The 72,089-nt window shown below is 38.6% G+C and overlaps 3 protein-coding genes across 11 annotated transcripts; 1 reads left to right on the top strand and 2 right to left on the bottom strand.

Annotated features, from left to right (window-relative positions):
- The first annotated feature begins 31,439 nt into the window (after positions 1–31,439).
- Positions 31,440–35,167, top strand: LOC107768015 (beta-glucuronosyltransferase GlcAT14B-like). The gene is made up of 5 exons (XM_016587114.2): positions 31,440–31,753; positions 32,422–33,159; positions 33,301–33,376; positions 33,471–33,586; positions 34,481–35,167. The coding sequence occupies exons 2-5, from the start codon at positions 32,586–32,588 to the stop codon at positions 34,978–34,980; spliced, it is 1,266 nt and encodes a 421-aa protein (XP_016442600.1). The 5' UTR covers positions 31,440–31,753; positions 32,422–32,585; the 3' UTR covers positions 34,981–35,167.
- Positions 35,168–36,886: 1,719 nt separating this feature from the next.
- On the bottom strand, positions 36,887–49,276 carry LOC107768013 (protein SPA1-RELATED 4). Of its 9 annotated transcripts, none has more exons than XM_075235808.1 (9): positions 49,052–49,276; positions 48,722–48,766; positions 46,833–47,842; positions 46,565–46,722; positions 44,677–45,637; positions 44,453–44,599; positions 44,008–44,319; positions 43,178–43,237; positions 36,887–37,413 (listed from the first exon to the last, which is right to left on the bottom strand). In XM_075235808.1, the coding sequence occupies exons 3-9, from the start codon at positions 47,646–47,648 to the stop codon at positions 37,225–37,227; spliced, it is 2,643 nt and encodes an 880-aa protein (XP_075091909.1). In that variant the 5' UTR covers positions 47,649–47,842; positions 48,722–48,766; positions 49,052–49,276; the 3' UTR covers positions 36,887–37,224. The 9 variants fall into 9 exon arrangements, 8 of the variants coding, with proteins under 8 accessions (XP_075091909.1, XP_075091923.1, XP_075091917.1 ...); XM_075235822.1 differs by having other exon boundaries at positions 46,833–47,734; positions 49,052–49,270; XM_075235816.1 differs by having other exon boundaries at positions 46,833–47,734; positions 48,722–49,270.
- Positions 49,277–57,097: 7,821 nt separating this feature from the next.
- LOC107768012 (putative serine/threonine-protein kinase At1g54610) lies at positions 57,098–63,480 on the bottom strand. The gene is made up of 8 exons (XM_016587110.2): positions 62,272–63,480; positions 61,261–61,545; positions 60,611–60,928; positions 59,344–59,571; positions 58,947–59,047; positions 58,676–58,790; positions 57,666–58,136; positions 57,098–57,575 (listed from the first exon to the last, which is right to left on the bottom strand). The coding sequence occupies exons 1-8, from the start codon at positions 62,683–62,685 to the stop codon at positions 57,369–57,371; spliced, it is 2,139 nt and encodes a 712-aa protein (XP_016442596.1). The 5' UTR covers positions 62,686–63,480; the 3' UTR covers positions 57,098–57,368.
- Between the last annotated feature and the right edge of the window lie 8,609 nt (positions 63,481–72,089).

Genomic DNA, 72,089 nt, shown 5'->3' with positions numbered 1-72,089 from the left:
TATGGGCTATAAATAAAATACCAATGGTATGATTAAGTATGGATTTCGTAGAACGGCTGTAAGCTCATTACTTTGAAGTAAGTAAGCAATTCTTTTACAATTAAGAAATCTCCAAATTTATTTTCATATTTTAGCAATTTATATCTCCGGCCAGTGAGGCCATATCAATTGTCATAAATTTCAGGGCAAGCAATACAAGCATGCGCAAATCATGCTGAGGTCGTACGGCCCAATCCAACATAATATTTAAACTGTGCACTGCCAGAGGGTCGAATGGCGCGAATCATAGATGTATCTATTTAATCTACCAAGGCGTTCGGCCCATTCCACAAAAGATAATACATTCAAATAGTCAATCAAGAATTCATCAAGGGGCAATTATCCAAGGAAAAGGAAAATTTTCTTTTAAAAGTCAAGAAAACGATGTCTAGCCTTTTAGAAATTTATTAACAAAGTTCGATATGATTTAAGCATTTTAAATTGACAACAAGATTGCAAATATTATAAGTAAAGCATGATTTTGGGTCCTAGACTAGCCGAACTTAAGCATAATAGTAGCTACGCACGGACTCTCGTCACCTCGTGCGTACGTAGCCCCGACAAATAGGAGCACACATTGATTTATTTTACCTATGGGGTAAATTCCCTCTTACAAGGTTAGAAAGGAGACTTACCTCGCTCCGTAGTTCCATAACCGACTTCCGAGCCCTTCAAACAACTCGAATCGATGCACAACGCCCTAGAACTAGCCAATAATTATGTAAACCCATTAATACATACTCAAATACTCAATATAATCCAAGTTATAACAATTTCTAACCACGATCGAAAAGTCGATAAAAATCGCCCTCGGGCCCACGTGACCGGATTCCAAAACTTTTCGAAGATAACTTTACCCATAACCTCACGAACTCAAATATATAGTTCATTCTTAATTCCATACCCAATTTCGTGGTCAAAATCCAAAAATACCAAATTTTAGGTCTTCTACCAAAATCCTACAATTTATACTAATTTCAATGTTTAAATCCTTATACAAACCATGTATTTAAGGTATAATAAGTGGGAATCACTTACCTTGGCATTGATGATGAAGAATGAGCTCCAAACTCGCTCCAAGACCGGTTCTCATGGAGAAAATGGGGTGAAAATGAGCCAAGCCCTCATTTTTAAAGAACACACCGCCCAGCCCCGACGTTCGTACCTGCGGTGCCTTGGCCGCATCTGCGGTCCCGCACTTGCGGAAATCCCATCGCAGGTGCGGCTCTAGCTCGGCCCAACATTCTCGCACCTGCACTACTCTCTTCGCACCTGCGCCTTCGCAGGTGCGCAAATCTTTCCGCTCCTGTGGTTCTCAGCAGCCTGCCCCTTCTGCTACTGCGAGCCATTTTCCTGCACCTGCGGCTCTCTTCACGCAGGTGCGGTTACACCAGAGGCTCAGCTGCTTCAGCCCTTCTTCAAATTTCAAATTCGATCTGTTAACCACCCGGAATCCACCCGGGGTCCTCGGGACCTTAACTAGTTATACCAATACGTCCCAAAATACATTACGAACTTAGTCGAGCCTTCCAATCACATCAAACAACGTCGAATTCATGAATTGCACCCCATTCCAAGCTTAATGAATTTTAGAATTTCAAACTTCCTCATTCGATGCCGAAACCTATCAAATCACGCCCGATTGCCTTTAAATTTTGCACACAAGTCACGTTTGACATTACGGACCTACTCCAACTTCCGGAATTGGATTTCGACCCCGATATCAAAAAGTCCACTTCCAGTCAAACTTCTCAAAAACCTTCAAATTTCTAACCTTAGCCAAATGACTCCAAAATGACCTTCGGACCTCCGAATCCACTTCCGGACATGCTCCCAACACCAGAATCACCATACGGAGCCATTCCCAGACTCGAAATCCTAAACGGACATCGATAACATAAAATTCACCTCCACCCCAAATTCATGAAATTCTTCCAAAGTGATAACTTCCACAATAGGTGCCAAAACGCTCCCGGGTCATCCAAAATTTGACTCGGACATACGCCCAAGTCCAAAATCATCATACGAACCTGCTAGAATCTTCAAATCCCGATTCCTAGGCCGTTTACTCTAAAATCCAATCTTAGTCAATTCTTCCAACTTAAAGCTTTTGAAATGAGAATTTTCTTTCCAATTCAACTCCGAACTTCCCGAAATTCAATCCCGACCACACGTAAAAGTCATAATACCTAAAGTGAAGCTGTTCATGGCGTCAAACCGTCGAACGACGTGCTAGAGCTCAAAATAACTGGTCGGGTCGTTACATTCTCTCCCACTTAATCATACGTTCGTCATCGAACGTGCTAAGAATTGCTCTGGAGTTGTCTTAAATCACTGCTTAACACCTCGTGCACCTACCTGTGCTACCACAACTCAGTTTAGCACACTGGCTTGAGTAAATCTGAAGATTCCCCTTTTTGCTTAGTTAAATTAGCCTTAGAGCCAAATTCCTACATCCAAAACCTTCTGCCAGGCCTGTTTCCAACGTACGATCACCGTATCAATCACCACATAATGTACCAAAACATGACTGCATACCTTTGCTGAATTCACATCATGCACCGCATAATTCACATGACCATAATAATATCCTTCGATAACAATAGCCGAAATTTCACGAACCTGATGCTCACTATGCACCTCATGACATATATAAGTCTGGTTCCAACTCTTGTAATGCTGCCACAGCGGAAATGATGCGTAGAAATTTACAACCAACTACCGAGTCAACCATTCATTGATTTTCTCCCCTTGACAAGAACCATTACCTCATTCTGAATTGAATACCGATACTTACTCTTTAACTATTCCTCATACCGATCTGATCACACTGACCCTGGGTCTAATAATCTCGTCTCTCCCAGTATAAGTTGTTCAGGCAATAAGCCACCTCAGACGCTGCCAAAAGTCTCATGTGATGCCACAATGTGCCAATAAGCTACAAACTTCAATGTGATACATAAGGAAAATGAACTCTGGAAAGAATTACTCAACCCACGTAACTAACTAGACACTTGAAAAGGTGTTACAAACCTTCCTTAGAAAATGGAAAACAAAACACATAAAAATAGATATAGGGGATTGTACTCAACATCACATTGTTGCAGCGCGCAACCCGATCCGAACATAAAATCAATATAGCGAGATACTTACCGAGCTAGAATGCCCATTATTATAAAATACCCGAATATCGGCCACAAGCACGCTAAGTGCATAATACCATCCCTAGGGAGACAGATAGTGCCATACGCTACGAAAGTCAAGCACAATTAAGGTGCGATATATGATCTGAATCTCGAGAGCCATCCTTCTCACATAACATCATTGCTACGCGGAACCTCAGCACATGTGAAATTTATCAAGCCATTTCACAACTCACACGGCACAATATAGCATTACATGAAAACGCCGACGACGAAACGATATCCAACGACTGAATACTCCTCCATAAGGAGCACTATGCTGAAATGAACATATCCAGCCTGATACATAGCCCATATTCATATTTAAATCCTTTCATGGACCTTAAGCCGATTCTGATCGCACCGTACCAGGCTAATAACCTTTCAAGGGTCCATAATAACCCCCTTTTCCCCATAACACATAAGAATAGCCATCATAACCAGGACAAGCTTCCACAGTCCACCACGAGACGAACCGGGCGTCCTCCAGGCACGAATTCCCAATTAGCGATATTACCACAATCTTCATACTTGGTTTCCACTCTTCAATCAATCAAGTGACTACACGTCACACTTATACAATCTTCCCGTGGAATATGCTCTCATGACCTTCTGCACCAGGTAACAAGTCTATACATTCATACTACCATCCACACCAGCGCTATAAATCAATTCAAGAATCCATATTCAGCATGCAAAGCCTCTTCACACCAGGCACCGATCTCTGGTGACGCCAAAAATAATACCAGCTGACTCTAACCATCTGAGTCCTTTCTCACTCATCTGAGCTCGTGACATTCTTGTCAACACCGAACCGCAACCTTGATCCTAAACTTCCAAATCCCATGCTAATCACCGCACTTAATTGTGCCAATACGCAAGAGCACCAAAAATTTCATCATAACTCAGGAACCACTAATAGGGTAAACACTTTATCATATAGAAACATTTTACTTAGCTCATTTCAAGAGAACCATTGTAACACGCAGCCAAATTCCCATGACCACAGAAAATACAAACCTCGAGTAGTGGTTTAAACAACCATAATCCTTTCGGGATCCGTCTACACATAGCATGCCAAAATGCTCGAATGCCCCCAAATAAAATCAATTACGGCGGCTGTCAAACCTCGCACGTACTGCCACAAACCACATGCACAACTCAACACGCTGAAGGAGATGATCATTGCCATCATCATGCCAGTTCAACCATTGCTAACCAAACCCAACTTCTCCTATTTTACTCTGGATCTTCCTTAGAAGTAACAACAACTCCTTTATCAATATAACAAACTCAATCCGCACTCATCCCGAGTGTCCCTATTTCACGAGACCACATTGTCTCAAAACCCACGAACCATTTCATACCCTCCTTGTGCGCATAATCGCGTCTTCAACTGATATACCCATTCTGGTGATTTTTCTATAAATCCAAAGTTACATGCTCCCCTTCCTCTCACGATACCCCGTAGACCAAAGATAGCTCGAAACACTCCAAGCTCCTTTATCATAATCTGCTGCAAAAGCTCGAGATTCAACCATACTATGGACTCGAAATCCTTAGACACCACACCTTAACTTTTGAATCTACTAGGACTGTTATTAAGAGTCACCCACTCTGACTTGGTACCGAATATAATCAACTCCAAGGCTCTGCTAGCACATGAGAGCCCTATCAAAGAAGCACCTGGCCGAATCATCTTCCTTGTAACTCGCCTCTACACGAAGCATAAATCCTGAGTCTTCCCAAAGTATGAGCATGAATCGATAAGGCCAACTATAGCACACATTCCTCAAATCGCTTGCTCAAATTACCATTGATCTTCTCTTTCCTTAGTCGTAATAACCCATCAATATGCCGATAACCAGAAATCTTACAAATAGACGACCATGCAATCCAACTGTGGGCGGTGGGACTCTCCCAGTTAGCTTGAAACTACTATTTCATAAACCTGAAACCCACAAAGATTCTTCCTTCATCGACATGATCTAGCACAATCAACCCGCCAAATTCCTCGAAATCCTTTCTGTTAAACACTTCATGAATACTCTGAATCACTAGCCACATGCACATATTAGACCTCTTCCTGGATAATCAGTAAAAATTCTCCGTAGGAGCTTCGTCAATGCCACACAATCGCTAACCCGCTCACTGGAGATGACCCACCTGTGGAAACTACATGCCGACATATTCCAAAGTCACTGCACTAGGTATAATTACTACAAAATTAGTAGATTATCCTGAGTCCGAGCTCATTCACCAGCTGCACCAGTCTGTTCACCCCTCATGGGCGTCAACTAAAGGTGCAATAATACATTCCAATCCAAAGTCATGTGGTATCCTTCTTCATATCATGCAACTCCTTTCTGTCACACCCAATCTTCCTCAATATAGAAGCCAATATTCCAAATTAAGCCCGTAGATCTAGTCACTACCCACCATGACTCCCAAATCACTCTATACTTTTCTTAAGGAGTGTAGTTATCCTACCACCTAACCCATATGCTACCTTGTCACTCTCCCACTTTGGTCAAACCCTCTCCTTTAAGCAACTACTCGACTTCTGTTTCTCACACTTGGCCTTCTAGAATTTTAACCACTGTAAGACACCTCCCACAGCCCTTCCTCATCCTTCGCTGCCCAGTTGTTGCCTTAAAACAAACATCTATCTCTGTAGCACTTGAACAAACATATCACTACTAACTTTAAACCTCTTAGAAGATCCTCTTTCTCGAGCCATCAATACTAGAAGTACTAATTCGATTCCGAAACCGCTACACTCCGTTATCTCTGACAGCCGCATCTCAAGCACCATTTCACAGTACCCTTCCCCAAAGACAAATTGAAGAAAGCCATAACATCGGCGAATCGTAACGCGTTCAACAAGGACAATGACACCACATCACAGTTTGAGAACTCTACTACGCTCGAAAATACCAAGCCTCGTTGCTCCATCAACCCAAATCTAGACATTCATAGGCCAATTGTTTTTCCTCCGCCGGAAATAAGATACAGAATCTCTGAACCATGCACTGAGTAAACCTCCTTCCAAGTCATTCACTGCCACGAAACATAGGCAAGCATCCTACCCTCACATCAATACCGTTCGATTACAACTCATGAGTATCATAGCAACCTATGCATAGCCTCAAAGCTCTCAGAAGTACAGCTACTGAGCTGAAATGACGGAATATCCTTCCGCACAGCGATGACAATAGCCCAAACAACTACCCAGGGAGAAACAACCCACACCACATCTGTAGTACCATTACAATTCCTCAATTCCTGATTTATAACCAGCGGTTCAGGTCGCATAAGATTGAATGGGAAGGAAATGAAGGCATAAGCCTCAAAGGAATCAAATCGCACGATGAGGAATCAAGAAGGGAAGTGCCCCTAATAGTCCTGTAGCCTCTCGAAGATAAGCACAAACATATCCGTACCGATCCGCAAGAATCTACTAGACTCGCTCATGACTCGTGAGACCTAAGTAAACCTAGTGCTTTGATACCATGTTGTCACGACCCAAAATCCTCTAAAGGTCATGATGGCGCCGGACACCACTGTCAGGCAAGCCAACACTAAATAGTTAATTAAATTCTCATTTTAATATTTTTGAAATCACAAATTTACCTCAATTTATCTAGTAAAAGATTAATTTTACAAAATAGATAACAATGTTTTCCGATTTCAATACTGAACATCCCATAATTATCCCAGAACCCGGTGTCACAAATGCATGAGCATTTTCTAGGAATTTAAAATAAAATACAATAACTGTCCGGAATAAAAATTTGGACAGGAAAGAAAATATAATATTCTGAAGGAGACTCTGTTGGCTGCGGATCGTACATATGATGCAGCTCACCTAAGTCCCCGTGTCAACCACGCTCTGCGTCTACAAGGCCACTGAATGCATATATGCATGTACAACAAATTGTACAGCAAGTGTAGTATGAGTACAAAAATAACGCGTACCCAGTAAGTATCCCGCCTAACTTCGAAGAAGTAGTGACGAGGGATCGACTCAGACACTTACTATGGGCTATAAATAAAATACCAATGGTATGATTAAGTATGGATTTCATAGAACGGCTGTAAGCTCATTATTTTGAAGTAAGTAAGCAATTCTTTTACAATTAAGAAATCTCCAAATTTATTTTCATATTTTAACAATTTATATCTCCGGCCAGTGAGGCCATATCAATTGTCATAAATTTCAGGGCAAGCAATACAAGCATGCGCAAATCATGCTGAGGTCGTACGGCCCAATCCAACATAATATTTAAACTGTGCACTGCCAGAGGGTCGAATGGCGCGAATCATAGATGCATCTATTTAATCTACCGAGGCGTTCGGCCCATTCTACAAAAAATAACACATTCAAATAGTCAATCAAGAATTCATCAAGGGGCAATTATCCAAGGAAAAGGAACTTTCTCTTTTAAAAGTCAAGAAAACGATGTCTAGCCTTTTAGAAATTTATTAACAAAGTTTGATATGATTTAAGCATTTTAAATTGACAACAAAATTGCAAATATTACAAGTAAAGCATGCTTTTGGGTCCTAGCCTACCCGAACTTAAGCATAATAGTAGCTACGCACGGATTCTCGTCACCTCGTGCGTACGTAGCCCCCACAAATAGGAGCACACATTGATTTATTTCACCTATGGGGTAAATTCCCTCTTACAAGGTTAGAAAGGAGACTTACGTCGCTCCATAGTTCCATAACCGGCTTTCGAGCCCTTCAAACAACTCGAATCGATGCACAACACCCCAAAACTAGCCAATAATTATGCAAACCCATTAATACATACTCAAATACTCAATATAATCCAAGTTATAACAATTTCTAACCCCGATCGAAAAGTCGATAAAAATCGCTCTCGGGCCCACGTGCCCGGATTCTAAAAATTTTCGAAGATAAATTTACCCATAACCTCACGAACTCAAATATATAGTTTATTCTCAATTTCATGCCCAATTTTGTGGTCAAAACCCAAAAATACCAAATTCTAAGTCTTCTACCAAAACCCCATAATTTATACTAATTTCCATATTTAAATCCTCATACAAGCCATGTATTTAACTTATAATAAGTGGGAATCACTTACCTTGGCATTGATGACGAAGTATGAGCTCCAAACTCGCTCCAAGACCGGCTTTCATGGAGAAAATGGGGTGCAAATCCGCCAAGCCCTCATTTTTAAAGAACACACTGCCCAGCCCCGACGTTTGCACCTGTGGTGCCTTGGCCGCATATGCGGTCCCGCACTTGTGGAAATCCCATCGCAGGTGCGGCTCCAGCTCGGCCCAACATTCTCGCACCTGCGCTACTCTCTTCGCACCTACGCCTTCGCAGGTGCACAAATCTTTCCGCTCCTGCGGTTCTCAGTAGCTTGCCCATTCCGCTTCTGCGAGCCATTTTCCCGCACCTGCGGCCTTCTTCACACAGGAGCGGTTACACCAGATGCTCAGCTGCTTCAGCCCTTCTTTAAATTTCAAATTCGATTCGTTAACCACCCAGAATCCACCCGGGGCCCTCGGGACCTTAACCAATTATACCAACACGTCCCAAAACATATTACGAACTTAGTCGAGCCTTCAAATCACATCAAATAATGTCGAATTCATGAATCGTACCACATTCCAAGTTTAATGAACTTTAGAATTTCAAATTTGCTCATTCGATGCTGAAACCTATCAAATCACACCTGATTTCTCTCAAATTTTGTACACAAGTCACGTTTGATATTACGGACCTACACCAACTTCCGGAATCGGATTCCGACCCCGATATCAAAAAGTCCACCTCCGATCAAACTTCTCAAAAACCTTCAAATTTCTAACCTTAGCCAAATGACTCCAAAATGACCTACGGACCTCCGAATCCACTTCCGGATGCGCTCCCAACACCAGAATCACCATACGGAGCCATTCCCAGATGGAATCCCAAACGGACATCGATAACATAAAATTCACCTCCACCCTAAATTCATGAAATTCTTCCAAAGTGCTAACTTCCACAATAGGTGCCGAAATACTCCCGGGTCATCCAAAATTTGACCCGAACATATGTCCAAGTCCAAAATCATCATACGAACCTGCTGAAACCTTAAAATCCCGATTCCGATGCCGTTTACTCTAAAATCCAATCTTAATCAATTCTTCCAACTTAAAGCTTTCGAAATGAGAATTTTTTTTCCAATTCAACTCCGAACTTCCCGAAATTCAATCCCGACCATGCGTACAAGTCATAATACCTGAAGTGAAGCTGCTCATGGCCTCAAACCGCCAAACGACGCGCTAGAGCTCAAAACGACCGGTCATGTTATTACAGATACCATTTTTCTGTTAAACATTGGATCCCATTTGATTTAAAGGGGGTAACCCTCCATGGTAAATTGGTATCTTCAATGGGATGATTTTAGGAGGATGCCAAGTATTTGCGCTGAAATTCGGGGGTTCACTATGTCTTCATGTTCGCCAAATCTTTAAGTCTGCTGGTCTTCAAGTTCTTCGGTCTTCAAGTCGAAATATTTAAGCCTCCAAGTCTTCTAGTTGAAGTCTTCAAGTTGAGGTCCTCAAACTCGCCGGTCTTCAAGTGGAAGTATTTGAGCCCTCAAAGTCTTCAGGTTGAAGCGTCAGAGTCCGCCGAATCTTCAATTCCATCAAATCTTCAAGTTTGTTGGTCTTCAAGTTGAAGTCTGCAAAGTCCGCCAAATCTTCAAAGTTTTTCAAGTGTTCAAATCGACGTCGTCAAGTCCACGAAGTCTTCGAGTTGAAGCTTTATAATTTTCCAATCTTAAGGTAGACATATAAGTCCCTTTGCACCTTAAGTTGACATCTTCGTAGGTTTGTCCTTAAAAAGAAACTATAACTTTTCAATCTTAAGGTGGACATATAAGTCCCTTTGCACCTTAAGTTGGCCTCTTCGTGTGTTTGTCCATAAAGGAAACTATAACTTTCTAATCTTAAGGTGGACATATGAGTCCCTTTTCACCTTAAGTTGTCCTCTTCGTAGGTTTGTCCTTAAAAGAAAACTATACTTTCCAATCTTAAGGTGGACATGTAAGTAACTTGAGAGTAATCTCTCCGATAGTCGGGGCGTATTGAGAGTAATCTCTCTGATAGTCGAGCCACATTGAGAGTAATCTCTCCGATAGTCGGGGCGCATTGAGAGTAATCTCTCCGATAGTTGAGGTACATCGAGAGTAATCTCTTCGATAGTCGAGCCATATTGAGAGTAATCTCTCCGATAATCGAACCACATTGAGAGTATTCTCTCCGATATTCGGGCAAGGATGAGTACTCATCCCCTCACACCCTATAATTGCCTTCTTCATGCATGTATCATCTTGCCAAACAAGAACATATCCTTATCACTCGACCTACAAAAAAAAAGAAAAAAAGAAAGAAAAAGAAGACAAAGGAAAACGTAGAAGAAAAATATTCACCTGTTAAGGAGGGACTCGAACAGGCATGTAATGGCTGCGCACACTGGTGATTTACAACGTTAAGTGCAAGGATATATATAGGGGTCAAAAGGCGGCTGTAAAAGGGGGTACGTCGATGTGGGATCGAGTGTATGAGGCGGCCGCTACAATTCTTTTCCGTATTGGATTCTTCTACTCACGGCGACATCAATGAATCCAAGATGGACTCTAATTGTTGTAAGAATTGCAAAGTTAATAAATAACTGTGTCTAATCATGAGAATGAGGAAAGACTTCCTTTCCCAAAATAAATCTTAGATGTTAGGCGCCAATTATGATTTCACATTGAAATCAAAACCTTGAATGGTTTTGTCTTGTCCCTATTTAAAGTAAATGGTCATTATTTGAACAATACGTCAACTTCTGGGTCAGCCTGGTCATAGGTGTTGCAATAGACGAGAAACCCTCTACAAATCGACGGTAATATCCCGCCAAACCAATAAAACTCCGGATCTCTGTAGCTGAGGACGGTCTGGGCTAACTCTGCACTGCTTCAATCTTCTTCGGATCCACTTGGATCCCCTCACTCGATACTATATGACCCAAGAATGCCACTGAGTCTAGCCAAAACTCTCACTTTGAAAATTTTGCATATAACTTCTTTTCTCTCAAGGTCTGAAGTGCAGTCCTCAGGTGTTTCTCATGATCCTCCTGACTCCGGGAGTATACCAGAATGTCGTCAATAAATACAATGACGAATGAGTCAAGATAGGGCCGGAACACAATGTGCATCAAGTGAATAAAAGTTCCTGGGGCATTGGTCAGCCCAAAAGACATCACAAGAAACTCATAGTGACCATATATGGTCCTCAAAGCAGTGTTCAGGATATTTGGTTTTTGAATATTCAACTGAAGATATCCTGAACGTAAGTCAATCTTGGAAAACACTCTGGCACCCTGTAACTGATCAAATAAGTCATCAATACGAGACAATGGATACATATTCTTCACTGTGACTTTGTTCAACTGGCGGTAATCAATACACATCCGCATAGAACCATCCTTCTTCTATATAAATAAGACAGGAGCACCCCAAGGTGACACACTGGGCCGAATGAAGCCCTTATCAAGCCACTCCTGCAACTGCTCCTTCAATTCCTTCAACTCAGGAGGAGCCATACAATATGGAGGAATAGAGATGGGCTGAGTGCCCGACAGCAAATCAATGCCAAAATCAATATCTATGTCGGGCGGCATGCCCGGAAGATCAGCTGGAAACACATCAGGAAAGTCCCTCACTACTGGAACTGACTTCACTGTAGGGGTATCAATACTAACGTCTCTCACATAAGCTAGATACGCGTCACACCCCTTCTCAACCATTCGTTGAGCTTTAAGAAATGAAATAACTCTAGTGGGAGTATACTCTAAGGTACCTCTCTACTCTAACCGCGGTAAACCTGGCATAACTAGAGTCACGGTCTTAGCGTGACAATCAAGAATAGCAAAATGGGTTGACGACCAGTCCATGCCCAAGATAACATCAAAATCTACCATGCTGAGCAATAATAAGTCGGCTTTGGTCTCAAAACCACTAAGATCAATCAAACACGATGATACACACGGTCCACATCAAGCGAATCTCCCACATGAGTAGACACAAAAATAGGTGAACTCAAAGAATCCCGCGATACGCCCAAATACGGGGTAAAATAAGAGGACACATAGGAATATGTTGAGCCTGGGTCAAATAATACCGACGCATCTCTATGACAGACTGGAACAATACCTGTAATGACAGAATCAGAAGCAACTGCCTCTGTACGAGCAGGAAGGGCATAATATCTGGCCTGGACTCCCCCTCTAGGGCGACCTCTACCTCCCCGGCCTCCACCTCGAGCTAGCTGAGTAGGTGGGGTGGCAGCTGGTGCTGTAATCATAGCCCGAGGACCCGGTGGAGCACGTTGTGGATGAGAAGTCTGTGGAGGCACACCCCTCCTAATCCTGGGGAAATCCCTCACCATATGGTGAGTGTCGCCACACTCAAAACAAGCTCTAGAAGGGTGTGGCTGTTGTTGCAAGCTCGGGCCAGGTCTGCTGGACTGGCCACTAGCAACACCCCGTGCAGGAGGCACACTAGATACTAGCGATACATAATACGGCTCCTGGGGCCTAGAAGGGACCGGAATACCATTGGCGGCTGGAAGAGCTTAATGGACGGGGCGACTCACATAACCCCTAACATGGTGAGCTGCTGGGGAACGAGCTCCAGAATAAGAACCAGTCTTTCGAGACCTCTTGGCCTCCCTCTCCTCTCTATCCCGGGCAAGCATCCCCTCCAATCTCCTGACGATACTCATAACCTGCTGATAATAAATATCCATCTCCAACTCCCTCGCCATACTAATCCTGATACTAGGGTGGAGTCCCTCAATAAATCATCGAACCCTCTCTCGAACTGTGGCAACCAAGGCCGGTGCATGTCGGGCCAAATCACAGAAGCGGACTGCATACTCTAACACAGTCATACCACCCTGGCGCAGCTGCTCAAACTCCGCGCGCCATGAGTCCCTGAGGCCCTGAGGGACATACTCTCTCAAAAATATGTCCGAGAACTGAGTCCATGTAAGTGAAGCTGCCTCAGCTGGACTACTCAACTCATAAGCACGCCGCCACTGATAGGCTACTCCTCTAAGCTGGAATATAGTAAAAGAAACCCCGCTCGTCTCCGCTACGCCCATAGTACGGAGAATACGATGACACTCCTCCAGAAAACCCTGAGCATCATTTGTAGCCAATCCACTGAAGGTAGGTGGGTGGTACTTCTTGTACCTCTCAAGTCTGAGCTGCTCCACCTCAGAAGCTGCTGCCTTAACCTCGGGCTGAGCTGGACCTACCGGCTGCATTGGTACAACCTCTGGAACCTGGTCGACCTGAACCCGCTGCTCTGGAGTACTGGCGACGGGAGTCTGTGCTCCTCCCTCGACCTGAGATGTGGCAGGAGCAAGTAGAATCACTCCAGCCTGAGCTAAGGTGCTGAACATGCTCAGAAACTGGGCTAGAGTCTCCTGGAGGGCTGGTGCAGGAACAGGTGCCTCAGGTGTCTACCCTTCAGATGGAGATAATGGGGGCTCCTCTGTAGCAGCTCGTGCGGGTGCTCTGGTTGTACCACTGGACGTCCTCGGTCTCTACCCTGGTCCCGGCCTCTCGCGGTTCTTGCAGATTGCGTAGGTGCATGGTCATCAGATCCGTTTGTACGTGTCCTCACCATTAGTGAGAGAATAGAATACAAAAGTTTTGAATCGTTGAAGTCAACAATTTTTGCACGACAAGGAATCAAAGTAGTGAAATTTTCCTAATAGTTCCATAGCCTCCCAAAGATAAGTACAGACATCTCTGTACCGATCCGCGAGACTCTACTAAACCGGTTTGTGACTCACGACACCTATGAACCTAGAGCTCTGATACAAACTTGTCATGACCCAATTTTTCCTCCGTGTGACGTCGTGATGGCACCTAGTCTCTACAACTAGGTAAGCCTAATATTTTTGCGGAATAGTGAAATAAAAATATAAATTTTACCAACTATTCAAAAATACACAACAAATCCCAAAACCCGAAACATCATGAATCACAAACTACAAAAGGAAAAATCTAGTGTCTCTATACATCAGAATCTAACAAGGAAAATACAGAAGATAATGGACATGAGAAAGAGTAGAAGGAGACTCCAAGGTCTGCGGACGCGGCAGATATACCTTGAAGTCTCCAAAGTTGTCCCGGCTCACTGATAGTGCGGTTGATAAGGTGCACCTGGATCTGCACACAAAAAGCTTGTGCAGAGAGTAGCATGAGTACACCACAATCGGTACACAGTAAGTGCCAAGCCTAACCTCGGTCGAGTAGTGACGAGGTCAGGTCAGGGCCCTACTGGCAAATATATAATAAAAATAATATAGAGCGTAATACCGTAATAAAATAAAGGCTGAAATTTAACAACAATGAAATCATAGAAGGTAACAACTCAGTACACAGAAAACACAATAGGGGATCTCCCGAGATACCGTCTCGTAGTCCCAAACGTAAATGTGCAGGGGGATATCCCGGAATACCGTTCCGTAGTCCCAAAGTAAATATGCAAGACAAGGGGATCTCTCGGAATACCGTTCCGTAGTCCCAAAGTAAATATGTAGTACAGGGGAAACTCCCGGAATACCGTTCCGTAGTCCCAAAGTAAATATGAAGTACAGAGGGATCTCTCGGAATACCGTTTCGTATTCCCAAAGTAAATATGCAGTACAAGGGGATCTCCCGGAAAACCGTTCTGTAGTCCCAAAGTAAATATGCAGTATATGGGGATCTCCCAGAATACCGTTTCATAGTACCAAAGTAAATATGTAGCGCGAACGATAGAAATACAACTACATCACGAAATTCTTACAATTTAGACTAAGTGCCAGTCAGGGGAAAAGCAGAAAATTCACTAAGCATGCTGCACATAATTCACATAAACAATTAAGATACGTAGACATGTTGTATTAGACTAAACATGATAGCTACACATATTGGAACAACTCAATTAAGAATGAAAATAGATTAGTACTCATTAAAATGGTATAACTCAAAATAACAGAAAAACATGTTGGTGCTCAGTAAGAAAAATTGGGTTTTACCATAACTAGCCCGTGTACGTACTCGTCACCTTACGTACACGGCGCTCACATATCACAATAGTTACAAATCGTAAGGGGATTTCCCCCACACAAAGTTAGGCAAGCCACTTACCTCGAACCAAGCTCAATCAATCGGTCACAATGCCTTTCCCACGAATATCCGGTTCTGAATGGCCCAAATCTAACCAAAAGCAATTACACATCATAAATACAACCATAATAGACTCATCTAATTAATGAAATCACCACTTTAACAAAAATTCCAAAACTAACTCAAAAGTCGCATATGGGGCCCACGTCTCGGAATCGGATAAAAGTCACAAAATACGAACACCCAATCGCTCACGAGTCTAACCATATAAAATTTACTCAAATCCGACCACAAATCCCCTTCAAAACTCGAAATCTTTGTTGAAAAAGTTCTTTCAAATATTTTCCAATTTCAACCCCAAAATCCGAAATTAAATGATGAAATCAATCATAGATTAGTGGAATATAACCATAAAGGAGTTAAGAATCGTTACCCAATCGATATCTCTAAAAATTCCTCAATACCTCGTTTAAAATTCGAGCTCCCAACTCAAGTTTTTGATAAAATGGCAAAACCCTCGTTTGTTTGGAGTCTTTAACACTGCCCAGTGATTCCTTCATCGCGATCGCGGAAACACCCTCGCGATCGCGAAGAACAACTTCACTGCCCCATTATTTTACTCTACGCGAACGCGTAACTCTCCATGCGAACGCGATGAAATAGCTCCTCAGATTTACGCGATCGCGACTGACATCACGCGATCGCGAAAAACAACACCCAATTCCACTGCTGCCTTGCTTCTTCTTCGCTAACGCGGCCTAGCCCACGCGTTCGCGATGCATAACCTGATGAACCTACGCGATTGCGTCCCATTCTTAGCGAACGCGAAGAGATAACCCAGCTGCAGAATACCAACAAAAACTGCCAACTCCTTAAGTCCAAAAACAACCTGTTGAGCATCCGAAACACGCCCGAGGCCCCCGGGACCTCGACCAAACATACCAACCAATCATAAAATACTATATGAACTAAGTCGAGCCCTCAAATCACATCAACTAACGCTAAAATCATAAATCATGCTCCGATTCAAACTTAAAGAACTTGAAACTTCCAAATTCGACAACCGACGCCGAAACCAACCAAACCACGTCTGATTGACCCCAAATTTTGCACACAAGTCATATTCAACATTACGGACCTACTTCAACTTCTGAAATCATAAAACGAACCCGATATCAAAAATTTCACTACCGGCCCAAAACTCTAAAAATTCGACTTTCGCCATTTCAAGCCTAAATGAGCTACGGGCCTCCAAAACATAATTCGGACACGCCTCTCAACCCAAAATCACCTTAACGGAGCTAACAGAACCGACGGAATTCTATTCCAGAGTCGTCTTTACACCGTTCCAACTACGGTTCAAATTCTAGGGCTTAAACGTCCATTTAGGGGCTAAGTGTCCCAAAACACTCCGAAACCAAAAACAAAACCTCCCGGCAAGTCACCTAAGCAGAAAAAAGTATGGGGGAAATATTAAATAGGGGATCGGGACTATTACTCTCAAAACGACCGGTCGGGTCGTTACATTAGGACTATATATATTTTAAAATTCAATATATATTAGTTCAAATAAATTTATTGGGCTAATATAATTGGATTAATTATAAGTCTAATATATATGGAGTAAATAAATAAGTCTTAATCTATTGGGCTAGTCCAATTAGTTGGGCTACAAATGATGAGCCCACTTCGTTAAGCCCAAGATGTCATCTTCCTAGAGGCCCAGTTTGGTACCACGTGTCAAATGACATGGCACGCCAAGTCAAACAAAAGATCCAATGGGATCATGCCACGTGTCAGAATGACAAGACATGCCAAGTCAAAGTAAAAGGCCAATGAAATCGCGCCATGTGTGCAAGTGATATATTCTGGCCAATCAAATGCGTCTATGTCATACTTTAATTTGATTGGTCGGAAAGAGTTTGTTCTTATCATAACTCTTCCCTTCCACAACTATAAATAGGGGTCTTCATAACCCAGAAAAGACACCAGAAGTTATAATAAGAAGCAAGAAAGAGCTCGTGGATCAAACGCTGCAAATTTCTCTACAAGTTTCAAGCTTCAAGCAATCAAGTTCAAGTTCAAGAAATCAGGTTCAAGCTCAAGAACGAAGAACAACTCAAGATTCAAGGAGTACGAGTTCAAATCAAAGTTCGTGCTAGTTGAATTCAAGATCATCGTTCGTGGAAATAAATATAGATTCAAGATCAAGCTCAAAGGCTCTTGAATTTATTTACTATTGAAAAGAAGAATCAAAGGATTCATAGAGATTGTACACTCAAATTATTTGAAATCAAATAATACGATTGTTGCGATATTTTTCTGTCTTGATTTTATTTTCTTCACGCAATTTATTATCTACAATTACCTTTAGGAATCCTACATGATTACCTTTAGGAATCATGTTAGTATAATTACTTTCCGGCTGTCTAATTCATATAAAATTGAACAAATAAATATCTTTATTCATGTAATCCTTTTACGTTTAGAATATATTTCTTAAAAATCATTATTACTAATTTAATTTGAAAATGTATTATAATGTCATATTACTAATTTAATTTGAGAATGTATTATATTGTCCAAATCCATTTTTTTTTAAAAAGGAGAGACTATATTGTTATAAATACAATATTAGTATACCAAATAGCCCTAAAATATTAATAGGGAAAGGGCATAACTGCAATAACTTATTTTTTGGACTACAATACCTTCTATGCTAATTTTTAATATTTAATATTTTAAAATTTTAAAAAAATTATCTTTTACATTCTTATTAAAAATATGTAGGAAGGTTTAATGAAATGAATTTCATTAGAATCCTCTGTATTGGCAATACCTTAGCACATCACTGTAACGACCCGACCAGTCGTTTTAAAAAGTTATAGCCACACTCCCCTATTTACTGCTTATTCTGTGCTTTATAACTGTTATGTAACTTGTCGGGGTAGTCGGTTCGGGTCCGGCGAGGTTTTGGAATAAATTGAAACAATTAGTTCCAAGTTTTAAAGCTTAAGTTCAAATAGTGACCGGATGCCGACTTATATGCAAACGACCCTGGAATAGAATTTTGATAATTCCAATAGCTCCGTATGGTAATTTTGGACTTAGCGGCATGTTCAAAATTTTATTTGGACGTCCGTAGTTAAAAGAGGCTTGAAATGGCTAAAACAGAAATTTAACTTTGGAAGTTTGGCCGGGGAGTTGACTTTTTGAAATCGGGATCGGAATCCAGTTCCGAAAATTTTCATAGCTCCATTATATTATTTATGACTTGTGTGCAAAATTTGAGGTCAGTCGGACTTGATTTGATAGGTTTCAACATCGAATGTAGAAGTTGGAAATTCTTAAGTTTCATTATGCTTGAATTGGGGTGTCAATTGTGATTTTAGTGTTGTTTGATGTGATTTGAGGTTTCAAATAAGTTCGTATGATGTTTTAGGACTTGTTGGTGTATTTGGTTGAGGTCCCGAGGGCCTCAGGTGAGTTTCGGATGGTTAACGGATCAAAACTTGGACTTAAACAGCAACTGCAAAAGTTGCTGCAATGTCTTCTGCTGGAAATGCAGAAATCGAGCCCAGGATCGAAGCCCAGAAGTCAAGCCCAGGATCAAAGTTCAGGGTCGAAGGTCAGGGTCGAGACTCAGGATTCAGGGCCATGATCGAAGGCCAGAATCGAGGGCCATGATCGAGGGCCAGGATCGAAGCCATGATCGATGCACAGGATCGAAGGTCAGGATTGAGGCCCAAGATCGAGGGCTATGATTGAAGCAGGACCGAGGGCTGCCTGGACATAATTATAAAATAGGGACTTCGTCCTCTGTGCCATTTTTGACGAATTGGAGCTTGAGGAGAGGCGATTTTTGATAGATTTTCGAGGAAAAACATTGAGTAAGTGATTCGAACTCGGATTTGGTCAATATACACGAATATATCACTAATTTCAACATTTAATTAGTACTTTGAGATGGAAATTTGGAAAAAATTTGTAGAAACTTCATAAACTACAAATTGAGGATTTGAAGGTCCAGTTGTGATCGGAATTGGCTAATTTTGGTATGGTTGGAATCGTGAGTGAATAGGTATTCATATTTTGTGACTTTTAACCGATTTCGAGACGTGGGCCCGGGAAGACTTTTTGGGGCGATTTTCTAATTTCTTGCCTTAGCTTTGATTTCATTAAGTAGATTAGTTTCTTATAGTTATATTTATGATATGTAATTGATTTTGGCAAGATTTGGGCCATTTGAAGTCGGATATTCATGGAAAAAGCATTCTTACCGATTAATTGAGCTTGGTTCGAGGTAAGTGGCTTGCCTAACCTTGTGTGTGGGAACTCCCCATAGGATTTGTACTATTTTTGATATATGAGTGTCGTGTACGTGAGGTGACGAGTACGTACATGGGCAAATTGTGTAAAAACCCGATTTTTCTACTAAGTAATAACCTGATTTCCTTCTTATTTGAGTTCCTTCAGCATGTGTGGTATCCGGCTAGACTAGAATAGCATGCCTACTTGCCTTAACTGTTTACTTGAACTACATACAACATGTTTAGTGAATTTACATGTCTTTCCTTAACCGGTACTTAGGTTGAACTGTAGAATTTCACGTTGTAACTATTGAATTCTATTGTTTGGCTGCATATTTACTTTGGGACTACGGAACGGTATTCCGAGAGATCCCCCTGTACTGCATATTTACTTTGGGACTACGGAACGGTATTCTGGGAGATCCCCTTGTACTGCATATTTACTTTGGGACTACTGAACAGTATTCAGGGAGATCTCCTTTACTGCATATTTACATTGGGACTACGGAACGGTATTCTGGGAGATCCCCTTGTACTGCATATTTACTTTGGGACTACGGAATGGTATTCCGAGAGATCCCCCTATTCTGCACATTTATGTTTGGGACTAAGAGACGGTATCTCGGAAAATCCCCTGTTGTTATCTCTGTGTACTGAGCTGTTGTCTTCTATGATTTCATTCTTAATTTCAGTCTTTATTTTACTGCAGTATTTCATTTTATCTTGTGTTATTATATATATACCAGTAGGGCCCTGACCTGACCTCATCACTACTCGACCGAGGTTAGGCTTGGCACTTACTAGGTACCGATTGTGGTGTACTCATGCTACTCTTCTGCATATGTTTTTCGTGTACAGATCTAGGTACACCTTATCAGCCACACTATTAGTGAGCCGGGATAGCTTTGGAGACTTCAAGGTATATCTGCCGCGTTCGCAGACCTCGGAGTCCCCTAACACTCGTCCCCATGTCCATTATCTTCTGTATTTTCTTTTGATAGACTCTGATGTATAGAGACACTAGATTTTCCTCCTGTAGCTTGTGATTCACGATGTTCCGGATTTTGGGAATGTTGTGTAGTATATTGAGGAGTTAGTTGTTAAATTTATGTTTGCATTTCATTTATTCCACAAAATATTAGGCTTACCTAGTCATAGAGATTGGTGTCGTCACGACGTCATATGGAGGGAAAATTGGGTCGTGACAATCATAATGTCCAATACCAAAAAAATAAATGTAATATTAAATGGACTGCATAAATGTCACGACCCAAAAATCTCACCCGTTGTGATGGTGCCTATCTCGATACTAGGCAAGCCGTCAACACCAATAACCCACCATTTCTTTTAAATACTGAAAACATAATAATTAATTTAAGGGGAAAACTCCCACCAACGCTAAATATAAATTTACTCCCAAAACCCGGTGTCACTGAATACATGAGCATCTATACATTGCAAGTCTGATAAACCTGGTCTATAATAATTCGAGACCAAATACAATAAACAAAAGGATAGGGAAGGAGAGACAAGGTCTGCGAAACGTAGCAGCTACCTCTGAATCTCCGAAAAATCAACTGTGTAAAAGAATCAACACCCATTATATCCGGGATCACCTGGATCTGCACACAAAGTGCAGGATGCAGTATGAGTACAACCAATTCAATAAGTAATAATAATAAATAAAGAACTGAAAGTAGTGACGAGCTTCTCAGCAAAGTCCAAATACAGTACTTTCCAACACAAAAGGGTAGGCATGCTCTCAAGTTCAACATTTAAAATTTCACATAAATTTCATATCAAATTTGACTGACCCAGAAAATAATGTTTTTTCGAAATTTTCAAAATAGGGATATATGACAGCTGAAATGCAGCAAATAATGCAATCAACGCATCCTCTCAGAGTAACAGTCACCCAGTCCTCACATTCACTCTTTCCTCACAGTCACTCTTTCCTCACAGTCACTCAGCACTCGGCACTCGCACTCAGTACGTACCTGCGCTTACTGGGGGTGTGTACAGACTCCGGAGGGGCTCCTTCAGCCCAAGCTCTATATCAAGCGAATCATAGCATATAATAATGAAACATGATATGGTATGCAGCCCGATCCCATAAATAACCTCACAATTAGGCCCTCGGCCTCACTCAGTCATCAACCTCTCCAGTCTCTCGGGCTCAAAATGTCATGAAAATCAGCCCAAAAATATTAATATTATGCATCAATAAATAACAACAGAGACTGAGATATGATATGAAATGAATGAACATGACTTAGTGTGAAATTACAATTTGAACATATAATTCAACAAAAGAAATGACCCCAGTAGGAACCAACAATAACAACATATGTCTAAGCATGATTTTTAATACGAGTCTCAGCTCAATTTTCTCTAATACGTAGAGAATGTACTAATATCAACAGATTATTCAACTACACAGTTCCATGAAATTTGACCAAGTCATAATTCTACGGTGCACGCCCACACACCTGTCACCTAGCATGTGCGTCACCTCAAAACCAGTCACATAACACATAATCCGGGGTTTCATACCCTCAGGACCAAATTTAGAACTGTTACTTACCTCAAACCGTAAAATTCTTTATTCTGCTATGCCCTTGCCACAAGAATTAGTCTCTGAAAGCCTCGTATCTAGCCACAATTAATTTGATTCAGTCAATACCAATTATTGAAATTAATTCCATAAGGAAATACTAATTTTCCTATAAAAATCCGAAATTCACTCAAAAATCACCTGTGGGGTCCATGTCTCGGAACCTGACAAAAGTTATAAAATATGAATGCCCATCCAACCACGAGTCCAACCATACAAATTTTTACCAAATTCTGACATCAACTCGACCCTCAAATCTTCAATTAAACTCTTTGAAGATTTCTACCATTTTCAACCCAATCTTTACCCATTTGAACTCAATTATCTTTTCATAAACCTTATTGGTACGTGTATATATAAATAATACACTAACACCCAAGAATCATACTCTTAATTACCCATCTTTACCCAAACTCGAAATTGAAGACTGGGGGTTAGAACCTTACCTCTTGGGTGAAGATCTTGTGATATTTCCTTGTTGGATTTCAAAGCTTGAACAAGATCTTGATGGACAAAGTACTTGAGCTTCTTCCTTTCTCTAGAGCACTCTCCCTTCTCTCTAAAAATGTCAGATTTTGGCTAAAAAATGAGCTTCAAGGGCTATAAATCGAAGTTGGGTCGGGTTATAAAAACCCAAAAATAAAGCTACGGATATGCGACCGCAGAATAGATATGCGGTCCGCATATCGGCCGCACAATTGACCTCCAGAACTGGGAAGAACCTGCCATGGGTCTGCGGTCACTATGCGGCCCACAGACTTGTTCTGCGGTCGCATAATGAACCGCAGAACAGTTCTGCGGTCGCATAGTCGACCGCAGAATGGCATCCAAAATGGCCCCTTACCTGCCTCACTCTGCGGCCATTATGCGATCCACAGAGTTATTCTGCGACCGCATAGTGGGCCGCAGAAATGTCTTCTTTTACCGAAAATTTTCCTTTACTCTCCAGTGCATTGTTCATCCTTTGTACTAATTGTTCTACCTCGGTACCACAAAACTTTAATTTTCTTAGCAAAAAATCTCCGGGGTCGTTACACATAAGTCCACATCCGGTCAACCTTTTCAACTTAAATTCTAAACCTTGGAACTAAGTGTTCCACATCATTACAAAACCTCACCGGACCCGAACCAATTACCCCCGGCAAGCCAGATAACAACCGTAAATCATAATTTGAGAAGTAAATGGGGGAATGGGGTTGTAATACTCAAAACGACCGGTCGGGTCATTACAATAAAGAGTTGACATCGAGAGAAAAAAAATATCCCTGCGATAATATATTTTTATATTATATTTGAACTATTTTTCTACTCAAATAATATTATTTTATTAATATTTCATGTAATATTAAAAAATACTCAATTATTAAACAACAATTCAGAAAATATTTAAGAATATAAATGTGTGAGAAAGAGAAAAAAAATAATTGGTAAGAGTCATTACCACTAATGATTCTACAGACATAAAGATCTAAAAGTGAAATGTCATATCAATCTTTTACTCTTTGAAAATAAAATTTATGGTGGATAAAATTATAATTAAGATTAAATATTCAAAATAAGATGAACTAATATTAAGATCTGAATCAACATAGAATAAATTATTTTTTATGTTAAAATCAAATAATTAAATCTTTTAATTAATTATTTAGCAAGAGAATCCAATTCAATTATTTTTTAAATTCATCACATGAGTAAGATTCTTATTCAAGTTAAAAAAGTCGTAGGATACATAAATTTATTCCATAAAAAGAGTGTTAGAACACAAAATAAAAAAGGTTAATATCTTATTAAGAATCAAAATGCTATACAAGTGTCTGAGAAAGCACAATCAAAGCTAAATCCTAAACAAGAACAAGATTTCAAGACTATATTTTAAAGAGTTGACTATGCTATAATGAGATTATTCTTTGTATATGCCTCCGGTGGAATAGAAATAATATTTCTATGTCATATATTACTTGCAAATATCATATCAAGAGGCATGACAATATTAGCAATAATAGCAAGTGGTGTACCAACAACGATTTTATTATGAGGCCACCCATTTTAGATTTGATATACCTATTCAAACAATTTAAATAAACATCACAAATATATCAAAGCAGAGCAATGGTGCTAAATTTATAAGGAACGCAAAATTCATAAATATGGATGAAACACTTATGGCTAAGTGTTAAACGGAGTTCTAGAGATATATTGAATATTGATGAACCGTTTGGTGAAAAATTAATATTTTAGGAGGTAATTTATGTCAAGTACTATCATTAATTCCAAAATCGACAAAAGTAGAGACTGTAAAAGCTAACTTGCCAAAGTTATACTTCTGACCTCAAATGAAAAAGATTCAACTGACAAAAATTTATAAAGTAAGAACAGATCCAGTATTCAGTGTCTTCTTGCTTCGTGTCGGAAACGAATAAGAGCATCGAATAAAAGATGATTTGGTTCTTCCTGAACACTTGATTATCAATCCCAATGGTAATAGTATGCATCTAATAAGAGAAATATTTCTATCATTAGATTAAAACACTATTTGTGCAAATCGCATGATAGAATTAAAAGGATATTTTAGCTAGCATAAATGAATATGTTGATCAACTAAAAAAAAGGTTGATTGCAAAATTTTATAGCAAAACAAAATATTTTTCAATTTTGACTAAGCAGAAAAATGATACCAATAATTACAACCAAGAAATATACTTAAATACTTTAATACCAAACGGCCTTCTACCATACCTGTTTGTTGTCATGTTTATTATTTCTTACGTATGTTAGTGTCACCGTATATATAATAGACTAAGTTGATCTTCCATTGTATATAGGTTGAATTTGAAGAAAAATATGCCTGTCATGCTAATGAAAAACTTAAATATACCGAATAGCTTATATAATAGCACACATATGGTATATAAAAGTTTTGACAATAACGTCATACATGCAAAAATTATGATACTAGTCAATATGCTTTTAAATATATTCTTATCTCTGAATTCAACTTTTATTTTTCCAAACTAAGCAATATCCTTTTAAATTTGTATGAAAATAAATTTTAATATGTTTATGTTTTACAAATATAATAAATAAAGTACAAGAACTAACATCCTAAATATTGGACTATATTTACACAATATATTTTCTTGCACGAACAACTGTATGTTGCACTTTCAAGAGAGATATCAAGATTGACAACAAGAGTTCTGGTTAAGGTAGAGTATTGTCCACAAAAAAGTGTTCGTTAAGATACCATCACATTAAATAATTTTAAACTATAATACATAATTATCTAACTAACATGAGAAAATTGATCATTTGTGTAAGTTTTGATGATGTCCTTTTATTTTGAATTTATGTATTATGCTAATGTAATAATATTTTTCGGCATTTAGATGATTGTTGTATTATTATTCATAAAATTTCTCTTATTAATTAAATTTTATTATTTTTTCATATAAATAAATATTTAAATCATCACGTGCTATTATTAACGTGCAACGCACGTTCATAGATACTAGTATCTATATCTATATCTATCTATCTATATTATTATAAAAGCACGAATATTCTATGCTAAATGTTGAACGATAAAAATATCCTTAAAATATTAACTGCCTATTATGACCTTCCATAATTAAATTATATCTTAAACATTAATGCCTAAAAATGGAAAAGCAATTCAAATATTGTAGAGTCCAAGTCAAAATATCTGTCACGACCCGAAATTTTCCACCGACGGGACCGTGATAGCGCCTAACATTTCACTTGCTAGAAAATCGTTAAACCAATTCCTTATTTCCATTCAGTAAATAACAATGATTAACTAAGATGAAATATAAGAGGTGCGGAATTTTATAAAACTGTATTAATTACTACCACCCGGATCTGGAGTCACGATTCACGAGCATTCTAGAATTTACTACAAGTAATAGTCTGAAAGAAATACAACTATCTGAATGAAAGAAAATAACAGTGACATAAAAGGTAGATGGGGACTTCAAGGTCTGTGAGCGCCGACAGATCTACCTTGAGTCTCCGGACAGCGGACCAATAGCAAAATTTCGATCAACCTGAGCCGGTATCAAAGTCTGCACAGAAAGTGCAGAGTGCAGCATCAGTACAACCGACCCCATGTACCGGTAAGTATCGAGCCTAACCTCGGCGAAATAGTGACGAGGCTAGGACAAGACACCCACATATAACCTGAACAGTATAATCATGCTAGTGGCAACAACAGTAAATAAAGAAATAACGCAGAAATAATGGGAAGGGAACATACAGTGGGGGAATATAACATAAAGAGTGAGAATAATGAAAAGGCAGAATTAAACTGAAAATCTTTAAATGAATTGAGCAATTAAAACAGCAAGGAAAACTGCACGGCATCACCCTCCATGCTTTTACTTTCAACCTCACCAAATAAATAAATAGAACGGCACGGCATCACCCTTCGTGCATTAAACCTCTCATAATATACACGGCATCACCCTTCGTGCTTTAAACCTCTCATAATATACACGGCATCACCCTTCGTGCTTTACACTCTTCCTCACAATATAAATAATACACGCACGGCATCACCCTTCGTGCTTTATACTCTTCCTCACAATTTACAGAATCAATAATAACATATAGAGAGAAGTTTCACAAAGAAATTAATATTTCACCAATAATTACTTTCACAATGTTTAACATCTCAACCTCGAATCAATATTCACAATTTTATCAGCCTTGGTGAAACCGGATACAAGTCTCCTAACATTTCAACAACAACAATAAGCATGGATAACAAGATTTAAGACTATAAATTTGCAAGAATGGAATTTCACTCGCATGCTATGACTCGACCATAATGCATAGATGCTCGTCACCTCAACTATACATCGTATTCAATAACAAAACACATAGCAATTACTCACACAATATCTATTCCCTCAAGCCAAAGTTAGACACAACACTTACCTTGCTCCGAAGACCACTAAATTCTCAATCACAGCTTTTTCTTTGGAATTCACCTCCAAACCACTCGTATCTATTAAAAAATGACTCAATAACATCAAATATTGCTAAAGGAATCAATTATATTTTATAAATTAAATTTTTCAAATTTTTCTCCAAAAGGTTGAAAAATCCATCCCGGGCCCGCTTGGTCAAAACTCGAGGTTCGGACCAAAAATTTTTTACCCATTCATACCCGAGCCCGAATATATAATTAGTTTTGGAATCCGACCTCAAATTGAGGTCTAAATCCTCAAATTTCGAAATTCCTAAGTTCTACCCAAAAATCCTAATTTTACCATAAAAATTCTAGATTCTAGGTTGAAATCTTGTTATAAGATGAAAAAGATTGAAAGAAAAGAGTTAGGAATCACTTACCTATGATTTGGGGAAGATTTGGTCTTTGAAAAATCGCCTCTTAAGGTTTAGGGTTTTGAAAATATGAAGAATGAATGAAAAATCCCGTCTAAGCCCCTTTTACTCAGCTGCAGGTGTCGCAATTGCGACTTGAATGCGAAGCTCGCAATTGCGAAAGAACTATCGCAATTGTGATGGCCTTCACAATACCGCTGCCTTCGCAAATGCGAGGAAAGTGTCGCATTTACGACCACTGAACCTCGCAAATGCGAGTAAATGTTCGCATTTGGGAACCTGCCCTTCCCAGACTCCCTTCGCAATTGCGAAGGTAATCTCGCAAATGCGAGAACTGCTGGCCCAGGTTTCTGATCGCAATTGCGATGAAAGCCTCGCAATTGCGTACCCTGTTATGTTCGCATTTGCGATGCCTGATCTCGCAATTGCGAAATCAGAGGCCTGCAATAGGTTCAGTTATACCAGCAAAATTTCTAAGTTCAAAACATCTCGTGGCCTATCCGAAACTCACCCGAGCCCTCGGGGCTCCAAACCAAACATGCACACAAGTTTAAAAATATCATACGAACTTGCTCGCGTGATCAAATCGCTAAAATAACACCTAGAACTACGAATTTAGCACCAAATCAAATGAAATTCTCAAGAACACTTTAAAATTCATATCTTCTCAATTGGACGTCCGAATTACGTCAAATCAACTCCGTTTCTCACCAAAATTCACATATAAGTCTTAAATATCATAATGAACCTGTACCAGGCTTCGAAACTAAAATACGGACCCGATATTAACAATGTCAAATATCAATCAATTCTTATAAATAAATAATTTCTAGACTTTTAATTTTCATCAAAATTCATAACTCAAGTTAGGGACCTCCGAATTTGATTCCGGGCATACGCCCAGGTCCCATAATTCGATACGGACCTACGAGACCGTCAAAATACGGATTCGGGCCCATTTACCAAAGATATTGACCGAAATTGACTAAAATTAACTTTTAAGGCATAAATTCTTATTTTCATCAATTTTCAACATAAAAGCTTTCCGAAAATCTGTCCGGACTGCGCACGCAAATGGAGGAGGGTAAAAATGAGATTTTTAAGGCTTAAGAGCGCAGATTCGAGTTCTTACACATAAGATGACTTTTTGGGTCATCACAATATCATTCTTCAAGTCCACTTCGTAAAGAAATCGTATTCGTCCGTTCATTATTTTAACAGAAATCAAATTCTATATTCATTATCTATTGTTATTACTATAAATATAAGACAATCAAGTGTGAAGAAAATATTATCTATAGTTCGGGAAGTTAATTATGGGTTAGAACCAAAGCAAGTCAAATATTAGATATATTTCAATTCTTCTCCACAGAACCAAGTATAAAATTTACCACAAATAGCAATATTTACGCCTCAGGTTATCAAAGTTAATTTATTATGTGGCGTGATCACAAATTTTGAATATACCTTCCCATAAATGTTTGTTGCATTCTCGAAGTGATTTTAAATCTTTTAACATAATTCTCAAAATGTTCAGTTTCATTTTAACTTTAGATTGTGTCAAAACTTTATTTATGAGTTGGTTTTGATAACATATGATGTTTTTTTAAGAATTGTTGAACTTCATACATATCCAGCATCGCTTCACACACAATAATGAATAATATCGTATTTTAAAGTGAGTTTACAACTTTAATCATATAACATTGTGATTCTAAAATATTTAATTAGTTCCATTTTTTCCTCCTATATTATGTCAAAAATATTATTTATAACTTGATTTGAATTATTTATTATATTATTTTAATTTTAAAGAATTGATTATTAAACTTCCTACTTTGTGCATATTCAATTGTATAAGAGATTGAAAGTTTATTATTTTCAATACGCATTTCTCGTGCAATGCACGAACATAGAGACTATTATTAAAAGAACGAAAGTCCTTGGTGAAATGTCGTTCACTTTTTTACCCTCTAAAATTAAATTCATACTAGATAAAATAGTCGTTTTAATTATTTTTTTAATATTTAAGACTTTACCATTAACTAAAATTTTAATTATTAAATATTTTCTTATTTAAAAAATGTCTATGAAGTCCTAATATTTAGGACTTTAAAATCTTAATTTCCTTATTATTTAAGATTTTCCAAATATCTAGGACATGAATTCAACTTCACTACAATTGTGAGATGTGATTACAAAACGTAAAATTCATAAGAACTTTGAATTAGAATGACTTTTGTGTAATAGGATTCTTGTTTTCCTTGTTGAAATTAACTTGTAACTCAAACACATTGTTTAAAAATATTTATGATATTTTTAAAATTATATACTTAGGGTTACGGATATGGTTGCATGCCCAAAGCACATACCCTAACACTAATTTTAAAAAAAAAAAGACAAATCAGCTTACAAGTGTTTTTTGAAAGGAAACTTTTTGCAAGACATGTATTATTTCAACTAACAACGTGCAAATCTAGGTCATCTTTAGATTACTAATTCTAGGTCCTCTTTAGATTACTTCTTTATATTGTAGTATATACAATTTTTTACACTATCCCCTTATAAAGTTTAAACACTTTTGTTAATATAAATTATTTATTGTAATTTTAGTATTTTTTTACATAAAAATTTATATTTTGTAACGAAAGTATTAAGTTCAGATGAACCGATTAAAAAATAAAAAATAAAAGCTCGATTCACGTAAATTTAGAATCATCAAGTCTTAATGAAAAGGAGAGTATTTTAATGATGGAATTGATAGGATGACGTATTTGGCGGAACCAACGTAAAATTCGCTAAAGTCATTTGCCGGCAAATTAGATTAATTAAGTTTGAGGCAGACAAGAATATGATTGATTTCAGAAACTATACCTTTGATAATGAATAAAGAAGATAAGAGTAATTGCTTTTCACTTTTGTTCGCCTTTTCCTTCGGAATCCACTTTCCACATTACACGTAGCCGTTTGTAGGATTATTTTAAATCATCATGGATTCTTACCTTCTACATTTCCTTTTTTCCCTCGTTGCTATTTCTTTCTGATTAATACTGAAAAGTTAAATCACAAAAAAAATAAATTTAATTTCATAAAGAGATAAAAAATACTTAAACGTCCAGCACTTGCTTTTGGATTTTTTGTTTTGTTTAATCTCATTAACAAATTTAAAATAGTAATTATTCAAAAATATCTCAAGATTTATAGCCTTTAAATACAAAATCTAACCAAAGACCTTCCCTTTTTCACTATCCACGACCTTCTAACCCAAAAAAGATGTAAAAAGAAAAAACAAGAAAAAGAACAAGAAGAGGGTAGAGAGAGAGAGAGAGTGATAGTTTGATATAAGCCTTAGAAAAAAAAGCATTCTCCATAGTCAAATGGTATCTCGTACTTACTGATCGGATTAATTAAATTTGTTTCGCGTATGCTCATTAAAGATAAAATCTTTTATTATGAATTTTTTACTATTATTAGAGTTTAGTTAGTCGATAAAAATCCTATTCATCTATATATCGTTTAAAACTTACTTACATAAAATATTTATATCTCTATGGATTAAAAAAGAAGTAATTTTACTTCATATAAACCAACAAAACTGTAATTGCCGTCTGTCAGGTCAAACTAAAAAAGAAAGACTAAAAATAGTGTTTACACACTGAAAATTCCAAAACGAAATCAGTAGCAGAAATAGTGGAAATCAAATAGTAGGCAAAAATATAGAGAACCCAAATCTAAAACCAAACCAAAACGTGAGCGACTCTCCAGCTTGGTCCTAAGTCCTTGTCCTCACGTTCCGTCTCTCCTCCTACCTTATTTGTAATTCTTTCAATAATAATGTCCAATAAACAACCAAATTCTCTCTTTTTCAGCTGATTTCTTTCTTAAGTATAGTATTTTATTCTCTCCGGCTTATTCTCTTCGTTTTTGACATGTTCAGCTCAAACTTGCCGTCTTTCCAAGAATCTTAAACCAACCCCATTTAAGTATTTTACCCAAAAAGACTAAAGGTTCTTCCTCTTTGTTAGGTTCTCTGTTTACAACATGTAAGTTTTCATTTTTTTTTGGATATACTTGAGTAATGCTCATATGGTCACTAGTATTGCTATTTTAGCTGAAATTGAGTGAGTTGCAAATTTTCATGTCTAAATTCTGTTTATTTTTCTATTTCTGTGTAATGGGCACTGAAATTCTTGGTTTTCTTTAATTGTTTATTTTTTCTTTCCCACTCTCTGTCATTATCATAGTGGTTTTTTTTTTAACTTTTTTTTTTTTTTTTTTTTTTTTTGGCTCTCTTTTGTTGGGTGTATATGCAGTTGTGGAATCGTACCAATTTGAGATTCTAAAATTTGAGCCACTGAAGATTAATGCGTATGTGTGTTCAGTAGATTGGATTTGCGTACGATACCGTTTTGCCAATTATTTGGGACTCTTGTTTCTAAATTTTCTCTGTTTTCGACGATCCTGGTGTAACATTCTTTCTATTTCTGCTAAAACTATAATTTTCTCGAATAAAATATATACAAAACATAAAATATAATATAGTTGAATGTTAGCTTGTTTATATATTATACAATGTAAGTCTTGTTTTTGTCTTTACACCAAATTTTTAGCTAGTTGCTTACGGAGTCTTTGGGAATATCTTTTATCTTGTTAATTTAGTATTCTTATAATTCTGGACTGAGCTTCTAGATGGTGACTTTTCTATGAACAGCATTTTGGAAGAGTGCAAATTGAAGGATCCATTTGAATAAGTATTGTGGAGAGGAAATCAAGAACGGGCTTTTGGGGCGTTTGGTTTGCGATTGCAGAGTAGATGAGGATTGAGTTTGATGTGAATTTTTATTGCTAGTGATGAACTAATGATAAGGTTCAACAATGAAGTCATTAAACATGGAGAAGAGATGGATATTTCCTTTGGTTATAAGCTCATTTGTGTGTTTCTTCCTTGTTGTAACCTCCTTTAACATGGGCCTTATTACTTCATTACACACATTCAATTCAATCTTTTCAATTTTCCCAACTCATGTCAAGATAAATCAAACCAACCCGTATTTTGCTGAATCGAAAATTAACCAAGCTCCAGCCCCTCCTGCTGCTCCTCCTGTCCCCCGATTCGCTTATTTGATATCTGGATCAAAGGGTGATCTCGAAAAGCTTTGGAGAACGCTGCAAGCGTTGTATCATCCACGGAATTATTATGTTGTTCATCTGGACCTAGAATCGCCTACACAAGAGAGATTAGAGCTTGCTTCTAGAGTGGAGAAAGATCCCATTTTTGCGCAGGTTGGGAACGTGCACATGATCGCCAAAGCAAATATGGTGACCTACCGTGGACCTACCATGGTTGCAAACACTCTTCATGCTTGCGCGATTCTCCTCAAGAAGTATACGGATTGGGATTGGTTTATTAACTTGAGTGCTTCTGATTATCCACTGGTGACTCAAGATGGTTAGTTCTCTGGTTGTTTATCTTTATCTACCAGCAAAAAGGGCACCATTTTTTGATGGTCATAAGTCAGTCTTGAGTAGTTATGTTCTGTTTCTTTCTTCAAAGAGGTGTTTAATTATTACTATTAATTATTTTTGGCAGATTTAATATACACTTTTTCTGATTTAAAGCGAGAGTTCAATTTCATTGAGCACACTAGCCGGCTGGGTTGGAAAGAGTATGCTATCCTCTCTCTGTCTCTCACTTTGTGCTCTTGAAGTTTTATCGTACTGAGGTTTAATTTCTGCGTCAATGTGTTGATCCTATTGCAGGGGTCAAAGGGCAATGCCGCTTATTGTAGACCCTGGGCTCTATAAGACAACTAAGTCTGACATATTTTGGGCCTCACCTAAGAGAGCTCTTCCCACATCCTTTAAGCTCTTTACTGGTTAGTTTTTGATGATTTAATTTGCATACTTGTTTACTGATGTTTATGCACCAAAAATGCAAAAATGCATATACATTGGTCGGGTAAAATTTTGTACTTGTACCATTACACCTTTTCCTTAATCTGGATATACTTTCTTGGTTAAAATAAGGACTTTGTATCAAACCTTAAGCGGTCGTTTGGTTCAGTCCTAGGATATCCCATGAGATTATAGTTCTGGGATATCCCATGGAATTATCTATACCACCTCCTGTATGGGATAGCTAATACCATCATTTTGGTACAGAATTTATATTGGTATTAGCTAATACTCACAACCAAACATGGGATAACTATAATCCCAAATTTATACTGGGATTAATATCTTTACCCCGGTAACCAGACGACCCCTAAGACTCTGAAGTGTCTCAGAGCTAGAGAAGCTGAACTGTAAGATAAGTTTCAAGTGTCTTAACATGGTGATCTTGGTATTATTATTGACTGAAAATAATCTTCATATGAATCTTTGGATGCCTGCAACCTGCATGTTTGCATATTCACTATTGCGGTTAGATGAAATAGTGATATATTTTGCATCAGTTCGACTAGTCTGCAAAATGTTTCAGTTATTGTTGTTACCTGCTAAAATTGCTGGATCCAGAGATTTGGTTTTTCATATCTTGAAATTCATCGGTTTTATACTTGATACTGTATTTCTCCACACTAAAATCTTTTTCCTAGAAGCACGAGGAAGCAATTCATCAATCTTATGTATAGATGGAAATGACTTTATTACTTTCTGGCCGAACTGCATGAACTGCATTGACTATGAAGTGAACTCTTACCGTAATGTGCCCACAACACTGTTATCTTCTTATTTGCGCAATTATGAGCAATGCTACAAATTTGATACAGGTTCAGCGTGGATGATCCTCTCTCGTGCTTTTGTGGAGTACTGCATATGGGGTTGGGATAATCTTCCTAGGACCCTACTTATGTACTACACAAATTTTGTCTCTTCTCCTGAAGGATACTTTCAGACCGTTGTGTGCAATGCCCCAGAATTTGCTACGACTGTTATTAACCACGACATGCACTATATTTCTTGGGATTACCCTCCACGACAGCATCCACACACTCTCAACATTAATGACACAGCAAAAATGATTGGAAGTGATGCTGCTTTTGCACGCAAGTTCAAGCAAGATGATCCCGTTTTGGACAAGATTGATGAAGAACTCCTCCATCGAAGCAATGGAAGCTTCACACCGGGGGGTTGGTGTACTGGAAAACCTCGTTGTTCAAAGGTTGGAAATTTAACGAAGCTTAAACCAGGTCCAGGGGCTAAAAGACTTCGGCGTCTTATTGGTAAACTAGTTTTGTCAGCTAAATTTAGTCAACACCAGTGTAATTAGTTATACTTTTCCTGCCTACTGATGAAAAGGCGAGGGGGAAAGAGTTTCATTTATAGAGCCAGAGAATAACATATTAACATTAGATTATTTTGTAATATATAAAGTTTGCCATATCCTTGCCACTATTTTGGTGTTCCTGTTTTTGTAGCTACACTTGGACAGGATATAAGGTTCATCTTTACTGCCCTATTCTGTGGCTTTGTTTGTTTAAATTATCTCTGCACATTTCATTTCCTGGCAAACAAACTCATGACTCACTGTTCTTCACTGCACACTTTCTATATATGTGTCTTCGTCCAATCAAACACATTCATGCCATATAGATCATGCTCGACAGAAACGAGACTAGGGTCCATGCTCCCCGCTTTCTTCTTGTGGTTACTATTAGAGCTTAAGCCAAGGAACTCAAAACAACAGTAGAAGCACACCTTTATTTACTAATTTTGCAGTTTATTCTGTGAAAGTGTAACTCGATTTGGGCGTGGGAATGAACTTACCGAAGATTGACTCTGATACCATATTAAAATTGGGCACTTAACTCAAATATTTAAGACAACGGGTGGATAGCCCCAGAACTTTAGAAACCTATTTGAAAGCTCTTACACAGTCCATGTGGAATAACAATACAACTCAACATATTCTTCATATATTATAAAAATAAAGCTGAAAAGATCTTCCCAAGCATGTTTTAAGGAGAATAGAGGGTTAATTGGTATAAGTTCTACCTCATAGAGTGTGCAATATTTGATAACTTATACCTTACATCTTAAAGCTGTAAGGTATGATCTTTCATTGATTGTTCCTTTCTCTTCACTGTTACCTGAGCTACCCCTTGAAAGGGAAAAAGTCAAAGAAAAAGGAAGTAGAAAAAAGAAACTACTACACTTCATTTGGGAAACAATTGTTAAAAGGGTTGCCTTATCAGGTGAATTCACCAGCTCCGTTATCTTATACACTCATTTCTTTAGATAAAATCTAAAAACCCTCCCAAATCTTCAGGTCTAGCCAAGTACTACAATTTATTTGGAGGAGATAAAGAAAAAAGAAAAGAAAAACCAGAAGTCAACTTATTAGGTGATTATAACATTCTTGTTTTTTCTTTTTTAGTTTCCTATCCGGTGTTTGGTGCCTGCATTGGAGTCCCGACTGATCCAGATTCTCGCAGTGTAAGGTCAATTAAAGGGGAAGCGCTTCACATCGGAATTTTATTCCATACCCAGAATTCGAACTCGAGATCTTTGGTTAGGGGTGAACGGATCATATATTCATCCAACCACAACCCTGGATGGTATTATAACATTCTTGTTACCATAACACATATTTAATATAGAATCATACAGTCTCTTTTGAGGTTTCGATTTGTAACATGTCTTCTTGTGGATCGAATCAAAGATTATTTGCAAAACAGAATGGAGGATCACAAGATTAGAATAATGATCAATAAAATAAAGTTAATGCACACTAGGCATATTTGCCGATTCATATATTAAAGCATTGTTATGCACATAAAAGGTATCAGTAATTCTCCTAATGTATCTTTTTGAGCTTCCGGGTCCATACTTTTCTCTTCCATTATATCTTTCAAAAAGAAAAAAGAAAAAAAAACTATACGCAACGCTAACAGATTCAGAGCAGAAACGCACCAACTTAACACTCATATTTTTGCATGCTCTTGGTCATGAACAGCATACACGTAACACATCAAAACAAGAGTGTCCAGAAATGAATATTCCTATTTCCCTCTTTCCTCCTACCTAATTTCATCTTATTCTTTATAAATGAAAAGAGAGAATTAAAGCAAGAATTTGTGTTTCTTCGCTATGTAAATAGAGTAACATTCAGAAAGTTGCAATACATACAACTTGGTTCTTCTGCCTCATTGCTTTCATTGCCAAGATATAGAAAGTTTTCTGGAGATCATATAGTTCTTCTGAAACTTCATTCCGACTCTGGAAGTTATAGAATATACAAAGAGAAATTCACATTTAGCATTCTTTCCCTTTTATGTACAGCATTTCACCATAAGACCAATATATGTTCTCATATTTGCAGTGAGCTACTTGAACTATATGAACTACTAGCAAAAATCTTGGTTTCTTGATGATGGCAAATATCCTCATTTACCAACTGCCATGGTATCCTACTCTCTTCAGTGCAAGCCATTCATTTATCAATGCAGGCAAAAATCTTTCATCCCTTTCTATCCTGGAACCAACCCAAAACCGTTGGAGACCGTGAACCACGTTAAACCATCTCCAAGAGCTTAATATTTCCCATAGAATTTGCAGCAACTAAGGTAGAGGACTGACCACGCCAACAAACAGATGAGATAAACTGTGCTTGGTCATCCACTTCATCACCAGAAAGCGGATCCGTGCTATTAAATTTAAATGATAATGCAGGCATAGGAAAAGCTTTGTGGTAGACAAAGACCTGCAACACAACGCAGATCACACACATAACATTAACATGTAGCAATTAGCTATTTGTGGAACAATACAGACAAGTATCAATACACAAGCTATGCAATAAGACTCAATATATAGCCATTTAAAAGATATACACTGGAGAGTCCATGCAATTTTAATGGTCCTTCACCCCCTTTTTTCTTTAACAAGGCGTATTTCATCCCTTTCAAGTATTCTCATAACCATCATATACTATAGGCACTACAGTACTTGTCCTTGATCTAATATTCCTTTGTTCCATTTGTCCCCAGGTTTTCTTATTATGGATGTTTACCATATATGACCAGTAGAAAGTGGGCAGTACTGTAACTACCAGCTAATAAGCAGTGTTCTAATACATATGAAGGAAGAAAGGAGGATAATCTAAGATCTTGTAGAAGCAATTTTTGGGAAGTTGTTTTCTTTTGGTATCTATTGAGTCATGTTCTCCTATTGAAAAAAAAAACGCCTAAATTATCAAGACTAGCTACTTTACAATCAATTGCATTGAAAAGGAAATAAAGAAAAGGATTGAAAAAAGTTGCAGAAAGAAAGTGGGGGGCTAAACAATTTGCCAAGTTGCAAATTGTTGAATGAGCAAATCTTATTGGTTGGTTTGGAGGCAACTTTGCCTATAAAAGGAAGTATTTCGTTTCAGTTTAGAACACATCAAAATAAGAGAGAAGCAATAGAAGTTAGAGAGTAATTCACAGATTGTAGTCTCTAAGATAATAGTGGGTGTGCGTAATAATGTAGTGAGGTGTTTTTAATAAAGAGTGTTATTTCTTTCAAAATTGTAGTAGTCTCTTGACACTACTAAATTGAAATAATATAGTACTTCCTCCGTTCCAATTTATGTGAACCTGTTTGACTGGCCACGGAGTTTAAGAAAAAATGAAGACTTTTGAAATTTGTGGTCCCAAACAAATCAAAAAGGGGCCCAGAGTATTAGTGTGGTTATAAAAGCTTCTCACTAAGGGTAGAATTGTAAGTTTAAGCTAAATTGTTTCCAAATTTAGAAATGGGTCATTCTTTTTAAAACGGACCAAAAAGGAAATAGGTTCACATAAACTAGAACGGATGGAGTAGTTATATTGTTCCGCTAGGGTATTGTATTTTACCCCCATTAAAAGGGTTGGTGTCGTTATTACTCTCTTGTTTTATTATTATTTGTCGTGGATATTATTCTTCGTCGGGATTATTATTTTGTCTCAACTGGGGTTTGAGGTTTTTTTTATGGTGTGTGTGTGTGTTTTTTTTTGTATGTGTAGGGGGGGGAGTGGAGGAGCAAGAGAGGTGCTTGCGATATGGAGGTCAAAGGGTAGAATGGGAAGAAATCAGATAAAGCAACTATAGTGAGTGGCATTAAGAAAGAGCATAAGGATGGAAAGATTTCGATAGACACATGAAATTTAGAGCATGATCTGTACTAGAATAAATATTTTGAAGCAGAAATGGAGCAACAATGCTGATTTATTGAAACTTTTCTATTCATTCTCAATGTTTTTAGAAAGCAAACAACAACAGTCACCCCTGCCTCCAACGAACAGAGAGGAGCAAGATTATGGGATCTAAGCTTTAGGAGAAAGTTGCCGGATTAGAAGGTGGAAGGGCTCAATAGTCTGTTGGAACTACTGTACAAGCAAAAGAGACTGTTGGATATAGAAAAGACACAATTTATTCATAGTTTAAGAGTCCGTTTGGACATAAGAATTTTTCGCTTTTTTCGAAATCAGTGTTTGGCCATAAAATTTTCAATTTTTACTTGAAGATGAATTTTGGAATTTTTCGAAAATTTGAAAAACTCCAAAAAGTTATTTTTCAAAATTTTCACTCAGATCACTTACAAAACGTCAAAAACAACCCAAAATTATATTAATGTCCAAACACAACTCTAATTTTCAAATACTATTTTCACTTGGAAAAAAAAATCACTTTTTTTTAATTAAACAATTCTTATGTCCAAACGCCCACTCAGTCTTTCTATAATTTATTACTAGAGAAGGAAAATTTTCCTTCGACAATGATTTGATTCCTTAAGTGTCAAAGACGGTGTAGTTTCATATTCAGAAAGCAACATCAGACCCCATTTAACCCAATTAGAACTTCAGAAATAGAAGAATAATATAATAGCAAGTGTTTCATGTGAAAAATTACGAGGGAGGATGTAAATAGTTAACTACCACACGGTCTGATTGCATGCTTGGTTGAGGAGTATAAGCTTCTGGAGTACAATTTAGAATATGTTTGGAGTTGAATCACTAATGCCACAAAATGTTAGAGAACTGTTATTTGGGTGGAAATTCAGAAAGAAGAGGAAAAGGAGAAAAGCATGGGAGATGGTCCCTTTAGCACTTACGTGGACGATATTGAAGGAATGAAGTATAAGAGCGTTTGGACAAGTATTAAAAATAGTATTATCATTATTATTGTAATTTTATTTTTTAAAATAAGAAATGAGAGTAAAATTATTTTGCAAATATTAGTGAAATTTTTGATATCACATACATATTTGAAGAAATATTATGAATATGAATTCTAATTAGTATTGATGATTGACATACTTTGGGGAAATACAACAGCCAACTCAAGGTTGCACATTGGCATATTTTGGTTGAGGGCTAGCTACCAATTGATCAAGATTAGAAGCGAAAAAAACCATCCTGGCCAAGGGGGAGATTTATGGGACCCATAAAGGAAATAAAGAAAAGGATTGAAAAAAGTTGTAGAAATAAAGTGGGCGGCAAAACAATTTGCCAAGTTGGGCGGCTGCAAATTGTTGAACAAGCAAATCTAATTGGTTGGTTTGGAGGCAACTTTGCCTATAAAAGGAAGTGTTTCGTTTTAGTTTAAAACACATCAAAATAAGAGAGAAGCAATAGAAGTTAGAGAGAGTAATCCACCGATTGTAGTCTGTGCGATAAATAGTGAGTGTGAGTAATATTGTAGTGAAGTATTTTTTTAATAAAGAGTGTTATTTTTTTCAAAATTGTAGTAGTCTCTTGACACTACTAAGTTGTAATATTATATTGGTTATATTGCTCCGCTCGAGTATTGTATTTTACCCACATTAAAAGGGTTGGTGTCGTTGTTACTCTCTTGTATTATTATTATTTACCGTGGATATTATTCTTCGTCGGTATTATCATTTTTTCCCAACTGGGGTTTGGTTTTTTTTTGTATGTGTAGGGGGGGGAGTGGAGGAGCAAGAGAGGTGCTTGCGATATGGAGGTCAAAGGGTAGAATGGGAAGAAATCAGATAAAGCAACTATAGTGAGTGGCATTAAGAAAGAGCATAAGGATGGAAAGATTTCGATAGACATATAAATTTAGAGCATGATCTGTACTAGAATAAATATTTTGAAGCAGAAATGGTGCAACAATGCTGATCTATTGAAACTTTTCTATCCATTCTCAATGTCTCTAGAAAGCAAACAACAACAGTCACCCCTGCCTCCAACGAACAGAGAGGAGCAAGAATATGGGATCTAAGCTTTAGGAGAAAGTTGTCGGATTAGAAAGTGGAAGAGCTCAATAGTGTGTTGGAACTACTGTACAAGCAAAAGAGACGGTTGGATATGGAAAGGACACAATTTATTCACAATTTAAGAGTCGTTTGGACATAAGAATTTTTTCACTCCTTTTCGAAATCAGTGTTTGGCCATAAAATTTCCAATTTTCACTTGAAGATGAATTTTGGAATTTTTCGAAAATTTGAAAAACTCCGAAAAGTTATTTTTAAAAATTTTCACTCAGATCATTTACAAAACGTCAAAAACAACCCAAAATTATATTCATGTCCAAACACAACTCTAATTTTCAAATACCATTTTCACTTGAAAAAAAAAATACTTTTTTTTTGGAATTTTACAATTCTTATGTCCAAACGCCCACAAAGTCTTTCTATAATTTATTACTAGAGAAGGAAAATTTTCTTTCGGCCATGATTTGATTCCTAAAGTGTCAAAGACGGTGTAGTTTCATATTCAGAAAGCAACATCATACCCCATTTAACCCGGGTTAAATTAGAACTTCAGGAAAAAAAAAAAAAGAAGAATATAATAGCAATTGTTTCATGTGAAAGATTACGAGGAAGAATGTAAATAGTTAACTACCACACCAGTGGCAAAGTCAGAATTTTTGTTAAGGGGTATAAAAATATATAAAAATAAACGTATCAGGAAATTAAGGGGAGTCGATACATAATATATATACATATAATTTATTTTTTTACCTAGCTACACAACGTATTTTTCCCGTGAAGGGGCGTCATTTGACACCCCTTCCTATAAGGTGGCTCCGCCACTGTACCACACGGTCTCATTGCATGCTTGGTTGAGGAGTATAAGCTTCTGGAGTACAGTTTAGAATATGTTTGGAGTTGAATCACTAATCTCACAAGCTGTTAGAGAACTGTTATTTGGATGGAAATTTAGAAAGAAGAGGAAAAGGAGAAAAGCATGGGAGATGGTCCCTTTAGCACTTACGTGGACGACATTGAAGGAATGAAGTAGAAGAGCGTTTGGACGAGAGTAAAATTATTATTATCATTATTATTATTATTTTATTTTTTTAATAAGAAATGAGAGTAAATTTATACTGCAAATATTAGTGAAAATTTTGATATTACATACATTTTTGAAGTAATATTATGAATATGAATTCTAATTAGTATTGATGATTGGCATACTTTGGGGAAAATACAACAGCCAACTCAAGGTTGCACATTGGCATGTTTTGGTTGAGGGCTAGCTACCAATTGATCAAGACTAGAAGCGAAAAAAACCACCCTAGCCAAGGTGCCTTACATACACAACACGAATCAATTCATATGCATTTGTTGCACAAAGACATATGTAGTATGTTGTGCAAGTCACAGTTTGTAGTACGTGAAACACAACTCTGTGCTGAGAGCATCACATTTCATTTTGTATGTAGCTTAAGTGAATGCTTTCACTAGCCCATGCTTTTTATTAATTCTTTGGCCCAACTAATATTCTATTTTCTATCTCTTACTAAAATTCTCTCTCTAGATGCACACCTTTAAACCAACTAAATGTACAAAGCTCATGCTAACTCAAGAGCATGAGACGTGAATATGATGAAGAGCATTGGATGTACCCTAGGTCGAATTAAAAAAGTGCTGCATCACAATTCACAAGTCTCCCTACTTGGTCTTGAAATTTCTACAGGAGCACAGTCAGTTTAATTTAAAACATTTGAATGATAATTTGGTGATTCTTACTCATATATGTTTGTCAACCACTACTAAGATCCAAGGTCATATTGATAATATTGATCCACTAAAAAACCCTTTCATTGAACAATTAAAATATTAAAGAAAACATGAAGTGGATTGTTTCTAATGAATCTGCAATGTCATAGCAATAATGTATTGTTTTGTGACAATGGCAATTAAAAACCAAGTATATGTTTTCTTCCCGAGCAGAGAAGGACAGTGGTTGGTTTGTCACAAATCTAATGAAAAAACTTTTATACTCAAATACAATAAGAACTTGTGAGTCATTCATTTGCTTATTTACAAACAGCATCAACCGAAATGTTCAGAAACAACTAGAAATCTAGAGACATTTTTTGACAATTAGCTTGACTTAGAACATTGATAATAAATGCTACCTCACTTTTCTTAAATAGAGCTATATATGATAGTAAATATATATGATAATAATATTTACGAACAGCATCAGTAAGCAAGTAATAATAGAGCTATATATGATAATAAACGATACCTCATTTGTCTCCGAACCAGTAGCAATGTAACCGTCAGATATAGATAAGCCAACAAAGTTCTGAAAAGCAAGAATACTTGTATCAGCAGGAAAAGACATTCAACCACAATTTAAGTTCCATCTCTTTCACGATAAAGCACATTCAACCACAACTGAAGTTCAATCTCATTTCTAAGAACTTATTTCAAGGATCTCCTTGATTAGTCACAACAGCAAAGAAAATTTAAAATGATATCTCAAGAAGGGGGGGGGGGGGGTTTCTAACACAAAATCCAGTGTTGACACTAGAGTCAAGTTCACTGCAGCAGAAGTTCTAACGCAAATATTAACTTGTTCTGCACCAAGAATCATAACTCAATCTTTTGGTCCTATACCACATAATATACCAGGATATAAGAATGCAGGCCCACACTGTAGCAAGCAAGCTGAAGTTGCCATTGTAAACATAAAGCGCCTAAGAATTATACATGTAAAAGAATTTTTTTTGTCTTTTTTTTTTTAAAATTATCTTGTCACATTTGAGTGGATGGACCCTAACAAACTTCTAAATGGGAGCTGAACACCAATTACATTCAATCAATCACATAAGTGTGAAAAGCAGAATAAACCATGGTCCCCAAAAAGCAGAAAAATCCATCATGTGCATGCGTGAAATGTGTCTTCTCCCATGCTAAAAAGCTATGGATTCTTTAAGCATTTACAAGCCGTATGCGTACAACATCCTATCTTTCTGACTGCAGAAACAAGTGTTACAGGCAGCAAAAGAGTACAGTGAAGACATGAAACCAGAGTCGGCTTCAGGTGAAGCAGACAAGAAGAAAGAAAAATACCTTTACATTCATGTGTCCAGTAAATGACTGAAGAGGCGAATCAAGAATTCGAGATGAGCAAATTGACAAATCCCACAGTTTTAATGTGTTATCTGTAGATGCAGACACAAGCGTAGTGGAATCTATGAACTTGACATAGCTCACAGTCTTGTTGTGCCCGATTAATGTGCATAGAGGCATTTTTGAGTTACGTAGATCATAATAATATATCTTGTGATCTGCTGAACCAAAAGCAAGGGAGCGACCAGAATCAAAGGGGAACTGGACGCAGCAGACATTGGCTTTTGTTTTGATGGTTCCAATACTTACTCCCTGCAGTACCAACCGAGGTAAGAAAAACAACTTATTACACACACAGGTTTTATCCACACAGCAACATAACTAGATGACTGTAGTACGTTTAGTTTCAAAGCTGACATCCACCAAGTGCAAAAATTAGAATTGCCTGATTGATATTCCAGAGCTTGACAGAACCATCATCACTCCCGCTGGCCAACATGGTTGGATCTGCTACGGAAAAGTCAACAGACCAGACGCGCCTTTCATGTTCTCTCATTTCCATGAAAAGCTGATTTCTTGTGACGTCCCATACCTGGAAAATAACTTAACAAACATCATCCACAATTAATATTAAAAAGAAAAGCCACCATGATCATGAATTTAGCTCACCTGCACCACACCTTCAAAGTTACTTGAAGCGATCTGGCTTTTAATATAGCCATTCCAACATATGCTGCTTAGCTTAGATCTACTAGCCATTTCAACAACTGGATAGCGGATATCTCGGTCCTCATTTACAATTGAATTATATTCAAAAACTTTGATCTTCTTATTTACACCAGCAGTTGCAAAAAATTCACCATCACGATCAAAGCTGAGAGCACATACAAGATTGGAAGAATTTAGAAGATCCCCTTGCTTCAAGTCGGCCTTCACTTCCAACTTGCTATAAGATAGATACTTGCACAGGCCCTCCAGGAATGAGCTGATCGATCCACTCTGTCTATCCTCGTTGCACCCCTCTTTTGATGACAAATTACTCACTGAAATTCTTTCAGTTGCTACTACTGAAGTTCTGCAATCTGCACTTACCTGAGAATGTCTACTCGATGGTTTGCCAGTTGGTTTGATAACCCTATGTCTTGTCATGAAATAAGCTGCCTCCAATTTTCTGAAGTTATTCATCAACCGGGAATTTTTTGCCAGAGTGCTCCCTTTGTTTTCAACATGCTTCTCAGACTTCTGACGTTCATCTAGATTATCATCCGATTCCTCAGTCGTGCGGATAGAAAGGCCTGGCCTATATCTCTTTCTAGATCCAGAGCTCCCAGCATCATCATTCTCAGTAATATTTATCTTCCCCGAATCCAAATCCTTTACTGGTTCCTGATTTGAACCCCCTTTGACTCTAAGGGTCTTCTGCATCTTTGAGACCTCTTCTATGTCAGATGACAAAAAAGATACAATCTCATGCAAGTTGTGCTTAGCCTCCTGCTTTCTCTGTTGACACAGCAAAAGGAATTCCAGCAATAACTCATGCTCCTCTATTTTTTCTCTAAGCTCTATTGCTGCTTCACGTTCTTCAAACTCATCTCTTGGAGCATTAAGAAACTCGCTTTCTAGCAACTCACTGTCCCAATTTAAAAAACAGAATCAGAATAATAAAAAGACAGAGACAGGGACATTGCTGTTAAAAATAAAAATTAAAATGGAAGAGATAGTAGATTGATTCTTCAAGGAAACCATTATTGACGGCTTAAATGCATCTGATCAATAGGTAACGGGCTAACGTTTAATGCAAAGTAATAGAAAACTTTGCTCATTTCACTTTATTTCTCTCTCACTAAGTCTTTAGTGCTCTTTTTCCATTCTCTTCCTTTTACTTTGAACACTGCAGGAAATATTATGCAGTAAAAAATTAAGGTTCAACCAAACTGTGCAGGTAAACAGCGAAAGTATAGCCAAATTGCCATAGCAACAAGCTGGTAAGAAATTTGAAGATGCCACTGACGAGACATGGAACAGTATTTGTGTAGAGAGAGCAGCAACGCTGTTGATCAGTTAACTAACAGTTTTGCCTGTAGAGGCAACCAGACCCTGCCCTATTCCTAATGATGTAAAGGGAGTTGCACGCCCAAGAAATTAACCCTGGGTCATCTCATCAACCAAAGAGAGGAAAGAAAAAAGGAACGAGTTAGTGCTGTTGCAAGAAAGGCAAGCATGATTTGCCTGCATTTCCTTGTTTCCTGAGGTAAGATTTATTCATCCATGCACAAAAACTAAACATCCCATGACTTCTCCATATAAGAGTTTTCTACCAGAAAAGAGAAAATGTGCTTACTATAAACCTTATGACAGTGTACCGTACATTATATGACAACAACAACAGCATGGAAGATCAAGGATTACAGGAGTATGAGCTGCAGATCAAAGGAGGTATAAGAAGACTATGGCAACAAATCGATCACGGATAAAACAAATTAAGAATGAATTGCCATAGAGGAAAAATAAGGGAGAAAAAAAAAAGATCAGGTTCACATGTAAAAAGAATGCTCACCCCATTTTAGGCCTACTGCTTGGCTCGGGGTGCAGTAACCATAAGCAAAACGAAGCTTCTTTAGGCCATTTTAACAGCAACTGAGGAGGGAGGACACGGTGTCTTAGACTATGCATAGTTGCGCTTTTCTCTTCTGGTGAACTGAAGGTGCAGAATAGCTGCTCACAATTATAATAATCATTAAAACACAAAAGTTCATCTTTGCAGTCATGAGAAATATAACTCAGTAGACCCATTTACTGCGACATGCTAACTAACTGGTACTAACCTCAAATAGGAGGACTCCAAGACGATAAATGTCTGAAGCACAACAGCTTGGAGCACCAGCAATCTCTTCTGGACTACTGTACCAATTGGTTTCCATGAGCAATATCTGTTTCATTGGGAAGGTATGCTTCTTTTCTTCTTCTTGTCGCTTCTTTTTAGTCTGCACCACATGGCCTGAACTTGACTGCAAGCAATGGCTTTCAGATACTTTTACAGAAGCTTTTGTGCAAATCTTCTCAAGCTGGGAACTTTGTCTCCCCAGCTCGTCCGACTCATGAGGCAAAACTGAGGATGAATCCTTTAACTCGATAGTTTGGCTGTTTAAACCATCTTCTGATGAATCAGACCCTGAATCCGAGCAGGATGCTGATTCAATAAAAGCAATACGTTTGAAAGATGACATGACAAAACATGACGGTCTTGCATTATGAACAACTATTCCTTGCGAATGTGCCAGGTTTACAATCTCCACAATTTGGGAGAATATGTGCAAACATTCAAGAGCGTCAACAGCTCTCTCCGGGTCGTCCAGCCACTGCCTCAAACTAACATCACTACAGTCTATTCTCCGATCACCTCGGTCCACAGCGAGTCGATCCTCTGTAACCCCACCTTGGGCTTTAAGACAATTTACGTGAGGGGACTCAATTCTCCCCCTCCCCTTTCTACCCGGAACAAACCCAGTATCATGCGACACATCACCAGAGGACCTAATGCTGCTTATTTGAAATCTAGGATTCCTGTCTACAAGAGCTGAAGAATTCAAACCCCTGGAACTATCTGATCCCTCCCAACCAGATTCAGATGACCCCTCCATTGTTATCTACATATAATTGTATGTAGCCCCAGAGCCACAACATCTACCAGTTGGTTAATTCTTAGAATCCTAACCACATCCTTTCACTTCCACAATAGCCATATCCAATCAAAAACACATTTCAGTAAAAGGCAAGCCAAATCATCATCTCAGAAGACACTCAAGAATCAGTTCATTCAATTCAACGTAACAACCTACTTAACAAAGAAACAATATAAACAAGCAAAAAAGCAATCTAAGGTCTTTCCTTAAAAGAGACAAAACTCACTCCAAAACAAAATCAGCAGACAGAAACCAATGGCTCATCAAAAATGTACAAGGCATGCTATGGCTACAGTCTACACGTTTTCATTCATTAGGGAGAGAGATATTACCAAGAAGAGAAACTGAGCTTCTATTTCAACCAGAGCAAACAAAAAGAACAAGAACCACACATCAAAAAATGTGCTTTATTCTGAGGAAACACCACAGCCTCAAAAAATAGCCCAAAAAGTATTTTTCTTTTCTACAACACAAAGTGAAAAGCTAAAACAAGTATTGTTATAGAATTTTAAAAAGAAAAAAGACCATCCTCCACACACGCAAAAAAAAAAAGTTACAGTTGTTGCCACACCTGAAGTTAACATGAGTAAGAATCAATTTTGTTTTGGATTACTCTTAAAAGTTGTATCTTTAAGAAAAACCCTAGGTGGGTATTATTCCTGCTTCTATTCGTTTTCCATGTACGTGGCTCATTTATATCCTCAAAGCTTTTTCAATAAAGCAGAAACATGCAAAATGATAAAAATGGTATTTTAATCACAAAGAAATATACTGTAACTCTATATATCAACCTGTGGGGTTACTGTAAACAAGAAGGATCCTCAATTTCCAATAATCAACAGATTCCCATAAGAGGACCTTGAATATAGTCACTTATTTTTCTATTATCGGTACAGAATCTGGTTATAATTAATTAAATCTATGTTATCTTAGTGGGAAGTATAAAATATGTATAATATAATCATGGACTGTGTAATTTAAAATTATTAGACACAGTGATAAAATGAATTAACAAATAGAAAAGGGCTCACCTTTTACATTATGATAGTACAACTTTTCAACCACTCGAGGAAACCCTAAAACAACATGCAATTCGGAGGCATTAGAGATCAGATTTTAAATTAGTTTGACTTAAACTTGTTGGTTAGTTAGTATATATTTCAAGCTATTCATCACTCATATTTAGAATTGGGTTTCAAGTTCCAAACCCAGATTTGACCAAACCCCATGAAAATGGCAGCTTAAGCTATAACAGATAGATTTTGGTTTAATACATAAAAATTTGACACAGACTATGTGAAATTCATTAAATAAGGAATAATATAGCCGACCCAATTACTACTTTGGAACTGATACGTAACTGAATGATATGAATAGATGCAAACAATTTTATTGGGGTAATTCGTTGAGCAGGGGTAAGTAGGAGGTAGAGCTAAGACCCGAAAAGTGAATCTTGTGGCACATTCTAATCAAACGTGTGCAAACGGGAGTCACACTGAGGAGTGAGTGAGGTGTGTCGTAGGCTGAATCTTTCAGGAATTGGGGCGGCATTTGATGACCAATCACAACAACACAAAGCCAAAAACGCCAGGATTTTAGCTCTCATTTATAGTAAAAAGAAAAACCCGTGAAATTCTCAGTTTGGCGTCCTTTTTTGTATGTATAGGCGAGTAGAAATATAGTACAGTTAGTGGTATTATAGTGTTACAATCGAATAAAAAGCTCGTAAAGCAAACTTTGAACGATAATAAATCAGACAATAAAAGGAAAATATACCAAAAGAGATAAAAATATGTAGTTCGGTCAATTGACCTATGTCCACGGCGGAGCTGAGCAATCCACTATATAAAAGAGAGTACAAAATATCGAGAGAACAACCTCACTAAGAGACAAACACAAATGACACACTAACACTTGTCCCGTAAAGTTCTCCCCCTAACTATGATTCTCAAACCCCTTATGGCTACATTGTGGATGCTGCTAAATGAGAAGGAAAGATCCTCAATTTATAGAAGTCTAAAACCTTTTACTCCAAAAAAGGGCTAACCAAATATGGAAGAATTATAATTTTCTTCTAAGAAAAGAAAAACTCAATTATGATAAATATGTTGCATTTTCCTTCAAGAGATACGAAAACCAAATATGATAAGAAAATCAGGACAACACCTAACAATTCTCCCCCCTAGCCTGAATTTTCTAACAAAATAAATTTGATCCACCTTCTTCACATAGCCTTCAACATGTCACATCTCCAAATCTCCACCGTAAAGTTCTCAACGTGTGTGGCACTCCGGTCAAATTTCTCAGACAAAAATCATGATTACCATCAAATAGGTTGCGGCTCCCCAAGACGAACATGTCTTGAACCTCGCTCTGATACCACTTGTTAAGCTAAAATGACCCAAAGATACTCTTAACATGGTATGATATTGTCCGCTTTGGGCCAAGCCCGCACGATTTTTCCCAAAATGTATCACACCATTAAGAGTATCCAACTCCTTATAAGTAGAATCTTTTTCCTTTCTACTTTCCATGTGAGACTTTGTTCACACACACCCAACAATCTCCCCTTTGAACTAAGTTCCACATGACCCATCACCATTTATGGGCTAATATAAAAGGCTTTGATGCCACTTTGGTTTACTTGTGGCTTCGAACCCTCGATAAGACCGAAGGTTTTTAAGATGCTAAAGTGTTTTTAGGCGATGTTTCTGTCGAGGGTAACCTTTTAGTAGATTTTGAATTTTCGTAAAGGCCTTACTTTCTAGTTACGGATTTCGGACGTCTCCGAGCCATTTTAAGGGTGGTCGTAGCCTTTTATATTTGGGCACCGCCTAATAGGTTTGGTGCTTTCGGGATTTGGTAACCCGGGTCGTCCGAATCTTCTTCGGGCGACAGTCCCCGAGTAGGGGTAGCCCGTGGGCCGGGATCGAAGAAGCAAAAACGCACAGTAGCAAAGTAGAAGTTTCTTTTATTTCTTAGTATGCAAGGTATACAATCGAAAGCGTAAAAAAAAAACGTGTGCCATGGCAAGAGTGGACTATGTGGGCACGGTTCATACGACCGTTTAGCCCTTACAATGAATCCTAACCACCAAGCCTTAGCTTTTAGCACACACAGTTTTCTTTTTCCCTTGCTAAAACCTTAATCCGAGGGTAATGGCCCCCAGTATTCGAGATCGAACTTGTGAAGGCTCGGATAATGTTGACCTGAAGCGAACGATCGTTGACTCCGATTTGAAACCGGTCTTCGCATCTAAGATAGCATATTTTACTATTGCCTCGTTAAAAATCTTACCGAAAAAATTACTTTGGGACAAAACCGCTTCAAGGAAAAAAGAGTACAACGCGTGCTTTCAGACCTAATAGCCATATCCGTCCTTGGCCGTTTACCTGCATATGTTAGTCTGATTTATAACATGATTAAAAAGTAATTGAGTTCATACCTTAGCAATAGTACCGCTTTAATGCGTTGCACTCTTGTTCGGCAGTTGTACGCCGTTTCCCGCTTTGAGTTTGTACGAGCCTTTGCCGGTTACTCCGACAACTTGATATGGTTCTTCCCAATTCGGTCTCAGCTTCCCTTCATTCAGGTTCTTGGTGTGTACTGCCACTTTCCTCAACACCAAGTCCTCGACTTGAAAGTGTCGGAGGCTGGCTCTTCGGTTGTAATACCTTTCTATTCGCTGTTTCTGGGTGGCCAACCGGACCAAATCGACCTCCCACCTTTCATCTAATAGTTCAAGGCTCGTGATCATGGCCTCACCATTTGGCTCTTCTATCGCGTATTGGAACCTGAAGCTTGGTTCTCCCACCTCGACTGGTATTAAGGCTTCGGCTCCGTAAATCAATAAAAACGGGGTGGCCCTGGTGCTAGATTTCGAAGTAGTACGGTATACCCATAGGACTTCGGGCAGGATCTCCTCCCACTTCACTTTCGCACCGGTCAACCTCTTTTTCAGGTTTTGAAGTATGGTCTTATTTGTTGATTCTACCAGCCCATTTCCACTAGGGTGATAAGGTGTTGATAGTATCTTCTTGATCTTGTGATCTTTGAAAATTTTATTTACCTTGCTGCCAATGAATTTGTTTCCATTATCGCTGCGATCTCGGCCGGTATCCCAACTCGACATATTATGTGGTCCCAGATGAAGTCAATGACTTCTTTCTCCCAAACGTTTTCGAACGCTTGAGCCTCGACCCATTTGAAAAAATAAACGGTCACGAATAGTATGAATTGAGCTTTACCAGGTGCCCATGGTAGGGGACCGACGATGTCCATTCCCCACTTCATAAATGGTCACGGGGACAAAACCGAGTGGAGCATTTCTCCCAGTTGATGGATTATCGAAGCGTGTCTCTGGCAGTCATTGCATTTCGTACAAAGTCCTTCGCATCTGTCTCCATTTTGGTCCAGTAATAGTCGGCCCTGATTAGTTTCCGAACCAAAGATACTGCCCCCGAATGGTTCCCGCAAATGCCTCCATGAACTTCTCTCAAGGCGTATTCAGTCTCTCCCAGTCCCAAGCATCTGACTAGTGGCCCGTCGAAGGTTATCCTGAACAATGCGTCTTCGACCAAGCTAAATCTGGCAGCCTTGATACGCAAGGCTCTCGATTATTTGGGATCCGAGGACAATTTTTCGGTCTTCAAGTAGTCTATGTACTTGTTTCACCAATCCCAATTTAAACTCGTTGAGTTTACTTCGGCGTGCCCTTATTCTATCACTGACTTCATGAGCTTCACTACTGTTCCTGAACTAAATTCATCGGCATCGACTGACGACCCCAAAGTTAGCCAAAGCATCGACCACGTTGTTCCGATCTCGGGGTATGTGTTGCAGGGTCAATTCCCTAAATTGATGCAGCGTACCTCTAATTTGTCTAAGTACCTTCGCATCCATTCTTCTTTTACTTTGAACATCCCGTTAACTTGATTTACCACGAGGAGGGAGTCGCACTTAGCTTAGATCACCTCAGCCCCAAGGCTTTTAGCCCTTCTAAAGCTTGCTGGCATTCTGGGGTCCAAGAAAAATTATTCTTTTTTTTTAACAGTGAGAAGAATCGATGGCTTTTGTCCAAGGACCTCGATATGAATCGTCCCAGGGCGGCTATACGCCCTGTAAACCTTTGAACGGCCTTGACGTTTTCCACCACGATGATGTCCTTTATGTCTTTGATTTTTTTGGGGTTGATCTCGATCCCTCGACTGGATACCATGAACCTGAGGAACTTTCCCGATCTGACCCCGAATACGCACTTCTCTGGGTTCAGCTTCATATTGTATTTATTCAGTATGTCGAAGGTCTTCTGCAAATGTTTCAAATGGTACTCTGCTCGCAAGGACTTGACTAACATGTCGTTAATATAAACTTCCATTGATTTTCCTATCTCTTCTTCGAACATCCGATTTACTAAGCGTTGATAGGTAGGACCGGTGTTCTTTAATCCGAACGATATTACATTATAACAGTAGGTTCCAAATTTAGTGATGAGAGAAGTCTTTTCTTGATCGTCTCGGTCCATCCGAATTTGGTTGTACCCGGAATAGGTATCAAGAAAGTTGAGCATTTCATGCCCGATCGTCGTGTCGATCATCCGATCGATGTTAGGCAATAGGAAATAATTCTTGGGGCATGCCTTATTTAGATCTTTGTAATCTACACACATTCTTAGTTTATTCTCTTTTTTAGGTACTACTACTACGTTAGCTTACCAGTCCGGGTATTTAACTTCCCGAATTCACCCTATTTTAAAGAGTTTGGATGCCTCGTCCTTGATGAACGCATGTTTGACCTCGTACTGCGGTTCTGTTTAACCGCATGGTACTTCGGGTCCAAACTCAGCTTATGAGTGGTTATCTTCTGTGGGATCCATGTCATGTCAAGATAGGACCAAGCGAAACAGTCAATGTTAGCTTTAAGAAAATTAATGAGTTTTTTCCTCAGTTCGGGGGTTAACCCCGTGCCCAGGTATACCTTTCGATCCAGTAGGTTATCGATCAATATGACTTGATCCAACTCTTCGACCGTCGATTTGGTGGCGTCGGTATCATCAGGAGCTATGAACGATCTCGGAACTTCGTAATCATCCTCCTCATCTACTCCTCGTTCCTCCGGTTCGGCTGAGACCAGCATCGGTGATTGCTATTTAATTTCTTATTTTCTAGTTGGCTCTGTGTCTCTTGATGTCGAAACTGCGGGTACCGAAATTACCTTGTCGACTGCGAACATCTCCTTTGCGGCCGGCTACTCTACATAGACCGTCTTGACTCCACCCGGTGTAGGGAACTTCAATGTCTGGTGCAAGGTCGAAGGTACTGCCCTCATATTGTGAACCCACGGCCTTCCGAATAGGGCGTTGTACCTTATGTCCCCTTCGATCACGTAGAACTTTGTCTCTTGGATCGTCCCGGTGGTGTTCACTGACAGGATTATCTCCTCTTTAGTGGTTTCGTATGTCGTATTAAATTCGTTCAACACCCAGACTGACGGCACTATTTGGTCTTGTAACCCCAATTGCTCTACGACCCTTGATCTGATGATGTTGTCTGAGCTACCTGGATCAATCAACACACGTTTAACTCGAGATTTATTGATAAGTACGGATATTACTAGAGCATCATTGTGAAGTTGTACGATGATCTCGGCATCCTCGTCGCTGAACGAAATGGTTCCCTCCGGGACATAATCTCGGGTGCGTTTTTCCCTTGTGATAGATACTTTAGTGCACTTTATGATTGGCCTTTGGGGGACATCGGCCCCTACAATGATCATGTTGATGAAGTGTTGAGGCTCCTCTTGTTCGGCCCGTTATTGAACAACCGGGTAACTTCTTCTCTCAATTATCGGCAATCCTCGGTCCTGTGGCCATGAGTGTTGTGATACTTACACATCATGTTAGGATCTCTTTGGGTAGGGTCAGACTGTAATGGTCGAGGCTATTTGGTCTCCTTGATGCGCCCGATGGCTGATACGATGCTGGCAGCATCAACGTTGAAGTTATACTCTGATAATCTTGGTGCTTCCCCTACCCCCGAGCAGCCTGTCAAAACCAATTTTGGCTCATATGACCTCGGCTACTGGGCCCTCAGTCGCTTCTCTTCTCGTTCCTGATGGGGTGACGCCTGGACCTATTTCTCCTTCGGTCCACGCTGTATGGTTGGCACCAATCCTGACCGGCCTTGGCTCATGATCGACAGCTCTCTTAGACCTGTCGTCGACCCTGATGGGATAAACAGACCCAGAAGGGGCACCGAGTTGGTCGTCCTCGACCGTGATCTTCGACTGGTACCTGTTGTGGACGTCGGACCAAGTCACTGTGAGGTACTCTACCAAATTTTGTTTCAGTTGTTGTGAAGCCAAGGAGCTTCGAAGGTTAATCCCTTGAGCGAATGCCTAAATGGACCAATCATCTACAACCGAAGGCAGGTCCATTCGTTTTGTTTGGAACCTTGACACGAACTCCCTGAGCATCTCGTTGTCTCTTTGTTTAACCTTGAAAAGGTCAGACTTTCTGGTCTCGACCTTGATGGCCCCGGCATGGGCTTTCACGAAAGCATCTGTAAGCATGGCAAACGAGTCAATGAAATTAGGGGGTAAGTTGTGATACCATATCATCGCTCCTTTGGACAAGGTCTCCCCAAACTTTTTCAGTAACACCGATTCGATCTCATCATCTTCCAAGTTGTTCCCTTTGATTGCACATGTATAGGAGGTCACATGCTCACTTGGATCAGTGGTTCCGTTATATTTAGGGATATCAGGCATATGAAACCTCTTTGGTATTGGCTTTGATGCCGCGCTCGGAGGTAAAGGCTTCTGGATAAACTTCTTGGAATCCGTCCCTTTCAATATCGGGGGTGCTCCCGGGATTTGATCGACCCTGGAATTGTATGTTTCCATCTTTTTGTCATTGGCCTCAATTTTCTTTTCACCTGACTCCACTAGCTTCGTTAATGTTTCAAGCATTTTCATTATTTCGGGATGACCCCTGGACTCAGCTTCACCCGGTCTCTCGGTGATCTGTTCATTTTTTTGGATGTTTTTCCGGGATTATTCGGGCTCAACTCTGCTGGGGGCGTGGCATTGATTTTGTAGTTGCGCTATCGCCGCCTGTTGAGCCTGTAACATTTCGAAGATTAGCCGTAGGCTTACCCCATCGCCTTCGCCTTCGGGTGCTTCTCAAGTTGTTGGTCGGGGTCCCCCGCAAATGCTGTTTTGGGGATTAGTTGGCAGGTTGACATCGATGGCCACCTGTGAGTTAGCATCGACCGGATCGGCAACTGGGACTCCGGTGGGATCAACATGAGGTACCTTATTGCTAGGCACCAGATTGTTGTTTTCGCCATGATGGCCAGACTCATCGTCAACGTTCAAGTGGGCAGATTGAGAATTTGACATTTTAAACTAACATGAAATTAGACTTTAAAGAACAAGCGTAAAATAGAGTGTGTTATGGAGATTTGTATCAAATCACCACTATTATCCTTAGCCCCACGGTGGGCACCAAACTGTTTACCCTTAAAACGGATAACAATTAAATTTGTACGCGGTTTTAAGGATATATGGATTGATTCAACACAAATAATCAAGGATATTAGATAAACGAGTTAAAGACAAAATGAATAATCAAACCAATTGTAATATTACGACCCAACTCGAACTTAGGTTAAACAATAGTTTTGCCGTCGATCGGACCCTTGGTTCGGAGCCAATTGTGAATGAAGAACAACAGTAAAGTAAGAACTTTGCAATAGATAGAAAGCAGAAAAAATGAATTTGTATTTCCTTGGTTTGCGTGTTACAGTGTGTCTTATCAAAGAAAAACTTCCCATATATATAGTAGGAGAGTTTCATCCCTAGTACAAGTCTAAAAAGGGTAAAAATCCCCATTTCTCGTTAATTACTGATCTGTAACCGACATCGAGCGAGATCTGCACCGTGATATCCAGTTAGGTACGGATATCACTGTCCTTTGTTAGCCGTGCGTAACCATTTGCCATATTTCATGAACTCTTAGAGATCGTTTTGGGTCCGGGCAGCATTGCTTTATCACGCCCGACGATGAGCACATCATTTACCTTTCATGGATCTCGGTACGAAAGACTCCGTACGTGCCCTTCTTCCGTCTTCTTCCCCGATTTTACCCGTATACAGTGGTATCAGTTGATCTCAAATATTAAACGTTATCGTGATCTGAGTTAATTAAATTGAGTGTTAACATTATGTAGCAGATTGAAAAACTAGAAACTATTGGTATTTTAATCAAGAAATTAAATGTTAGAACCCACTGAAATTGTGTCAAAGTCGTTTGAGTATCAAGACTATTGTTCACAGATGTAGGTTTATATTCTGATCCAATGAAGGCAAGTATTGGTGTTGCAAATTTGAATAGCTTTGGGATCTTAGTAGTGAAGGGTGGAGATAACTTCAAGAATGACTCAATGTCTAGAAAGAGTAAGATATTTTAATAGCAGAAGAACATGAGATTTTCCTAATAAATTCTTCTACAAATGGCTAAAAACCGCCCCATGCTATCCTTAAACAACCTCTATACAAATTCCCCTCACCCTTTTCAAATTAACTCATTTTACAAGATAATAAGTACTACTAACTATGATTTTCTATAGTCGCTTCTCTTTTTTCGCTGTTCTTAGCCGCTTCGCTTGCAGTAGAAAGTCAACGGCCAGAAACAAATAATGAATTGGCTGATAATTGGTTCCCTTCAATCTGAATTTTCTTAGCTTTTGCCTTGTCCAAGCGTGCCCGTCTTACAGCTTCTTGGACATGGCGATCGTGATCTTTCAACATCTGATCCATTTTGCCTGATGGAACTAGTAGTGGCCCAGAATAGTGAATTTTGTTGCCTTTTGATCCATATCCCAGCTGAACATGAAAAATGAGCAAATCAGACCACGGCTAAAACCATCATAGTTGCGAAAATATATAATGTGAATAGGTTGATAGGCTTCTTACAAGAACAGGATCATTGTTGCTAGTTCTACCGTCCTCATTTTGATGTGAGCTCGCAAGTGAATGAGTTTTCTGCTCTTGTTTCATCGCGGAATGTGAAACCTCTTTGAATGATCCAGGAAACCTGGCTATAAGTTTAGGAGCCTCTTGTTTATGTGGACCAGACTTGTCTGGCCGGTCTTCAGAGAACATGCTTCTCCTTGCAGCGACTAGACCGGACATAGCTGACAAATCCGCAACAGAGAGTTTCGGGGCATCTTCCATATTCTTTCCAGCTTTTGCCCAGGCAGCTCGGTGAGCCAATGGCCCGGAATGTGAACCTCGCTTATGCAGCTGCGCCTGAGGATCATTGCTTGCTTCTTCCACAACCTGAGATGGTCGAGGGGGATCAATTGGAAAACCAGATGCAACTTCTTCCTGATGAGAGTTGAACATCTCACTTCTGCTTTTTGAATTGGATTGACCTTGCCTTTTCTGCATAGAGGCCAAACCACATTAATACAGAAGAGAATTAACAAAAATTGTAGTTTCAAGGTTTGAATGGGACAAGTTAAGGATAGGCACAAGACTAGATAATTGGAATACCAGAAAAAAGCATAAACTCAGAATGAAGCCCATGAACAGAAGTACGCATTTAAATGGGCTATTAATCTCTGAACACCACAAAGCTTAAGCCGTTGTAATGCTACAGAGTGAGGAAAAAGGTCATCGAACATACTAATATGCAGAGTACTCCTTTCTACATTGCCGGCGTGCAATTTTACTGGCATTTACCAATTGATCAATCCCTTTTCTCCTCCATACTCTCATGTTTTAAAGGTTAAATGACTAGATGCAGTATGCACCACTTCCTCTTCCCAAGCACCCACCAAAAAAGGAAAAAAATTGACTGTTGTGACAAGTTGTTAAGTGATATAGAGTAATTTCACGGGACTCCAAGGTCAGTGACTCATAGAAAGTAGTATTTTACCCCATGAGCATATCAATGTCAACAAGTTATCATAAAAAATTACCTGCATAGACGAAACTAATTCAGCATTGGCTTCGGGTGCAGGGACTGCACGCGATTCTCTTGTTCCTCTCCTTTCTAGGTCATATCTGGGACCCTTGTTTCCAGCTGCCGCTTGCCTAAAAAAAGCATTTATCATCAGCATATAAATGGGAGCACATCAACCACCACAACATCAATTATGTCTTAAAGCCCATTTGTAACTGACAATTCTGGAGCACATGCAGTAAGAAGCTAGCAAAAGCATATTTATGTTTTCTGCTAAACTGCATTACCTTCGAGCTTCTTCATCCCGCACTTTAGCATCAAATTCCTTGCTCGGAGGATATTTTGGCAAGCTCAAAGGATCACAAGGGAGCGGCTTTGTTGTAAAGAACTGAAATGAAGCAGGTTGGATAATCAAAATTTTGAAATTTTGCCAATCGTTGTCTAATCATGGCCATTCGGGCTCCATAGCATCAAAATGGATGAAGAGAACAGATAAACGTAATAATCAAGATAAAGCACCAAGGAAGCACTGCCGTCAAATAAGTGTCTGACAACACAAGACAGTTCAGCTCGGATAAAGTGACATGACCTTTTGATACAAATTGCAAATACTGAAGTTCAGTATTTGCATATAAAGAAATATTATTTACAGCCAAACAACTCTTTAAAAGATTTGATCTTTACCTCACTCTTCAAGGCAGAGGCTGATGACCCACGATCGGCAGGATCTATGGAAAGTAAGGTTTCTATGAGTGCTAGTGCTGGTGCAGGAAACTCTTTAAATGTTTCCGCAACACAACGCCGATAAGGTTGTTGGGGCTTGAAGATTGTTGCATGGGGCAACCTCGATTTCCTCCAGTACTCCTCAGAAGGTGATCCACACAGTTTGAAGATCTTATGAAGCTGCTCAACCTACAGCACAGATTATGCACTTTGTTTTTATCGACATATTAAACTAGAATGCATGATTAATAGATGGACAACGATGATAGTTATACAAAAGAAAATAATTGCAGATATAAGTAACAGGCCAATAATGTCGAGTAAAGACAACTAATATTCCCTGTCAGAGAAAGTTCAAACTACCATCAACTGTTCATCATATCAGACTGCATGATGCAACTAACAGGATGACAAAGGATCAACAATGATTAATGAGTAAACGAGCTTCAAAAGAAGTATACAAGACCATATGCTACAACACCTATGGCATCCTAACCTTTCAAAGACGCGTCAAAATCACACAGTCGAGCAACTTCCTCGCATTTCAATATTAAAGAAGCACCAAAATCATTCACATTCTCAAACTTCCAAGGGTAACTCCAGCTACCAGGTAGTGAAAAAATGAAAAACTATCATCCATGAGCCAAGAACAATTTGTCGTGCACTGCAATACTAACCATCGGCTAGCTTCCAAAGAAGCCACTACAACTTTTTGAATCAAGCAATGAAGCGCTACTTACATTTCGAAGCTGAAGTCGACCATGGCAATACCAACTACCAAGTACGAACAAAAGAATATGCTGCAGTTCACATCCTAACTCACTTGTATCATAGAGGCACTCTAAGTAAGATGTTTAAGGTATTTTAAATAAATATGCGCCAATAGGATGCTTCAACATTCTCAGGGTTGGTATAATTTTCTATATTGAAAATGGTTTTAAACCTTCTCTAAAATGAAGGGTGATTTACTGACTGATTTCGCAAAGAACTGTCTTATATGCCGCCAGCATCAAGAACCAGAAAACAGGGTCCAGCAAATGACATTTGACCTCAAGCAAATGACAGTACAAACTCCACAATTTGGTCTCACTGGTGCATTGAACCTATGAGCTCAAATGACCCTGACTATATTTGATTCCTTTCAACCGTGGGACATTGGTGTATTTTATTTCGATATCAGTAAAATGGGTACTATACAAAAAATCCAAAAGATTAGCTAAAAACATACCTCTGTTCTCCCAGGCATTATCGGCTTGCCAGCATAAAGTTCCGCAAGTATGCAACCAGTGCTCCACAAATCCACAGCAGTCCCATAGTAAGTAGCACCGAGTAGCAGTTCGGGAGGCCGATACCAGAGAGTCACTACACGGCTAGTGAGAGGCTGGCTTTGATGCGGATCGAAAAAGCTAGCAAGACCAAAATCAGCAATCTTCAATATGCCATTATTGTCAATTAAAAGGTTGGAGCCTTTTATATCACGATGTAGAACACCACGACTGTGACAATGATCAAGTCCACGTAAAAGTTGCTGCATGTAACATTTGACCTACCAAAAGGCAAATACGATTTTCCACTTAGGTGAACAAACAGAATAAACCCTGGAAAAAGAATTAATCAAATGAAAAGAGAAAGAGAACCAAGCTCTTCCTTCTTCATGAACAGGTGATACAAAAACTGAGCAAATTCAGAGGCATATTTATTATTCATGCAAGAACACAATCTCACAACAGGAAGCCAAATGAGCATCTCTGTTGATGTAAATACAAGTCGAAGGTCTGACTATCAGGATTTTCAGCGGTAAAAGTTTACTTGGTGAAAGAGAATAATGTATTTTGCAAAAACATTAAATGGGTAGATACTGAAAGCAAATTCAAATACCTGTGACTCAGTAAACTTAAGACCAGGGTGTGACGCTAGCCCTGCCAAATCATGCTCCATGTACTCAAATACAAGGTATAGGCTGCAAGACATCCTAGAAGTAACTAAACCTTCTAATTTTATTATGTTTGGATGATCAAGCCTCCGTAGTATGTGAATCTCCCTCGCCATGAACCGAACACTCTCAGGTTCTAGGTTATCAAATCTCACTTTCTTCAAAGCGACGATCTTCCCTTGATCAAGATCACGAGCACGGTAAACATTGCTGTAGGTGCCCTGACCAATCTATGGAGCCATAATACCAATTATCAAGTTAGCCTCATTCACGCATCAAGTATATCAAAAAGTAAACAATTCATACAATTTTTTAGCCACTCCATTCGAAACTAACAAAGGCATAAAATCTTCCCGTGAGAATACTAGTTGAGCACTGGTATGCTAGTATTGCAGAATAGCTGTGACAGTAAACAGTAGCAATTTTCTAGGATTATCATATGACCAGATACTTAAATTTAAAAGAAGAAGAGGTGAGTTGTTCATGATATCTGAAACAACTGAATCAGCCGAATCCAACCTGCACAGCTATCCAAAACTCACATTATGAAGATATGTCTAAATTAATGCTGTGCCTTGACAACTGAGGAATAGCTCAATGGGAAAAGCCCTAAGCCTCCAACTATGAAGTTGAGGCTCGAACCACCAAATGGACAAAAGTGGGTAGGATTACCATATTGGAAAAACAGATTAATTTCTTGCCCATTTCCTAGATTTATATCAGAAGATATTGGCTATACCATGCACCCAAAATCTTCCAGCTCCAACTCAGTGCTGAAGTGGAACATTTCCCCTTTTTCGGATAATTAGCACAACACTAGTACATGAATTGTCAGAAAGTAAAGATTCACTCTTGTGGGGGAGGGAGAAAGAGACAATTATGTGACAATTCTCAGAAATGCTTGGAGTTTCTACAGTAGAATGAATAGTCAGAGACACAAAATTAAAGGTGCATACTTTATCCAACTTCTCAAAAGAATCAGCTCGCCTCGGCACCCATCCTCTGATAGCTTCACCAGCAACAGCAGCAAGCCAAGGTGGCCATCCAGCAGCAACCTGTTCCCCTTCACTCCCTTTAGGTAATATCCCAATTCCAGGATGATGTGTAGCAACAATAAACTCTTGCTTCTCCCTTTTCCTCTCATAATTATCACCCTGCAATCTTACAGAACCATTTACTTGTTTATCAATCAGCATTGCCTTCCCATCAATGCTATCCAAGCGATCTTTAACCCTATAAGCTGCGTCCTCCCTTCTTGATGAACCAGCCCTTGGCCCTCTCAAAGTTGCAGCATTTTTACTTGACAACCTGTCCCTTGGACTATCTCTACTGTCTTCAATGGCAGAGGGCTTACCACAAACACACCCCATCCCAAATATCACACTAAAAAGCACCAAACACTTCAACCCCACCTCCCAAAATCACATCTTTTCACTAATAAACCTCCTCATTTTCAACAAAACTCGCGTTCCAATTACTAGGGACCAACCACTTAGCAAAATTAAAGCAACCCCACCTCCCAAAATCAAATCTTTTTGCCAATAAAATCCTCTTCAATATCAAGATCACACACTTTCCAATTACTACAGAGCAACCCCACCTCCCAAAATCAAATTTTTTAGCCAATAAACCTCTTCATTTCAAGAAAACACTACTTCTCAGTTAATACAATCACTTGTCAAAATAAAAACAAGCAGCTTTAAACAAGAACATTAGACTCATACATAACCAGTCATTCAAAGAACCAAAGGAAAACCAAGAAAACAGGTAATATACACAGAGTACAAAATGTACAGCCACTAAAATTGTGCCAATAGGTTCAAAAGAGAAGAGCTAGAAACGAATGTTGAAGTGAGAGTAGTACAGAAAGTGGGTGGAGGAGAAAGCATGGTTGTGGATCTAGGGCACGGATGGATTGAGTCTCAGGAAGGGGATACAGAAAAGAGAGATAAAAAGAGATTAATTTTGGAAAAGGGTGTTTTACACAAAAAACTGTTAGGTGGATTTTATATACTTATATATTCTGACCGCCGAAGAGCAGCTTTTTTAATAAATACACTTCACAGTACCCAGTGTGTGTGTGAGAGAGAAACAGAGAGAAAGGAAGCTGGGAAGACCGATGCTGTTGCGTTGTGACATTCTTAACATGTTAAGTTGTTAACCACGCGCACAACACAACAAACTAGCTGCCACCTTAAGTTATCCACCTTAGTTTATTTATTTCAGTTGAATTTCTTATTTGGATCTTTATGAGTCCACCTAAATTAATATTTATTTTACTACTATTTTGCTAATAAATATGTTATTTATTATAAGTAAGTACATAGTAACTATAATCTTATTTATTGCTTGGTGTTTAACAGTTCAAATAGTACTAACATTATGATGGAACTGTGATGCATTAATAACAAGCATAACATTATAAAATTTATGTGCAGACACACATGCGCAATTAGAATATACTAGTAGTTATATATGTGCGATGCGCGGTCAATATTTAAAAATATTATTTAAATTAAATTATAATCGAGATTGTTTTAATATATTAGATCGTATTGTCAATATTAAAAAATATTAATTAAATTGTAAGCGATATTATTTTAGCATATTAGATCGTATTGCTCTAATAAAATTAGAATATATGTTATTGAAGCTCAATGTTCATAAATGTTAGTAGCACTTTTTAGATTTATTTACTTATCTAATTTTTTCTGATTATATCATCTTCTTACTTACTTTGTTATGTATTAGTAATTGCAAATTAACCATCAAAGATTACTTGATAAGTATCCTCGAGTTTAAAAAATATTTTTGATAAGATAGTGTTTTATTCACCGAACTAAATTTTTTCAGCACGAATTCAAATTAATAAAACTCCAAAGCAAATATCACATACCATATAAGGAATCAAAAACTTGTAAATTCATATATTAGTGGTAAGAAACTCTTCCATCTCTATATTAACTGAATTTGGAAATTGAAATTTTGATAAGATTAGCACAAATATAACAAAACTAATTGTTAGTGCTTCTCGTACAAAAGTCCGAGGTGGTTTTGTATCTATCCACATGTGATTAGGGAGATTTTCAAACAGTTTTGTCGACTTTGCTTTGTCTTATTTCAAATTTTTAATCTAGTTGGGCCCAGAGCTACCTGTAAACTTACAACTCGGAGAGCTCGTGCAAGAGCGTGAGAATGAGGCGCGTAGGGAAGAAGGGTTTTACTGCTGTCTCTGTTTTCTGCACAAAGTAGTGTGCCTTTGCTCAGGGCCTGGGTAGTGAGTGAGAGGGGTGGGGGGCTAGTTCCTACTTTTCTTTGGCTTTTATATTTGTGGGGTTCACGCATTAATATGATAAGTTAAGACCTTTTAGTGCAATTATTATTCCGAATTTACCTACTGAGCCACTTATTTCCCTACATTTTTAAAAACCATTAATTACGAGTTTATTACTACAATAAAACCAGCTGTGGGTTCCATTCCCCTAAACCCGGTGCTTCATATTCCCTCCTCTTTAATGGATAGTCTGAATACTTTATACTAATAAGATTTTCTTTTATTGAGTGCGTTATTTATTAAATTGCTAATTAGAAATGCAGTAAAACTTTTATTACGTAGTTTTGAACTTGATGACGATATATAAAAATTAAGGTATTTTGGGTTACTAGGTAATTTTTTATTAAAAATTTTATTTGTTCCCCCTCAATTCCAGATAATCAAAGGTGTCTTTGTGAACTCGGAGTGGTTACAAATCCTACTCACTTTTTTCTAAAAATAATTGTAACAAAGTAGTACTAATATCCTATGATAATATGAGACAGCTCAGGAGTACTTTAAAACATTTATCCACGTTATTCATGCGGTTTAGGGATTCCACGTACTAGATCTGTTTCTTAAACAAATCAATTAATTGAGAATTTAAGAAAGTATTAATGCTCTTGGCAAGTCCAAATTCGAAAGTTGAAACTTGATTAGTGGCCACTTCATCGTCATATTCTCACATCGCTGACCTATTTTGTTTTAGCTTTTATAAAATGGTCAAAGACTTTTCTTGATTAGAAAAGCTAGCGAGGAGTGGGCTTCTCTACATAGAAGATGACAACCTTCCTCAGCTCAACAGACTACTCAATCTGTTGAGTTAGTTACACCAACCGAGGACGATGCCTCGTTGCTCTGGGGGAGTTTGAGATGGTGGAAATTGCCAATTCCCGCTTCCGAATCCCAGTCGCTGCGCCCGGTACCGTGAGGCTGTGTATCGGGTCCCTGCCATCTTCGGTTGACTAGCAACCAACAACCAGCACTACGCTTTCCGCAACCACTTCTCATTCTTCAATGCCATCAGCTTTATCTCCTTCTTCACCAACTCTTCATTTACCACCAGCAACGGCTACATCATCTTCACCGGCCGCAGCTGTCCTAGAAGAGGATGTTCCTCTCCCCCAGTCCCCAATTCATGGGAGCTTGGGGAAAAATTATGTCACCCCCCAGAAGATCCGCAAAGAAGGAGGAGCATTACTCTCTCGGTCTCTACCGAATGCAATCTGTTGTCCCGGTCGGTGGAACTTGCTAACTATTTGAAGCCTTTGGCTTCAGAAAAAGATAGGAAAAAGATACAGGCTCTCTCGGGAGAGTGTTTGTTGAACAATGCTATGCACAATGCCGTAGTGGTATATTCTTCGTTTTCTTTGTTATCTCTTCCGTCTGTGATATAGTAGTATTTTGAGTTTGCACTTTTCGTTTTGCAGGCTAATTTTCTTGCTTCCGAGGGCCTCTAAAGGTTGATTCGAGATAAGGAGGAACCTACCTCTATGCGGGATCAGCTTTTGGCCGAGCAGGACCAAACTGTTGCTCGCCTCTCAGAACTGGAAGCTAAAGCCGCTGAGGTTGTTGTGTTGGAGGCTCGGTGTTATAACTCATGTTTTCGTACGTACGAGTACGTCGTAAGTCAATTGATGTAAGCTCATAAATGAAATAATATTTGAAAAGTTTACAAAGTAAGTTAATCATGTTACCTAGAAGGTTACAAATATTGAAGATCGTGAATAACAAGCATAAAGATGGTTGGAAGGCTTAGAAGCTAAAGGAATTGGAAAAAATAATGTTTGGTCGAAAATCGACAAATTGGGAATGTTATAGCATGTAATTTTGGAGTGAGATGAGGGTGTTTAACATGATAAGGAGGTTATGTTATGAGTTATGTTAGTCGTATGATAGTCGTGTGTTACGTTTTGAAGTCAAGCGAGTGGTGGAATAAAGGTCGATGAAAGTCATCACAAGTTACGTTCATACGTTTTACTGAAACTTTGGGTCAAATGTAACTGCCATTTTCTCCCAATATACGTAGAGTTATAGGGTGTTCAACCCATATAATTAAAGATCTATGAGTCTATTTTCCAATGCATTAAATTGTTTGTCAATACGATATCATAGTAGATAGATATGGACATTTTTGCGAGACTGCGCAGACTGTCACCTACTTGCTTAAACGAGAATCCAAAACTGGGCTTGTTCGGGTCGTCTAAAAATGGGCCAGTTCGGGTCGTTCAATGAGGAATTTTTAAAGGCATACCCCCTTCATATATTAGGCTGATAATAGGGAAAAATAACCAGACTTAATATCTGCAAAAATCCTCCCAAAAATTTCCCACAAATCCCAATTGATTTTCTCTCCCTTTCAAGTTCTAATTAGAGGTAAAGCCTAGAGTTTGAAGAACCAAGATAGGAGCAGAGTTATCCAACAAATAAGGTAAGTTTACTGCTCTCTTTCATCCATTTTTTTCTGCTGTAGATGCATAGTCAGTCATTCTATATTTGTAAGAACTCGCGGGACGGTGATCGGAAGTCGTGAGTTCGAGTTATTCACTTGTAGCGGACTGTTTTATGGATTGTTTTGTGGATTGTTTTGTGGTGATGTTGGGCTGCGTGTTTTACTACTATTTTGTGGAGTTTTGGAGGAGGAAGGATGTGGATAAATACCACATAAATATAGGATGTTGGGCTGGTCGTTCATCGTAACATTTTCGGGTCGTTGACACTACTACGATGGTCATTTTGTGTATGAAAAGATTGGGGTGTGTTGGGCTATTTTGTAGTATTATGTGGTGTGCATAAGGTTGGAAAATAATGTATATATGTTGTTATTGTTGTTTTTGGTGTTGTTGGTGTTATCTTGAAATTGGAGGAAGTAAGGATTATAGGGGAGGTGCTATCCGTTTTAAAACAAAATAAGCTTGTCGTTCGTTGTGCGTTAGTTGTACCTTTCGTAACTTAATGATAGTATTATTATTGTTGTTGTAGATTAAGGTGAGAAGAGGCGAGTTCAAGTTGGTGATTGGAAAGATTGTGATAAGGTATGTTAAGGCTAAACCTTTCTTCATTTTGGCATGAACCCGTAACTACATGAGTTTGATAACGAGGCATAAAGAGAAGTTCGTATTCCTGAATTTATTCACATTATCCTAGTCTCAGAAGTTACAGTATTCTCCCTTATCGGGACTTCATATTCAGTTTAGTATTGTCTTATTTCAGCTAAGAGAGCAGAGAGTATATATATATACAGTGTTACAGTATTTTTTACCACCATCGACCACCATATACTCCCGAATTTATATACACTATCCTAGTCTCATAAGTTAAAATATTATCCCTTATCGGGACTTCATATTCAGTTTAGTTTTGTCTATATTAAGTGAAGAGAGCAGAGGGTCTATATATATATATATATAGTATTACAGTATTTTCACCACCATCGAGCTATAATCGGTGGGCAGGCCCCTATTGGGCAACCTCTGATCAGATGGTAAGTTATATACCGAGCCTACTGTGGCCGAACGCCTATGAGCGAGCCCAGAATGGCCGAGATACAGAGCCTAGTATGGCCGAGCACCTATGAGCGAGCCTACTACGGCAGGGCGGTTTCATATACCGAGCCTTATAGGGCCGGACAACTAGTTTACATACTATATGGAGAGAGTTGAGTCAGTATCAGCAGGTAAGTATATCTTCAAATTATTTTTGACTCCCAGTTACATTCAATTATTATATCATCAGTTAGTTTCAGCTTTCAGTTTATTCTGTTGCCTTACATACTCAGTACATTATTTTGTACTGACGTCCCTTTGCTGGGGACGCTGCATTTCATGCCTGCAGGTCCTGATAGACAGATGGATAGACCTTCCCAGTAGATAGAGCCAAATATCATCTTGGTTGGTAAGCTCCACTTCCCTGGAGTTACTAGGTCTAGACCTTGGAGTCCGATTTTTATATATATACAGGTTTGATGGGTAGGTCGAGGCCCTGTCCCGACCATGATATAGTTCAACTATCTCTAGAGGCTTGTAGACAAGTCCTGTATAGTTTGTATATCAGTAGATGTTCATGGCGGCCTCGTCAGCCTGCACATTTATATATATATATATATATATGAGTTTTTGTATATATATATGAGTTTTTGGGTATGTTTACCCCTCAGATGATAGAGACGATATTTTTAGATGATTCAGAATATGGCCTTATCGGCCTAGGTTGAGGGTTACCCCTCTAGAGTTCACAATTACAGAGTGGTACGCTCGGGTCGAGTATGGTACCAGGTGCCGGCCACGCCTCTTTAGAGATAGAATTCTTGACTACGTGGCCCTGTTTGAGACCCTATTAGATCATGCTTACCATATGTGCGAATTTCCCATTTACCCTAAGACGGGAATATCTAACATACCTCGTGAATAGCAGGACATGGGAGTATCAGAAGGTAAAAGTATAAGTTTCAACAGGTAACAGAAGCAAGGTGAAGAAGAGTACGGGGTACCTAGTTAATGAAGATTGTCCTAATTTCCACGCCAGGCAGAGAAATAAAAGGATTCTAAGTTACCTTTAACAAAAATAGAGGTATGTACTGGCCACACCCATCTCAGTTATGCCCTATGGGAGCTAACATATATAGTTTAAGAGAAGGATGGGATATCAAGATCCAGCTTGGGTTAGAGTAACCCGAAATGGTGGATTGAGCCAGGGGAGCTAAAAGTGAAATAATGTTTTGTTGAAGTTTTCAGAATAATGCGATAAACAGAAGTATTAGCAGGAGAATAAGAAGAGAATAAATGAAGTATTATGAGTAAGATGTGATAAATGGTTGATAACGGTAAATCAAAATATGATATGATGACAGAGTCTATAGTCAAGTGAAGGAAAAAAACAAGAGGTGACAGGTCTTGAGACAATAAAAGAGTATAGGCAAAAGTCATATCCTCATTTCGAGAAATGAGTTGGTGCATCCAACGTGATTACTAAAACAAAAAATTTAGACCCCGGAGTAATAGAAATTAGCATGGGCTAGTGAACAAGATAAACTGAACATCAATTATGGATCGAATGAGGTGATGATAGTCGACATCAAGAGAATTTCAAATATCGTATTCCAGCAATAATACAATCGACAACAAAAGAATAACCTTTAAAGGTCACTCAGGAAGACGCTTCCCTAAAGCAAGCACTTTGAGCAAATTTAATCTTAAGGAACTAAGTGTTCTAGTTACACTAGGTATCTGATATCGTCGTGTGTAAGATATTCAATTATCCTTGGTACATAAAGGTTACTGCAAGGCGAGTAAGAGTCAATAAAGACGTAAAAAGACATCGAAGATGAAGAGGTAAAATATTTATAAGTAAGTCTTCATAGCATTACATGTTAATACTCCCCTAAAGGGGGTAAGATGGTGTAATATGGTATTAAGCCGGAGTTAAGTGGTTCAGGTAACTATGGAATAGAAAAGAAAGAATGCAGTAAATGACGAAACGAATGATATTGCATTTATTCAGATCCTACAGATATGATACGACTCCAGAACATTATGCAAACACGACGCCAAGGAGAGGCAGAAAGGATTCCTACACCAGATGTTATTGATAAATAAGAGCGAATGAACACTTGATACATTAAGAGCCATTGCAAAAGTTAAGTTAAGGTAGAAGACATAACCCAAGAGAGGTTACCATAAGGTAAATATGAGCATGGACTGACGAGTAGTTAGTAGTTCATTCAGGAATTCAGGAAGATCCTAGTCATGGATAGACAAGAGGTCTCAGATAAATCAGTAGATCATGCAAGATAAATGAAGTGAAACCCAGCATAGGAAATTTGGTCTCGTAGTTACGACATCGAAATCCTTGAGGAATATTCTGATAGGAGTTGGGTAGTAAAAGGTACCATATAAGTGTTATGGAAATAAAAGAGAGAGTTCCACTGAGGAGATAATAAAAATTTGAGTGCAGAAGTAACCCTACGAGCATAAGGGCGCAAAGATAAGTAACTAAGGATAATTATTGGCGAGTCAGTACATCAAATTTTTTGTCGGGTATACGATGTAAAAAGATCCCAGCTTTACAAGAGTCAAAGGGTCTTCCCTAAGTACTACAATGAAAGACTAGCTGAAGAAATAAGGAACAAGGCTTCAACATAAGCATAGTGACCTAAATAAGAAATGATCTTGTAACAACAGTCTCACTACAATATTGTATACACTCCATAAGAAAGTGGCACCTATCGTGGCTAATGAACGGGAAGTAAAAATCAAAAGTAATATTTGAGATCATATGAGTTGCACGAAATTCCAATAGGTGTGGGCACTAAGATAAGCCAAGTATTCATGCAACAAGTGGCAGAACGACCAGGAGAAGTAATTGCGCACTTTTAAAGAAAGGTGAGAAGGCACGAGTTAGTTACGTTATAACCGCACTTAACATTTCGGAGTATTATCCATGCAGCATATATGTTGCCATTCCTATAGCTATAGGAGACTCCGGTATAAAGTTTAAATAAATAAATTGAGTTTACCTCACAGACAAAGGCTTGAATTGTTAGAAGATTATATTATGGATGTTCCATGGCGTCCACCAAAGGAGAAAGTAATAATACCCTGAGCAGCAGATCGGAAGATAGCTTAAGCCTACTTAAAGGTTGGGAGAGAAGAGGAAACTAACGAGTTACATCAGGTAAGTGAATCAGGAGTCTGATTATTAGACTAATATAATTATAGAAATCATGATTCTGAACATTGCAAAATCACTCTTAAGATTAGAGGTACAAGAAAGATAGTACAACAGCCATATTCTATAACGACTCTACAATAAAGCCAGCAAAAAAAAGTACCAGCCTCATAACGAGTAAGTATGAAGCTCCCGCCAGATTGTGTACGCACTAGAGGTGCAAGTTTATAGTAGAGCTTCAAGTTGTGGAAGTGAATTTTACCTATGTGGAAGGGAGGTTATGAAAGAGACAGAAGATACAATGCGAGATTAAAACCTAAGTAAGGTAAAGGTTAAGAAGGTACGAAATGCTCTAATGTAGAAGATTGTGAATAGTCCATACATCAGATAGAGGGCTAGAAGCGCCATGATTCAGTATCCACAAATGATAGTGCTGTTGTCAGGGACATATCTTCTAGCCTATAGTTTCCAAGTACCGAGAGGTCTAGTTAAGAGAGTAAAGAAGAGTTAGAGACGATTTGATGTCTCGCTTGAAGTTCCATAATAACATAAGGAAATGTATGGTGCTAGGAAGTTAAAGGAAGGTTGTGAGTATTATAAATAGATATGTGTAGGTTGCAAGCTAAAGTATGGTAGAGCAACAAGGTTATTGAGAAGGTGATGAGAATAGGTAAGGCCTCAGAATTAAGCCTATCAAAATAAGAGAGCTGATGGTATCCGTAAGTTATAAAAAAAAACTCAGTATAGCCTGAATGAACTCAGAGCAATCCAAGACTATGAGAAATTTGAAGAGAT

Source organism: Nicotiana tabacum, chromosome 2 (assembly GCF_000715075.1).
Source record: "Nicotiana tabacum cultivar K326 chromosome 2, ASM71507v2, whole genome shotgun sequence".
Classification (NCBI taxonomy): Eukaryota; Viridiplantae; Streptophyta; class Magnoliopsida; order Solanales; family Solanaceae; genus Nicotiana; species Nicotiana tabacum.
The sequence above is the reverse complement of the archived record's forward strand: the minus strand, read 5'-3'. Positions and strand labels throughout refer to the sequence as shown.

Bases quoted from the DNA above. Each gene is read 5' to 3' on its own strand.
- LOC107768012 (XM_016587110.2), bottom strand. From the start codon at position 62,685: ATGGGGTGTGTTTGTGGTAAGCCCTCTGCCATTGAAGACAGTAGAGAT. The intron at 60,929-61,260 runs GTATTTGAATTT...GCCTTTTGGTAG, and splicing joins TTAAGTTTACTGAGTCACAG to GTCAAATGTTACATGCAGCA. The intron at 58,791-58,946 runs GTAATGCAGTTT...TGCTTTTTTTAG, and splicing joins CGGGATGAAGAAGCTCGAAG to GCAAGCGGCAGCTGGAAACA.
- LOC107768015 (XM_016587114.2), top strand. From the start codon at position 32,586: ATGAAGTCATTAAACATGGAGAAGAGATGGATATTTCCTTTGGTTATA. The intron at 33,160-33,300 runs GTTAGTTCTCTG...TATTTTTGGCAG, and splicing joins TCCACTGGTGACTCAAGATG to ATTTAATATACACTTTTTCT. The intron at 33,377-33,470 runs GTATGCTATCCT...ATCCTATTGCAG, and splicing joins AGCCGGCTGGGTTGGAAAGA to GGGTCAAAGGGCAATGCCGC.
- LOC107768013 (XM_075235808.1), bottom strand. From the start codon at position 47,648: ATGGAGGGGTCATCTGAATCTGGTTGGGAGGGATCAGATAGTTCCAGG. The intron at 45,638-46,564 runs GTGAGCATTCTT...AAATTGGGACAG, and splicing joins AGCAGTAGGCCTAAAATGGG to TGAGTTGCTAGAAAGCGAGT. The intron at 44,600-44,676 runs GTGAGCTAAATT...GTTATTTTCCAG, and splicing joins ACTTTGAAGGTGTGGTGCAG to GTATGGGACGTCACAAGAAA.